Source organism: Sinohyriopsis cumingii, chromosome 5 (assembly GCF_028554795.1).
Source record: "Sinohyriopsis cumingii isolate HCF-2022 chromosome 5, ASM2855479v2, whole genome shotgun sequence".
NCBI classification, from domain to species: domain Eukaryota; kingdom Metazoa; phylum Mollusca; class Bivalvia; order Unionida; family Unionidae; genus Sinohyriopsis; species Sinohyriopsis cumingii.
Window position 1 is genome coordinate 28,524,614 of NC_142965.1, and position 63,136 is coordinate 28,587,749.

At 35.0% G+C, this 63,136-nt stretch overlaps 1 protein-coding gene across 1 annotated transcript; it reads right to left on the reverse strand.

The window, feature by feature from the left end:
* Positions 1–17,736: 17,736 nt before the first annotated feature.
* Positions 17,737–60,157, reverse strand: LOC149798856 (uncharacterized). Its single transcript, XM_089957759.1, has 5 exons — positions 59,893–60,157; positions 56,043–56,153; positions 46,821–47,046; positions 32,363–32,446; positions 17,737–24,891 (listed from the first exon to the last, which is right to left on the reverse strand). Exons 1-5 carry the CDS (start codon positions 60,048–60,050, stop codon positions 24,733–24,735), a joined length of 738 nt encoding a protein of 245 aa, XP_089813885.1. The 5' UTR covers positions 60,051–60,157; the 3' UTR covers positions 17,737–24,732.
* Positions 60,158–63,136: the final 2,979 nt, after the last annotated feature.

A 63,136-nucleotide genomic window follows, 5' to 3' on the forward strand; every position in this document is an offset into this window, starting at 1 on the left:
TATTAAAGAGTTTTAAAGATCTGTCCAATGAATTAAAAAATAAACATATTGATAACATGGGCTTCGAAAACAAAAGATATAATTGTAACGTCACTAAGTCTCATCAAGTTAGTCTACCGAATTTGCTGTTTGCTATCTGTTTTTTTTTTGGAACTGTAAAAAAATATTAACACAGATGAACGATGTTGAATCAAATAACAAATAACGAAGATGAATTCCGATTATGGAGATAAACCAGGAAATATTTCATAAGGTTGTCAGATCGGCACAACTAATCCAAAAACTTATATATTTTCACTACGACAAGATGAGTACAAATGATTTGTTACGTAAACTAACACTTTTGTCAATATACTCTTACATACTGGGAGGGAAATGCGTGTTCATTGTCATATGTAATCAAATTCTATCCAAAATTAAATGAAAAGCTACTAACAACTATCGTAACTTTGATTCACTTTCAACTGTCGTCTTGTCACAAATCCAGCATAGACAACGTCAGAGGTAACGACAATTACTGCTGTCACAAATATGGCAACACCCTATGAATTGGGGCAAGTCGCCACTTAAAGAAAATAGATCGATAAGTTATCTCTTACAAAAGTGCTAAAAGCGAAATTTCGATAAAATAACGCAATTTCTACACATTTTAAAGTTAATAAATAACTATTTATCACAAACAATTCGCTCTCCTTTAAAGAAATGTAAATATATTATTGGTTTTATTTAAGGTAAATATAATGGCACTGTAAAAGTGTTTACACGAAACCCTGAAGGAACAGATTTACAGAACTATGTATTGATGTGAGGAAAGGGAGAATGACTTTTGCGCACACAGAATAAAAAAGTTCTAATGGGATAGAATTTGATTAGAAATGGAAAATCACGTGCCACTTTTTAAGGTTAGAAACTATGATACAGAGGTTTGGGAGATGGAAGTTTTAAAGAATCACCAATTAACTATATAAAAAGAAAGAAAATAAACTTATTGCAGAAATTAAGTATGTTCCGAAATATACGCTGCATTAATATTTCTAATAGATTTGTTTATTACAGTGTTTTTCTGGAGGTTGTATATTTTTACAGAACCATATCAACATATATTTAGCATAGCATCAGCAATACCTTGAAAAAGTAAATTACTTTTTTATCTCAATATTATCAGTTCAGGGCAAATTGTTAATCAATCCGATAGTTGTGAAGAATGATTGATCTTAGAGCTCACTTTACCCGATAAGCATTCAATGCTAAGTCTACTACATTATATATATATATATATATATATATATATATATATATATATATATATATATATATATATATATATATATATATATATATATATATATATATATATATATATTCAAATGGACTTGTCATACTAATTTGGCTGGTATGAATTATAGTCATATTATGTATGTGTGTGTATGTGTATGTGTGTGTGCATGTGCACGTTTACCTCATACTTGCTGCATTTTCCTGTCAAAAGGGAATAATAAAATCTTTCCTGTAAGTGAAAGTGTCATGTGCATCGTAAATAAATGAGGAGAGAAAAATGTACATAGCGTTACCTGTGGTTCGATGTGTCTCGCCTTGTTTGTGTCCAATCAGTGTTGCAGCATCGTACGAACCTTTGATTTTTGCACCGCCATCCATCGTAAAGTATTTTTCTTTACACTTTATACTGTTCTCATAATATTTTGGGATTGCTAGTTTATCAAGATTATCATTTCTTGCCTCGAGTTTTAAACGACGCTTGCTGAGAAGTGCTTGCAGATATAATCATCAGTGGAGTCGAAGTCCAAATATATCCCTACCGTCATAACAAAACAGTAGGCTTTCCCTTTTGCGTAATAGAAAATAACGAAATAATTCGCGAGTGAACTATTTAAAAGCAAATAATACACAGTGTAGACTTTATTCGATACGCATGCAGCAGCAGCTAACGTTATAATTTCTAGTTTTACCAAAACAATGTTAGTCGCTCCACTGATATTTGCAACACGTTGGCTGGGTAATTAAGATAAGATATGATCCACCTTTGTCAAGTTTCATTTTCTAAAGTATTCGTCTGAACATTGTTGATCGCGTCAGGCACGTGCGCACAAGGTGAAAGTTTATAGCCAATCACAATTGAAAGACAACAGATACTAATAACGTGCGTTACTTTCAGACTCCACCCCTGAGATTAATAAAATTAATAATAACGGCGCTTTCAGTGGTTTGTTTTATAGTTAAATTAGTAAATGTGAATAGATTATTTTTATTGGTCTTCCACCGATCCGTATGTTCAGAATGGATGTTGAATGCTGTGCGATTTTTTGTGTCTCACATGCATTACCAGATAAATCGATTTTGGTAGTGCACACAGCCCAATATCAATGAGTTGTGACAGTTAAGCAAACATTGATAATCTTTCATGGCTGGTGACTCAGAACGGTTCCAGAAAATGGTTTACAAAACGTCCCAGCATGCGAAATCATCCCCAGTAGAGGTGGCAACCAATTATTCCTTTGAAACCTACAGCAACTCGTCTGTCCCGATAGGCTGTATATTTAATGGCGCATTCAAGCCCCTAGAATCCCACGTACGATTTTACTGATGCTGTAAAATACTTCGGTATCTACATATTTCGATAAATGAACTATATAAACCACTAGATATGCACACAATATGATGACAGCAATATGATTATGTTTCTTTCAAAGTCTTTTTATCACGAATTCTTAAGGCTTAAACACATATGTAAATGATAATACATATATTATACTCACAGACTATGGAATGTTCTTGGTTCTTTTCACTTTATAAGGCGGCAGACTGGTCGTTTTGTGACAAGACTGAATTAAGAGGAATTTTATAAAGTGGCTTAATATTTCCATCAAATTGCGATGTAATATATTATGTTTGTAAATAGATTTTAATACAGTACTGCTGTCATAAGCAATTGGAAATAACTTTTACTTTGGCGACTTTTTCGTTTGGTTTGAAAACGTGTACTGGTAGTTCAACTCTTCCGATGGCACTCCCCCCCCCCTTCTCTGAGGCCGACTGCCACCCCCACCCGCACTTCCCATAGTACGCCACTGATAAGAGAATTTTCAGCACTCATTGAAGACCACTCGAGCAATTAGCTTGCCTGCAAACCTATTTACTTTGGAAACACACCAACACAAAAAGATTCAATTGGTTTCCATACTTTTTCAGATCACACAGGTTTACGAGAGCACGATTTACTTTCCCTTTATTCTTCGCCATCATCTTCTTCAACAAAGAGACCTTATTTAGTGGACTTGAGACCGAGACCTTATTTAGTGGACTTGAGACCTTACTTAGTGGACTTGAGACCGAGACCTTATTTAGTGGACTTGAGACATTAATTTAAAATTCAAACAGAAAACAGCTGCTATCCTGAAATTCTTAGGATGATTTGCTGTCTTACAAAAGTATACGTGACCATAATGCGTTATCATAAGCTAGAAAGTAATTAAAAAATAATATTTATTTTTGTTTTTTAATTCTACAATTTTTCTCAAAATTTGCATTTGAACCGAATATGTTTCGCAACATTCCATTTGGAAACCACGTTGGCATACGTGACACATTAAATATGTGATTCAAGGATCCTTGATTTTTCTTTTTTATTACTGAATTTTCATTTTGTAGTATTCTAAATTATTTTGTGATAAACATAACTGTTTTGTAAACAAAAAATGAAAACGTCTTCAACTATTTTATCATGCAAAAGGAAAACATTTTTAATAGCATTGTATCTGTAACAAGATTACTTGGGAATTTCCGTACTTTTCACACTGAAGGAAAGTACCGAAGTAACGGTACAGTGAAACAGTACCATTGTACGTTTCATCCGATCCACACCCGTCGGTAAACCGATATACTGGTAATACAGCGCACCTCTATGAATCAATTAACGAGTTATGGGTTATGTATACCTATATTGTAATGTTTTTCTCATAATTGTAAGTGGTATAGAACATGTTGACGCAGAAAGAGTTCAAAGTCATTCTTGTTTACAGTTGGTCTAGATTTTCTTGTTGGAACGTCTTCATGTTCATATTCTAGTATGTGAAAGATCAAGTAAAAATACGTAAGTAAACAAACAAAAAACAAATAATTCATTCATGTTTTAAGACCAGTCTATGAGAATCTTTAACAGCAGTGTTCAGATATAATTCGAGAACAATTATTTATTTAAATTATTCACTCGAATTTCTAAGTGCTTATTGACTCATTCAAGGTACACCAGGACATTCAAAACTTCTGGAATTCATTCGGAACATTCTATAAGTAAGGATTTGTGATATTACATTCAGAATTATCTGGGATATGATTCATAATACTGTCTTTTAAATGTTAATATTTTAACTTAGAGATATAAATTGTTGTTTTTACTAAACTTGTTGGTTTAGTTTCTTTTTGTTACATAGTTTAAATACATAGAGTCGTAACATAAATCGGGGGTTCGTCCAGGATCTGAGCTTTTTTAAAAGCATTTCAGAGATATTATTTTAAAAATATAAACTTAAAATCTACTTTGTTTCCGATTTTTCATTGTCCATGGTAAAGGTTGTAATTTCACAGATTTCAGAAATCTTTCGTGCAACCAGCAAGCATTTACAATGCCATCGAATCTAAAGAACTTTGTTTCAGATCCTACCTAGGATGGGATAGAGCCTATGAGTAAGGACGAGTTACTTGAGACTGCCAGAGATTATGATCGTTCTGAAGCAAAAACATCCTTAACAAAGCAAGAAATAAAGAATATTATTGCTCTGTATTTGGTGGGAAACGAAACTTTTGATGATAGAGCTTTGGGTTTGATTATTAAGTCTGATATCTTTTATTGATAGGAAACTAAAGGAATTACGACTAATGATAGATTGAATTGAATTTAAGAAAGCTTCTGATAGAAATAATGATGGAAATGCAAATTCAGAAAGAGGAAAAAGAGAGACAAATGTACGCACAGAGAGAAATGCATACTCAGCGACGGAAGGAGGAGAGGCAAATGAAATTCAGAGAGAGAGAGAGAGAGAGAGACAGAGAGAGAAAAAATGCATGAGAGAGAAAAGGAAGAGACAAAGAGTAAGAAAGAAGATGCAAATGTAGAGACAGAGTGAAGAAAGGGAAATGCAATATAGATTAAGAGATTTAGAACTGTCAGGAGGAGCACTCACCCCACCTTAACCCACAAGTTGAGGTTAAGATGTTACCAGAAATATTAGGTTAGAACCGCCTTTTCAGGAAAAGGAAGTAGATAAATATTTTCTTCACTTTAAGAAAATTGCTGAAAACTTGAAAATGCCAAGAGCGCATTGGACTTTACTATTTCAGAGTGTGCTTATTGGCAAAGCTTATGAAGTCTACACAGTGATTGTCGGTAGAACACGGTGCTGATGATGATGTGGTTAAAGAATATATCATGAAGGGCTATGAGTTAGTACTTGAGGCATATCGACAAAGGTTTAGAAATTGTATGAAAGAAAGTGGACAAACCCATGTCGAATTTGCAAGGGAAAAAGAACAGCTGTTTGATATGTGATGCTCAGCCAAGAACGTTGATCAAGATTACGATAATTCAGACAGCTCAGATTAATTGAAGAGTTAAAAAGTAGCATCGGTGATGTCAGTACGTATCTTGATGAGCAAAAAGTGGAAACATTGGAAAATACTGCTTGTATTGCTGGTGATTGTGCTAGGACTCGCTAAGTTTCATTTGTCAGGTAGTCTTCCTCTCAGATTTTTGTTGGCTTAAAGAAGTGATCCAAGTCTCATACGAATACTTCCAAATCTTAATCTGGCACAACTTGCAAAAATCATAATCTGATAAGACTGATCAGAAATCTGCATCTCTTCCTACATGCACCTATTGCAAATTGAAAGGACACGCCATTTATGACTGGTGCAGGTTGATAAAAATAGCAACATAATACAGATAGACCTATTCCAAATGCTCTTATTACAATGAGGTCAAAGGCACTGTCTTATATTGAAAGCAATATATGTTTGGGTCAAACAAACCTCAGTCTGATTCTATTTTGTAGACTTATGAACCACTCATGTCTGAAGGTTCTATATACCTTACTTGTGATGCTGCCAAACCTGTCCGTATTACAAAATTAAGGGACACAGGAACTTCTCAGAGTCTCTGGTCATCATATACTTTTACAAAACGTAGTCCTCTTTATAGAGTAGAGCGCAGCTTGTTTATGTTCATAAACATTGTATCAATCAGATTCAGTCTCAGGATCCATGATTGTTGGATCAGTGTTTTCTTTACCTACAGAGTGTGTTCATTTATTACTAGGCAATAACCTTCTTGGAAATAAGTTCGTGGTTATTCCACTAGTAACTGACAGGCCTCTTTTGGATCGAAATGTTGCTTCTATTGAGAGTGAAATGCCTGCTTTGTATCCGTTTTAACTTTAGAATAGATTTAAATTTAACATTACATACGTCTTTCTCGCGGAGTAGGGCAAGAACAAAACTTAGTGATGTTTATATGTTTGGTATTTGGACTTTTCGGTAAATTATACCGAGTTTGGGAAATGAACAACAGCCAGTTTACTCTTTAACATTTATACTGAAGTAGAAAGTTCAATGTAGTTTGTATTTAGCAAGTAAGCTGAGGAAAGAATGGTATAATTAAAGAATAACACGTGCAAGACCCAATGGGTAAAGTACACATGTACATCATGAAATATGGGTATCTCCCTGCGAACAATCTATAATGAGATGAATCAATCACTCAGTTACTATTTTAGTCAAGGTAAACAAATATTAAAACTACCCTTGGTTTCGCTTTATGCGTCAGCGAAATCTATTACATAAAATCGTTCTAATGCATCACCAATTTACCCTTCTACTGACATAGATGTAATTAGTGAGGTGCCAGTGCTTAGAGCGTGGATTCATCTAAGACGTCGTGTGGTTTCGTTGGCGGAGTACAATGTTCATTTTAAGTCAGGCACAAATCGGCGTATTAATCTTATCTGAAACAAATTACTTAAGGTAAAAAGGAAGAAAGAAAAAAAAATATCTTTGTTCAGTGGAGATGCCAGTAGCTCTCCACCAAAAATTAAATGGTCTGTTTTTTTAGTTATGGGTTGTCTGTATACAGTCGTATGCGTTACGCTGACCTCGTCGGTGACTTGCTGATACTATCTTATCTGTCCGACTATTTGGGTTTCCACTGATATTTTTGTATTTTTATCTTGACTCTGGTGTACGTTTGCGGAAAGCATTTTCCACAACTTCTATTGGGAGAAGCACAAAATCATGTCATGCCATTATATCCATTATCAAATTATATTTTGTTGTACGAGGGATTGCAGCTTTTCTGCTAACTGAAGCACAATAGTGATGAGACAAGTTTGTTTTGAGGAGGAATAACTTGCATCATCCTAGTTGTAGTGAGCATATGAGTTGTTTCGATTGATTAATAATAACAATAATAATAATAACATTATTATTATTATTAGTATTATTATTAGTAGTAATAATAATAGTAGTAGTTGTAGTAGTAGTAGCATAGACGGTTCTCCGTTACCTGTAAGATGTTCATCGATCTTACGTGTTGGCATTAGTACCGTATATACTTGCTTATAAGTCGAGTCCAACTGCAAACTACACAGACCCAGATCTGCCATCGCATAATCTGAGTCTGTGCAGTATGTTAGGAGAAATCAGTAGAACAAACAAAATACCCTGGTGTTATGACTCTATAATCACAAACTTAAGTTACGGAAATGAAGCAAAACCAACAAGTTTTGTAAAACTTACGCAATTTATTCATCAAAGTTAGAAATGAAAAGTGTCAGAGGAACTTGCAGTACTATGAAGTGAATCCAAGCTAGTCCTTATAAAGGTCTATGAAAATCCTAAACGGATGAAAAGTCCATTATAATTTTCAATACCGTAAATGTACCGGTTCTCCTAGAATCGTGACGTTGTCAAGATGGCGTTGTCCAGAATTTTTTCGAAATTTAAAACAGTTATAGAATAATACTATATTCCAAATAAGGAGCACTTTCTATCACCACTGAACAGTCCAAACAAATGTTTTTGCTCTCGAAAAATACCTAAGTACAACATAAAACACGTCTGCAGATTTACATTACGAACACAAACGATGTGAAGGACTCCATAAATCGGGATGAAACTGTACGCTAATTTTTCTCCTTAAATACACGGTATATTGCGATCGTTCCGGTGGCCTAGTGGTTAGATTGTCCGCTCCAGATGCGGGAGGTCGTGGGTTTGAACACCGGCCGACTCTTACCAAAGACTTCTAAAAATGATACTAACAGCTGCCTCGCTAGGCGTTCAGCATTAAGAGGTTAGTGTTATGACTGATCGGCCTGGTGTCAGGATAATGTGACTGGGTGGGACATCATGCTACATGTCTGCGGCATGATGCCCCAATGCTAGGCATAACTTTAAATTGCCACACTGCAGAAATCGTAGCGATATGACTGGAAAATTGTTAAAGCTACGTTAACAAATCTAAATATCACTCACGCCGTATATTGCGACTTTATTTCGCAATAGACTCCACGTGACAACATACACTATTAATTTTTGACGAACTAAGCGTATTCACGTAACCTCGCACAAGCAATGGGTGACCACATAATTATTCTCGAAACTTCCATATCCAATCAGTCACTGAAAAACTACGCCATAGGCGCCATTTTAAGTCTTATTCATAAGATTATTTTTACTAATGGTCAACACATTCGAACACATTTATTTATAAACCCTGTGCAATTTGCGTTCTTAAAACAGAGCCAAATTACGTACACAATTTATAACAAAAGAAGATATTCTATACACATTACATCCACGAATAAGAATTATAAAAGTTAGATAAGATCATGTACCATGAGTTACAAAAGATATAGATATACATAAAACCTGGTCTGCAGACGCATTATGCTATGGCAGATCAGGATCTTTGTTGTTTGCAATTTGACTCGACTTGTAAGTGCGTACAAGCAGTAGTACACGACATTAAGTGGCTGCAACTACCCCTTTTATTGAGGAACTCGGTTTCGTCTACACATCTATATGCAAGACGACACTACATAATCCGACAGCCATAATACACAGCATGAACTCGAATTTTCTGTACAGGTTGTCCTAATGCCCAAACAAACTGGACAAATGGCACAAGCGATGGCATGGTAATTAATACTGGCAATACTAAAATATTATTTATCTCAAAACGCCAGAAACAACAAACCTCGAATATGATGATCTATTTATAATATGGACGGATATACATCTGGAAATAGTCTGTCATGATAGAATACTTGGTGTGTTGTTTTTTTTTTTTTTGTTGCACACAATATGCCATGATAAGAGTCCTTGGTGTTATTGTAGATAATAACCTATCATGGACTGAACATTTAAGATATCTCAGTAAAAATAAATGTTAATTCAAATGTATTGCCTCTCAGCTGGATAACATATGTTCTTCCAGAAAGATGCAGGACATTACTTTATAACAGGTACTTACAACTATATTTAGGTTACTGTAACACAGTATGGAGTATTCAAATGATAAAAAAAACCCAGCAAAACTGGCACGTCTTCAAATAAAAGAGCATGTGGGCTAATGTCAATTCAAACAGAAAACGGGTCAAACTGAGCTGGTAAGTTAAAAATAGTACCGATTAAAGACCAAACCCATGTGAGAAAAGCTAAGTTAGCGTATAATATGTCCAATAGCAATGATCCTGTCTATGTGCAGTCACAATTCAAACAGAGGGTACATGGTACCCCCCCCCCCCCCCGATATATGTCTACCAAACAGTACATAATTCCCAAACCAAATAAGGAATTATGAAAAGGAAATTTCCAATACTCGGAAACTTTGCTCTGGCATATTTTTCAAGTTGAGAATATAAATATCGACTATATTTAGTTCATTCAAACTCAATGGGTTTAGAGGAGTAGCTAAAATGAGAGTGAAACAACCGTATTTGTATTTTTTAATGTCTCTGAGCATCATTAAATATACTTGTACGCTTGCATTTGGCACTTATTGCGTATTACCTGTATATGGTTTCATATTGACTGTACACGAGGGAGTATCGTGGTGAGGGAGAGAAAAGAAAGAATGTAAATATAGTGTTGTATTTTCTTGCTGCTATGTATATCTATAAATATGGGTGTAAATGCGTCTGTACATAAATGTTTTGTATTAGGGTCTCAAGATGTTGTTGTTGGGTTTAACGCCATTTTTCAGCACACGATAGGCTATGCATGGCGGCCAGTATTAATGGTGGAGGAAGAACCCAGGAAGAACCCCGGGAACAACCACTGACCCACGAGAAGCTATTAGGGTCTCAAGATGATTAGTTTGGCTATTGGTGTTAGCCTTTTTGAATAAAATTATTATTATTATTATTATTGTTATCTCTCACACCCTTTCCCAGGCCCGGCCCTAAGATGTGATGGGCCCAAGGCACCAAGCGATGAACGTTGGGCCCCATGCAAAAAAATTGCATTGCCTGAAAGCGTGGGGCCCAAGGTGGTGGCCTGCTCCTTCAAGCTCTCTATCTCTCTTTATATATATATATATATATATATATATATATATGAAATCTTTATCATTATCTACAAAATTCTATGTAGCTATCACTCATGTTTCCTCCATTTCTGGGGGTGTAGCATGCAAGGTTCGACGGCTCCTGGTATTAAAATTGTTGCGTTTGGGCCCTAGGGCCAGCGGAAGACACCGGAGCCTCTTTTTCATTCGTTTTTCGTTGCATATGTAAACCTTCTATTTAAATACATTTTCATAATTGATTATAACGCTTGGAGATTTTATGTTCAGACATGGTGTTTCACTGCAGAGACAAGTTTGTTTTCCCCAACACACAACAAAACAACTGAATAAATGAATATTATCAAATAGTAGGTATAGTTTTCCTATAGTATGTACAGTTTCATATTTTCGATATTTACCTGATTGGTCCAAATAGGCCAATGAAATTATTGCGCAGTATTCTTTGTATTGATTGGCTGCGATCGTGGAAATACTTTTTTAACCCCGCCTTCTGGAATTTTTCATTTTATATGAACATTTATGCGCCATTTTTCGAATCGACTCGCGAAAAGGAATTGGGGGATTTATGATTTTGAAGAGCTCATCTCCCACAAGATCGTACCACACAGCTCAGCGAATGTCCTGTGCCAGCTGTACGGCTGAGCTAGCAGTGACTCATCAGTATGCGTATCCAGCTCCACAAGCTGGTCAGTACGCTTGGTGACGACTACCTGTCAGAGCTTCGTGGCGAAAAGTTGAAAGAGAGGAAATGTTGCCGAAATTTCAGGTTCACTTGTGCGGGCTGAAGCGCCACTGCCAAGGGCTGGCCCTCACTTGGTCGATGGACACTACCTAACAACCGAAAAAGCGCCCTTGAACTTATACATTGACAAAAAGCCTTCGGGTGAAGCAAAAATGTGAAAGTGCTTGTTGTCTGACCAACCAACACAGGGTCATCAAGTATTACAAACTGTAGAAAAACACTATACGGAGCTTTTGCGGCAGAAGATCTGAGTATGACACTACGAACCCCCCCCCCAACCAAAAAAGTCATCCCTTACAGCGCAAAGATCCATACGATACTTAACACTTTCATATTGCACGCACATGCACGACACGCGTGTTTAAGGATAGTATAGTGCATTAGAAACTTCTTTGGAAACAATCCATGTACACTTGTGTAGTACACGCTTTAGGTTTTGGTTGATTAAATTTGTGAATGAACAAAAACAGTTGTTTCGGCCATTTCAAAGTATAGATGATAAAGCTAACGATGTGGACGAGTTCACCGAGTCAGAAACGAAACTTTCAAAGAAGCAAACAAATGAACGCGATATTCGCAATGTCAACAACAAACGCGAGAGTCGCAGTAATTGAAAATACCATTCTGATCATTGAAACACTTATTTAGGAGAATATTCATATCTTTTCGCAGATAGAATGGTTAAGACTATAACCAGTGCTCTCTAGGGTAAAAAAATATAGCATATAAAAGCATAGTGAAGCCAAAGGCTATCACATGTCTATCAGAGACGTACCGTTTTACAAGTCTGTCAAAATAATAGATTCAAGAAAGAAAAAAATGCAACCTAGGGTTTGGGTAGGAAAAAGAGCTGCAGAGCCAATAATCCAAGACGACAAAAACAGTAGTATTTCCGCTGGGTAATTGGAGTGTCACGCAACAGCTGCTTTTCAATTATTGCTGAGTATTTATTTTGATACAATGTTAGGCTAGCGATACAAGATACTGTATGATAAAGGTCATATCTGGGGTCCCTTCAACAGAGAGACGCAAAGTGACAGGACATAAGCATGTTTTCTTTAGCTGGCAATAAGAATGGTAATAAATATACTTACTTGTATGCATCTTAACTTTCCTCAAATTGTACTTTCTCAGTAAGTTCTTCAAATCCAAACATGTCCTGCAAAACCTGATACACAGAGAAGCTGTACTGGAATTTCGAGTAGCCTACATTTCCAGCTCAAATCCATTCACCTTATTGCACTGAACTGATCCAATAATCCAGCCCCTCATAATCAGAAAAGCAGAATTGAGTTGGATCAAGACAAACAAAATCCATACTCATTAATTCACAATACGACTCTAAATTTCAAGTTTAAGTAGACCAAAACGACAATTATTTTTGAAACTATGTACAGCACGCGAGTTAGTTAAAAGGTCGCTGGGTGGAGCTATGTGAATATGAATACTGCTTTAGTGTATTGATGAATGTACGGTATTATATACATTTGATTTAATTATACCCGATTTAATATATATTTAATTCAACTTAATTGTGTCAGTTTTCAATTTTGTTACTTTTCTTTACATGATATTGTAATGTAACTTTATTCACTAGAGATACTTTTTTTAGAAAATAGCTTGACCTTGATTGTTAGTTTATAAACACCAGGTGTTGAACTAAATCCTGACCTTGTTTCAGAATTTGTAGCAACCTTCGTAAATAAGTTCTATTTTATTTTAAAATGATTGGTTGTTTCCAAGGTCATGATGGGACATTGTCTTTAAGATATAAACAATTTGTTGATTGGTTTTCGTCAGGGTCACGCTGGGTAAACGTGATCTGTAGCAAGTATTTGCTTCTATTAACTTCCAGAAGATGATCACATGACCCTTTGTTTACGTTTTAGAAAGCCCATATAACCCATGTTTTGGAGAATTATTCTCAGTAGAAGCTGGGCTGTTAAACTGTTGTATGTCATGCTGTTTGGAGTTATTTCAAATTACTTGGATTCAAAATGATTCTGTTTTTTCTTCTGGAAAATAAGTGTGCTCATGTAATAGAGTAACAAAAACAGTTTTTATAAAAATTTAGTCAGCTATCAGAAACCGGAGTGATAATTTTTATTCCTATAAGGAACTGTAGACTTCAACAATACAGATTGCAGCATACATCGTCTTCCATCTTGGATTCTTCGTCGGAATCCGAACATGAATTCATATGAACATTTTATTATTAGGACTACTAAAATTTTCTTGGATTATTTTGGATTTGATTCTATAAAAACCGTAAGTTCATATTGTTTCATTTTTTCTAAATTTTTCCAGGGAAATAAAAGTTTTTTTTTCAGAGCTTGTCGTTTTCACTCTTTCTTTCTTGTCTTACTGTTTATTCGAGCCTAAACACGCGACATAAAAAAATTGGAGCTCGTCCAGGATAATTTTAAATTTTGGATAGAATATTTCAGAAAGCTTTGGTTTTTTTTAAATATGAATTCTCCTAGTTTTTGAAACCTTAGTGAAATCGGCAAACTTTTTCTAAAATGTCATCAAAAGTTGAAATTTTGTTCAATTCCTACCTAGGAACAATTAGATGTTTTCAACAAAGATGATTTGATTCAACTTGCCAGAAAAAATGATCTTTCTGAAGTATAGGCTTCCTTAACGAAACAGGAAATAAAGAAATATTTTGGTTCAGTATTTGGTACAAAAGAATGTTTTGGATAAAAGTGCTTTGGTTTCAGTCAGGAAGTCTGTATCAGACTCTGACATTAAAATGAAGGAATTAGAAATAAAATACAAGGTGGACATGGAGTTGAGGAAGCTGGAGCTTCAGAAAGAAGAAAGAGAAAAACAAATGAAGTTACAATATGAGAGAGAGAGAGACAGAAGAGAAAGAAAATCAAATGCACTTACAAGCAGAAGAAAAAGAGAAAGAAAGACAAATGCAGTTACAATATGAGAAAGAGGAGAGAGAGAGAGAGGAAAAGAGAAAGAAAGAAATGCAGTTACAAAAAGAACAAATGCAAATAGAGAAGGAAGAGAGGGAATATCAATGTAGAATGAAAGAAATGGAACTGGCAAGTGAAAAGCATTCGTACTTCAAATCCAAATTTATGTTTTGATCTTGCAAAGAATATTAGATTAGTACTCCTTTTCAGAGAAAAAGTAGTAGACAAATATTTTACTTATTTTGAAAAAGTTGCTGAAAATATGAAATGTCCAAGGGAGCATTGGACTCAGTTATTACAATGCGTACTCACTGGTAAAGCTAGTGATATTTACCGTTCACTGTCAGTTCAACAAAGTGGTGACTATGATACGGTCAAAGAATGCATCTTAAGGAGTTATGAGTTAGTCCCTGAAGCTTATTGGCAAAAATTCAGAAACTATAGAAAAGAAGCTGGACAAACTCATGTCGAATTTGCTACAGAAAAAGAGCAGTTGTTTGATAGATGGTGCTTAGCCAAGAAAGTTGAACAAGATTATGAAAGTCTTATGCAACTTATATTTCTTGAAGAGTTCAAAAACTGTGTCCATAGTGACTTTACATCTCATCTTGATGAGCATAAGATCGAAACCTTGGAAAATGCTGCTTGAGCTGCTGTTGAGTAGTCTTAACTCATAAAGTTCCTTTTGTAAATAAGACTTCCACTCAGCAGTCTTCTGGCAGAAAAGTATTTCAGCCTAATACAAGCCCTTCAACAAATCAAGCTGAGGCTACGACATCGTAGCTAATCGATTGTAACAATATTCTGTACTAATTTCATCCCTGCTTTTGAGGATTTTGATAACAATGCCTTTTGGACAGTACCTAGTTAGGAATCTGTTCTAACAGTAATAAAAATTTAAAGAAAATCGTTGAGCCAATATCGGGACCTCAATATACAGTAGGAATAACAAAGTCCACTAGCCTAGGAGATTACCTCTCCAGTCCATTTGTGAATCCAGCAGTTCACCCTTAAAATGATTTTTACATGGATCATTCTTTCATAGATTGTACTTAGAGATAGGCCTATATTTGACTCCTAAAATCAATGCTGACGAAGATTGTCAAAATCAATCGAAAAAATTGGTAGTCTTTACCGATACTGACGGTATTAAAAACTGCTACTCTCTGGAAAGATTGAAGCCAAATTTTGCGATGTCTGACCCCTACTTAAAGAACTTTGACTTCAACCACTGTTTTACAGTTCCTTGTTAGGGATCCGTTTCCATAATAGCCAAAGACAATAATAAATTCGTCTAGCAGATTTGAAGAAATTGTTGACCAAATAGAACAATTGGTGGACTACACATGCCGTGTGTCAATTCTTTCACACACATATATACATCAACATGCCGTGTGTTAATTCTTTCACACAGATATATGCCTCAACATGCCGTCTTTAAAGAGTTTAGACATGGAATGACCCATTCTTTTAGGATTTATCTCTATGGATAATTTGGACACACGAAAGGAGACTTTGAGAATTTCATTTAGAGAAATCATAAAAATAAGAGGGGGCAAAACGGTACTGGGCATGAAAAACTGTTACAATGTGGATCAATTCTATCATAATTTTGCTCAAATTGAACCCCTATCCAGACAATTTTGATTTCAACGCCTCTTACATATTTTCTAGTTAGGAACGTGTTTTTAAAAAAAGGAAACATTAAATAAAATTTATTTAGCCAATTTTGAGAAATAGGGAGCTTAATATTTGGTAGCTATAATAAAGTCCATAATATAATTACCTATAATAAAGTCCATAATATAATTACCTATAATAAAGTGGTAGTGATGTAACTTTTTTTGTCCTTCAGGGTGAGACTGAATTTTGTCAATACAAGGAATGGTCTTAAACCAAACATTAAGCCAGGCATCACACACTTTCTTACACTTTTTTACTGTCCTATCCAAACTATCAGTTCTAGCAACTTTAGCAACTTTAGCATTCTTCTGAATCTCATTAAAATCTTTGTCAGTTTGCCGTTTAACCCTAAAATACTTATCCAAATTTGCAAATGACAATTTGTCTCAGTCTTGATTTTGAGACCGCATGCACTATTTATTCGGCTACAATCAGAAATGAACACAGTAATAGAAGCTAAAGTTCTGATGTACTCTTATAATAACCACATGTATATCTCTGGGTTTTTCTGCCTCTGAATTCAGTCATTGCAAATATCAGCATTTTCCCACCCAAGCTGCTAGTCAAGGTCTTTGAACTTGCCACCCAGCTATTGCATTCTTTTGATGTACACTTATAAATACAGCAGGCACAGCTGTGGTCTTTAACAACTGAATCTGTCATTGTAATTACCAGCACAGCTAAAATGATCAATTAATCAACACATCCTCCCACTCAGTAGGTGGTTGAAGTAGGACTGGCAAGTCTTTAAATTTGCCACCCAGCTATTTGCATGTGTATGGAGGACTCCTGCATGGGTGATTTTCTGCATCCCAGATCAAAAATTTGCATTCAGATACACGTAATTAAGCATTTCGAAGTTGATGTCCAAGGGACACCACTTTCATTATAGGACCAACTAGACATCAAAAGAAGAAATTCTGTGAAAACCCCACATCAACAAGACAATCCATTCAGGAGCAGTGACAAGACTTTAAAGTTTGCTGTAATTGCAGGCTTAATGTATGTCAGAAGGCACCAACTGCCTTCAGGACTAATTAGATACCATGCTGATAACCATCTGTTCTGGAGAAGGAACAAAACCAACATTTTCAAGATGGCTCCCACATTGTTGCCACTCTGGATGTCACACCGGCCAATATGACACCACAAGTCTCATGGAAAATCCAATGTCATTATACAGTCCATCCAGTATTAGTATTGAGAGCAAAACTTTCAAGATGACAATTATGGTGGCCACATTGCACATCTGTGGGGACACCATTTTCATTTCACACCAAATGACCTTGGGATAATGAATGGGTACAGTTTGATGGCAATCTTTAGAGTGGTCAGGTAGAGTTGCAATATAAAACTTTTGCTAAAATGGATGTATGACAGGCCATAACTTGTTGGTTGGTTGTTGGTTGTTGTGGGGTTTAACGCCATTTTTCAGCACACGATAGGCCATATATGGCGGCCAGTATTAATGGTGGAGGAAGAACCCGGGAAAACCCCGGAAAGAACCACCGACCCACGAGAAGCTACTGGCATGCTTTCTCACATATCTACATTGGCTGAATCTGAGACTCGAACCGGCGCAGACAGAGGTGAGATGGCAGTGATCCGTAACGGCGAACGCTTTAGACCACTCGGCCACTCGGGGCCCCGCCATAACTTGTACTCTTTTGTCTATGAACAGTAAAACTGATAAGCAATTTGGTGTTAAGAACTGATAAACAATTTGGTGTTAAGATACCTTTGCACTAAACTATGGTGAAAATATTGGGAAAAAAACTCTAAACTGTCAATAAAATGTTTATTATCCAATTGTATTCACAAACCAGTTAAATATTTTGCTCCTCTAACACACATATACACTCACACACACACATAAAAACTTTCCTTAATTTGCATTTTCTCTTCACAAAATTCTCTATCAGGTAGTTGTATTCCTAAAATACCTTGTAGACAACGCCTAGGAAGATTCCAATTTACAGGATATTTGGCTGAACTTGCTTACATTCAAGTAGTGACCAAGTAAAGAAAGCTCCCAAAGATGTTCTGAGAGAATTCTGTCCGAGTTTTGCAATCTTAAGATATTTCAAAGATGTGTGCTAAGTATTTTTCTTCTTCCAAACATTTTTGCTTCCTCTGCCAAGTAATAATTAATGCTGAAGCTTGTATGAAGAAATTTTTTTATATCCTCAATACAAGTTCAATGTGAATAAGTTACATGACATTGGAATTAGAGCCTGGATGGAAATTTTTAAGCATTTTCACAAAATCTTGAAAAGTCGGTTACAGCAAAATCATTTTCAAGTTTAACACATGTTCATCCAAGATATGGACACAGTGAATATTTGAGGTAAATATTGTAAAACTGTGAAGGAATCTGCACTCTTTAATAATTTCCAGAAAGCAGGTCACAGTGACCCAGCAGAGCCTAAATATTTCACTGGTTCGAGACCAATCCTTGTTAGATACAGACCAGTTATATGTAAGCAGCACTAGCCTGCTGGACTTTTAAAATTTCTTACATATTCCAATAAATTGAAGAAACTGTTTTTTTTTTAAATCTTAAAAAATTCTTACTAAATATCTGCAAATTTAGCATGCTATACCCTATCACCAGTCTAAGCTTGATTTTCATCAATCAAATGCTTGTTCTCACTCATAGTTAAACTAAGCACCAACCGTATTGGTTTATTTAAGAAACAACAACAAAGAATGTGTCTGCTACAAGACGTGTTGCACTGAAGAGATTAAAATGTCCCAAGGCAGAAAAGGAAGCAAAAAATGATGCAATAAATGTACAAGGGTATCTGGACTTTTTAGAATCACTGGAAAAACACTTGACCATGTGTCAAGTATGATGAAAAGCAGGTGCTTATGTTTTGTTTAACATGTATGGTATGCTCAAATACCTTATTCAAAGGCACGTTCAATTTTATAATCAACCCATTAATAGTACATGATACATGCTGAGAGCATATTACTTGCACCAAATAGATTATTGTTAGTAAACAGAACACCCCTCTCAATCATCAATAGAACACCCCTCTCAATCATCAATAGAACACCCCTTTCAATCATGAATACCCGGATTGCCTGAGCATTTACAAAGTTGAGTTATTCACAATGTTATGCTAGTTCATTTCTGCCCCGAGACCACTGCACACTGACTGCTTTCTTCTGAGAAAACATGGCAACTGCCACACACACCTGAGGGTACCAATGCAAAGTTCATCTGAGGTTGAGCAATCCGTCATCCGTGGTGGCCACAACAAAATATTTAAAATGGGGTGGAAATAGTTGGATGAAACTCAGGCAGTCACATTGGTTTCAATGAATGAGCTCTGAATGGCAAATGTATTCTATTTTATTTGAGTGTCATATTTTTGTCTGATACTGAGAACTTTAAGACTTGCAGTTCTAGTTCACTGCAGCAATGAGATTCAAAGAGGATCAACCAACAAATGGCATGATCATTTGATATGAAAATTAGACAACATCTAGGTTAGTAATATAATTAAACAAGCAATAAAGTAGTCTGAATATTGAGTCTGCTTTACTTTTGTTATTTTTCCTGTCTTTTATTTATGTTAATGAATTGTAGTAAATATTCACGTCAGATTTAGCCATAGGACCAATGAATAAAAAAAAGAAGAAATTTTCAGGCTCTGCCACAGTTGTGGTGTAACCGGTTCATCCCAGGTGGCACGACAGTGAAAGTTGATGTCAACTGGTGCAGTCTGCAGGAAAAAAGTTCAGAAGGGGGTGGGGGGCAGGCACGCAGCTCAACCCTGTATACTACCTCTTTCTCAAAGCAAGGATATATAAATATAGAACGCGTCTCATGACCAGTCTCTTGCTTAAGGGTATATAAAATAAAGACTGCCTCTCATTACCCGTCTCTTGCTGTGGAGAGAGTGAAATTTTGGAGGTAACAGTTTTTTGAGCATGTAAACAACATACAAAACTGTGATATCTATAAATAACATTAATTAGGTGGCATGATAATTTGTGATAAAGTGTCATCACTTTATAAATGAAACCCTGGTATGCAATCTGTGCACTCTAATGCCAGAATTAAATCCATTTGACCAACCCAATGAGACTTTGTTTAATTACTATGGTAAACAAAAGTCCTTTCAGTAAATAAAATTCATGTTATACTTCTAAAACAGCTTATTAATCAATCCATTTACTTAACATCAATCTTTACACTAGAAATTCATAAGCAAAGGACTTTCCTCAATGTTAACTATCTGTAGCCAAAAGCTATAAGAACCCATAGTTTTAGACAAAAACACATAAATAGTGACTGTCTCTCAGTAATGAAATTGAAAACACACAAAAAAACAAAACAATTGTCTTTTGTTGCAATCTGTAAAGAATTTTTAACACTTTTAGATTTTATTGGGTATAAAAAAGACTGCAAAACATGACAACAAGCTTATACACCTATTTTTGTGTGTGTGTGTGATTTGGATTTTTAACGTAGCGTTAACAATTTTCAGTCATATCGCTACGATGTCGGCAGTGTGGCAGTTTACAGTTATGTCTAGCACTGGGGCACCAGGCCGACCAGTCACAGCACTAACCTCTTAATGCTGAGCGAAAGGCAAGGCAGCTGTTAGTACCATTTTTTTTATGTCTTGGTATAACTCAGCCGGGGATTGAACCCACGACCTCCCGCATCCGAGTCGGACGCTCTAACCACTAGGCCACCGGAGCGGTCACCTATTTTTGTAATAACAGCAAGCTGTATGACCTTAATAGCACTTGTAAACAGTGCAAGTACCTCAATGCATGAAACTATAAGCCATTCACCAATGTTAATACCCTATTAACTTATAAATTTACTTTTAAATTGTTTTAAAAAAAAATATATGAAAATGCCATTGCCTTGAAATAATATCCTAGGTTATTTCATAATTAACTGTTTTAAGTCAGAACATAAAAAATACCAAGTAAACTTGGCTATCATAAAAAAAATCCTTTTGCAAATAAAACCTATACAAACAAAATTGAAACCAGTCTTGCCTAATTAACTAAAGAATATGCTCATTTACTAACTGAATTTAATTATTTACGTAAACCTAATTCTGATCCAAAATCCATGTGAAAACTTTTATAACTTGTCATACATACACACATAATTGTTGTGTAAGCAGCTATAATCCAGATCTATCCATTATCTTTAAAAAATTGTCATCTGAAATAAGGAATTTTATTTGTAAAAATATTTTTTCAAAAACTTTTAATTTTCTACTCTACAAGGAGGCAGAGTGACTTAGTAGTTAACATGACAGACTAGCAAACCCTAAATGTGGCTTCAAATCCTATCATGGTTGGTTACTGTGGCACATGCTTGAGCAAGTCACTCCAATTACCTCCACTCTAAATAACCTACTTAATTTGTTGTTCCATAAAACAGCAATTAATTGGCTCTGTGAATGTCTTCATGACAGATAGGCAAACATACAAAACTTGACTGCTTTACCTCATGTAACATACTTACCTCCACCACATTTTCATTCTAAACCCAAAATAATTATTTATGGAATGAATTTGGCAAAATTGTTTCAGGTTAAAGTTATCTATCAATTCAGTAACATCTTTCTGGTTTTTCTTTTCTTCAATCTAAAATGGTCAGATTTCCCATAAAATTTGTAATTTTTTTAAAAAAAGTACCAGAGTGCTGCAAGTACAAAATGATTCCCTGTCAAGAATGGATTTGTACAGATATCCCTCTAATGTGTATGCTCCAAACTTCACAACCTACAGATCAATAAGCTGGACTGAAAGGCATAAATATACCAGTCTAATGAAACCAACTAGTAAACCAAAATATAACTTAAGGAACAGTGACCTTGACTTTCAACGTACGAACAACAATATAAATCAGTCCCTTTATTGACAGGGAAATTACAATGCAAAGGAAATTTTCAAAAAATCTGATCACTAGATCTTAAGTGATTGTGTGGAATTAAATGCAGGCTTGCACCTAGGATCCCAAAGGCTAAGGACACTGTCCTCCCTCATCCAAATCTGGGGGACACATTTAAAGGTGACCAGGAAAAATAGTTTATAGTACTTGATGCACTTGTGGTACAAAAAAAGAGAGATGATCTCATTGGCTTTTGATAGTTCTCCCACATTAACTTTGTTGTCTACACTGTAGTATAATCTGTATTTTCTTGGACAATATCATTACTGCATTAACTGTTTTGTAAAGTGATCAAGTTGCACATGAATATATTCATCCAATTCACCTGGAATGAGCTAAAGCTGGGAGTTGTCTTTTCCTGATTTTGCTCCCATTTAACTTTAGCATTGTATCATTATTTACTAGCATTTGATATTATAAAAATTCCCTGTTATCTCTGGAATTAATTTTCTATTTAAATCAAGAATCCATTGAATAAATTACTAATTGTGTATTCACATAAAATTGATCCCTTCTGTAATTAATTCAGCCATGAAATTACTTGTACCATCAGCACAGGTGTGCTTTGAAAATATATTACACTACCATTAAATTTAAAGTCAGGAAATTATTGCAAACCTAAACTGTTGTAACTGCCAAATATGCTGTATACTATGAATATTAATTGCGATCTTACAATTCTGATTGCCTTTGGTAACTCTGGCCATTGCCATTATCAACACAAATGCAGATGGATGTGAACTAAAGTAAACTAGCAGGCATATCTTTCAATTTTGTTTTTACAATGAAATATTGCTCCAGGGGTCACACAGAAGTCACGATTTGTGGGACATCTGACAAACAACTGTCAAACCTGTGCTCAACATGCAAAACTGGAAATGCAAAAGCAAAATTTACTTGGAGTTTCAGTGACTTGGCACTTCAAGCAACCAATCCAAATGAATAAGTTGCTTTTTAAACGATGGGCTGAAAGGCACAAACACAAAATGTTTTGAAACTGGTTGGTGTGTTTATGCTTGTAAATGATAACCTTAACCTTCAAGCTTTGAACATCAATATGCATCAGTTACATAGCTGAATCCAGTTGGTTTGTGTACAATAATGTGATGTATGCCATTCTCAAAAATTGTTTATGTACAAATGTTAAAACCATTCATTTAAATACTATATTTTTTAACCATCATCTTTGTTTTATACAACTTTAAAAAATGTCAAGATCTTTACCTTAATTTTGTAAGACATATTTATTATGTTCATTTGGGAGGATTTCTTAAAGTTTTTTTGGTAATTTCTTTTTTTATCTTTCCACTTTTAGAACACTTACCTTATAACAGCCAGTAATGTGCTGATGTGCTATACATACATCTATTTTTAGTGGCCATATATAAATACAGACAGGCATCATTTAGACACATTTTCAAGTCATTTATGACAGTATGGTTTCTGTCACATTTGGTTGAATTATAAATTGCATATTTTGTTTTAAAGGAAACATTTTTTAAATGACAGAAGTGACCAAATATGATAGTAGAGGAGTATTATTTTTAATAAATTTAAAAGACATTTTATACTAGGATGTACTGCATCAAATTTGATAAAAACTGCTTCTTAAATTCTTATTCCAAGTTTTTTCTATTTTTTAGCAGCTGCAGTTATATTTGATGGTGTATCAGAATCACTTGCTGGATGCTTCCTGACAAATTTGGTCAAACTCTGTTGGGACTCTTTTGAGGAGTAATTTAAAGGTTCTTTATTTATTGTAACAGTGACTATATTTGATGATGGTATCAGCATAACTTGAGAAAACAAAAAAGACATATTCATTCCAGGCATGATTTCTAAGTATCCGAAAGCCCTTTATGTCTAAGATTTTCTGTTATGCCTGGTAAAATGGTGATAAATCCAGTTTATAAGAAGTTATTTAAAGTTTTTTTTTTAACTTTTGGTAGCAGCGACTGTGCTTGATGGCAGATTAGCATAATCTGTAAAAACTAAAAAGCCTTGATCTTTGATGCTGTCAAATTTGGCTAAGTTCTGTTGAGTGCTTTTTTTTTGGAGAAGTCATTTTAAATAGCTTTTTTTTTAAACAATGATCATACCTGATGGCAGATCATCATCTGTATGGTCAAGTAAGATAAGATCCATAGTATCTACCATTTTGGTCCATTGCAGATGGTCTCACTGCAATGTCAGGCCTTCCAAAAATTGTCCCATGTCAAAATCATATGACTCCTCAAAAATGTATCTTATCCTTCCCAGAAATCTGGTGCTAGAGTAAAATTATTAGAGCAAGTATACCTTTTTGACAAGACAGGGAAGGAAAGGTCAAGATTGCCTACCTTGATATATCTGACTAAAAAACAAACATAGTCTTCTTTGACCCAAAATGAAGGGGCCATAACCTGTGTCACTATAGATCATGCTAATACTCCTCTATGCACGAATTTTACACCAAATAACCTCTAAGGCCAGAACTATTGCAAAGGTAAATCAGTGCATCTTTTTTCCTTCTTTGGGTATATAAAACATCAAGCGGCCCTAAGGAAACATGCTGAAGTATGTAAAACACAAGGCAGCCAAACCTCATTACCTGAATCATGATCCTGCCTGTTTCTTCTAATATAGAATATTTACGGAAAATGGCATAAAATTTATGCAGACTTATCTGCAAGCATATCATACTCTAGCACGCACACACATACATGCTAAAATTCCAATCATCCATCCAGCTATTCTGTACTGCAAACATTGCTCTGATGAGAATGCCTCCTTTCTCATCTACTTGATGAAAATTCTCCACATAAGCCTTTTAGAAGTCAGACTGATGACCCTAAATTAGGGGTTATCATTTGCCAAGGCTAAATGACAATTTTGGACGAGCATTTTTCTTATTTAGAATCACTTCTTGCTCTTGCTGTTTCCTGAGTCTGTCTTCCTCTTCTAGTCTTTGTTTGGCCTCTAGCATTTTTCGTTGTTCTTCCACAAGTTTCAATTGCTCCTCAGCCTGAAATAATGGAAAATAATTACAATATGGCTGTCAATTTTAGGCCTGTTAAATCTAAGCTAGACACATTTTTTAAATTTTGTATTTTTATATAAAAGTCATTAAAATTCATTCGCCACTGATCCACTATAAAAAGAAAATCTACAACAATTTTCCTACCTACCTGGGATCAACAACTTTTCTACCTCTGACAAGACCTTGCTCTGATATTATCTTTAAATGTTAAGCAAGTTTCCATACGGTCAAAAGAAAAGTTTTTGATGTTCAACTTTAGTACCTTCTCCAGTCTCCACTGCTTTTCAATACTCACATATAGTATTATTAAAACAGTATTATCAAAGTCATCAGTGGGGGTCTATTAATTGTCAGAATCAGTGCTTACTTTTATTGGTTATACATGTAAAACCAATTATAATGTGATGCTTGGGGTAACATCGTGATATAAAGTGGGATTACATTAACAAATTTTTCAAAAATCCTACACATAGAAAATGTGCATTGAAATTTCAATGTCATCAGTTTTAACTAAACTCTTGACCAGATATCATTTTGTTTGCGAATTTCATCAGACATCGAATATACTTCAGGTCTGATTTGTATATATGCCAATATGGCAGAAACGGTGCACGGTGAAGTTAGGGCAACATTAAATTCAGTGCTGGGATTAAAAATCTGCTAGGGATATGAATAATCGGCTTTTCTGAGAGCATGTATTTAGGATGTTAAGAAGCAAGGTCACCTTAAACTAAAAAATGGGAGCCAATCTGCCATCACATTATAACAAATTGCATTACAGCGGGTTTTATTTATACAAGGTAACAGTGACTGCCTATCTGCAGAGCCAAGTGACCTCTTTAATGTTTATGAGCATGTGATGAACACAGATACATAACAGAGTCAGCACCTTGTGTTTGTCACTGTAGCCTGGAAAGCATTGATTGTCTGCACATACTTACATGTTGCTCTGAGTATTGGAGGATTATTTACATACCAGTCATGAAGCATTCAGAAATGTTAACTGTCCAATTTTTCACATTAATAAAATCTAATGAATCCCAGACAAGCCACTTGGAAATTTTAGAGAACCCTACCATAAATGTAATTTGTCCATGATGACAGTATATGTAATTTATTCAATCACATCTTCGCAAACCAATGTTCTGATAACCCTATCTACATCTTGGCGGATCGAACAGCTATATCGGTACTTTGTCCTAGCGACATCTATTGGATTTCATGTGTTGCCTCCCTTAGTATGTAATTCCAACTAATCAATAGCATGGTGCATTGTACATCGGCCAAAAACAGTGGTGGAAACTGACCTAACAAGATATATTCTGTAAGTTTAACATCAAAAGTATGACACTGTACCAGAGGCAAGCCATTACCGGTCTATTTGGGTGAAAGGTATTTGTACAAACAGGGACTGGCACTGGAAAAGTGCTTATTTATCAGTCAAGTTGTGTGCTCCCCTTGTCTTGATCACATAGGAATAGTGTTCAAATTTGAACAACTTAACTTTGATTGGATGTGGTGGCTCGCTACCGCATCCAATGAAATTCAGATCCAAAGCACTGAATATCTACTAGATATGCCAAGGTGTAGATACGGTTATTGGAGCTCTGGCTAGTGAGGACAATTCAGTCCAAGAAAGGCCTTTATGCCAGATACATTCTAATAAAGATGGTCTAATTCTGACGAGCAGCATTTTGAGATAAAACTGTTCAATCCTCAACTGCACAATGAGGCTGTGTGTGTGACAGTACTGATTTGTCATTTGAGAATGTGTTTTAGAACTTTTAAATCTTCATTTTTTAAATTATAAAGTAAACTCCTGATTTTTTGCATATCCGACTTACCCATGCATCATGTTTATGTTAATTACTATTAATACCCAAGCAGAAAACTACAATCAAGACATGTATCAATCACATATATATGTGAACACGAGGCATGGGTTCAGGAAGCAGGAACTGCCATTTTGTACGTGTTTGATCAGGATGAAGTTTTGGCTCCCTATTGATGGATGGATTCGAGTTGTACAAATTCAACATATACAAGGGTTCTTGGGAAGGCAATCCATATAAAATAGGGGGTTTACTATGTAATTTATAATCTGTTGAATTTACCAAGAAAGCTGATGCACAGTAGTTTTGAGTCCCTCAGTGATCAATCTACCATTTCCTAAATCCATTAAAATCATTACATATAGATAATTGCATGTTTGTTTGGATTTTTTTGATCCCAGCATTTTAAATATGTACTAAAACGTTTGTTTAAATAGGTAGCAATTTTTGGTTTTTGTGCCTAAGAATACATCTGATGGATTTGGCTTTAATAATACGATGGAAGGATCATTGAAATTCACAGAGGCTAAAATGAGGCTAAAATTGTAAGTTTTCAATAACAATGGGCACAGATAATTAATTTAATACTGGTCTTTTAATAACTTTTTTTTAACAACAAAAACAATTATGCTTCATGGAGATCAAAATAAAGTAAGGTATATGACATTTTATTATACAAGTTTCAGCTTCATGATCTTGCTTAACATAAAATTGCTGTAATTTTCAATTTACAGAAAATAATACATAAAGGTAATTTTAAACATACCCGTCTGGAAAGGTTGAGAAATTTTTTTAAAAAAATGCTAGTCTTGTCTGTGCAATCAAGATATTTATTTCTGCAGCACGCATTAAAGAATTTGGTCAATGAATCTAAATTTTAGTGGAAAAGGGAAAACACTCATATTTAATTTTTGCCTCTTTGTCACAGGTACCTAAAGGCAATAAGGTAACCATTTAAGGAGTTTGCTATGAATAAAATCCACCTATTATTTGGCTTTATTCTGGTGGATGTGGACTAGGACCCAATCTGGTGGAAGTCTATCACAATATTTTATTGCACCCGTAGTGAGTTTTATGGCACCCCTCACTGATTCTGTTGCATTTACTCAGTTTTGTTGACATATAAAAAAAAAACCAGATAGAAAAAATCCTGACACCATAAACCCGACCCTGGCACCTAATAACTGAATGTGTACAATTCACATAATGACTCCACAAAAATAATGCTCATAATCACTGTTTAAGAACTAAAACTTCAAGGTATGTCATCAAGTGAATTCTGACTTTTACAATACTTCTTTGTTGGTCTTCATTATTAAAGAACAAAAAGACTGGCAACATGCCCAGTTAATAAAATCCTGACATTTAATATACATATATAAAACAAGCATACAATGTTACACATGAATAACATCAATCAAAATCAGATAGTAAGCAGATAAACATAGTCTTTCTCAAACAGCTTACCTACAAGCATTTAGTTATTAATAATTCATATAAAAAGTGGGCTCTTTTGTATGATTCAAAGACTTCAGATTTGTCTATTGTTGGTCCTAACCTGTAGTGGCATACATTTCAAGCCTTGTTTTAACCACAAGCATCCGTGGGACATTTTCTGGGCCTTTGTCTCACAGATCACCCCATGACAGAATCTGCTAATTGTAATTAATGTGTTTCAGAACATAAGGAATTTAGTTGCTAAAACATATTTCCAAGTTTGAACGGAGTTTTGGTTTGATGGTGGTATTTTTTAAGCATAGAATTGAAATTCTGGATCAAAATTTGTTTGAGTATTTGGAGTTTACATGTTTTGCTTTCCAAGAGAAAAAATGATGATATTAAAGAAATATCTTGGGACCAAAAAGTAGAATTTGGTCTTGAGGGGATTCCAGTATACTCAGATTTCAGTTTTGGGGAGTTTCATTGTACTTTTAATAACACTATAAAGTTTGTTACTATTATTATTAACTATTATTATTAACAGAAACTATATTTGGTAAATGAAAATGGACACAATGCCAGACAGCCGGATTCAGATCAAACTGAATTCACTATAAAATGCATGAAAAGGGCAAATCAGCAAATATCTTTGAATTGTACTGAGTTATCACACAGATTTGACAAAAACTCAGTTAATCAGAATTTAAAGCATAAATCCCCATTAAAAGAAAATCACTCAGAAGTTTGGCAAAAGCATGGAAATTGGAAATATCCAACATTTTCATTTTTATTTTGCTGTAATAAATTCCTCCTGACTTCAATGTTATCAAATACTAGGGAAGTTTTGAAGAGAAAATGAAACAGAAGCGAGAAAAAAGTAGTAGTCAGTTTAACAAAGAAAATTTTGTTCTTGAAAATTCTGCACTTAGGCATTATCTGTCTGCATAACTGTTGTGGGTATGTTTATAAAAAAATCTGCATAATGCAGAAAAATATATGTACATGGTGGTCAGCCTTTTTTTTTTCAGAATGAGATTCTAATACTTTTAGAAACAAAATTTCATATGTGCAAAGATAATCAGAGAGATGTTTCTTTCACTCATAAAGGAAATGTGTAGTGTAAATTATATTTTGGTCATATGTATCCAATCATTATATTTTGGTCACATGTATCCAGTCATGTTAGCACTGGGAGTTCTGCCACCTCTCTAATCCAGCCCCCCAAAAAGATTAAAAAATGCATCACCCACATCAATATATTACATAGATAGGATTTTCTTGTCCTCCATGCCCAAAGGACACAAATCTGCAGGGAACAGAAATATGGATGGTGACAGTGGACTTGAATGGAGGGGGGACTATATCAGCCAGTTCATCAATGAACTGTTTTGATCTGCTGTGATGCCATACATAACAGTAAACAACTTTGGTAACTGGGGTTAATTTTAGATTGCAATTTTCATGAATTCATCTGCAAAATACATAAACAATCTGCTCATTTTAAGATTTCTTTGAATATATTGAAATGCAGGCCCCAACAGTGCATGCACATCTCTGGATGCTAAGGTGCTGTCAGGATTTTAGCTGAAAAGGGGAGCTTCTACCATGTCATCCATGTATGGGGAGAGTATTAAAAAGGTGTTGGTGGCAAACTGCCATAGTTCAATAGCTACCTAACACTTAAATATTGATCTCTGTCTTCCTGTTCCACCCTGTTAGAGCTCTATCCAAATCAAAATTCTCACAAGATGTCACCTCTGGCTGTACAAGTCTTAATTTGTTGACTGTTTCTAAGCTTAATCTGTTCCTCACTGCATACAAATAATGTTCTTTGTTGAGAACCCCTTTCAGTCTTCTGTCTGAAGGGGCATATGCATAGCTAGCTAGGCAAACTTGAGCTTTATGAGAAACTGTTCTTTATGATTGTTATGTACAAGTTTCCAAGCTCATAGGTACTGAGTCTTGGATATCTCAGTTCCAAAATAAGATTTTTTCATTAGCATGAGCTCAACCAAAGTTTCACTTTCTTGAAACAGTGCTTTGCTGATTACCATGCCAGATTCCTTATCTATTCCATAATGTATTACTAGGGTATTAAGTCCATCAATGCCAGACTCTGTTGTTTAGGGTAAGTTTGCTGAAATAAATATCCTCACTTTTTAATTTCTTTCGACCCTTTAATTATCCACTGTGTTATGGAATTGTATAAATCCCTTTATTTATTAAATACATGTACTTGAGTTTCGTTTTCTGTGTACAACGATACCTGAGGGTGATTTATGTATATTGTACAACATTTCACAGTGAGTTTGGTTCATCCTATGCTGCATGTGCGAAGTGCTTTCGACGGGAAGGGGGTGGGGGGTGGGGGAAACCAATATTCATCAAGCGCACAGATGATGTAGGATGAAATCTTTACATTACGGAAGGTCTTGTCAGTGAGCAGTCTACTTAAGAACTTGCAAATATTAAGCTGCAGAGGTATGTGAGTTATTTATTAATTTCTTATGTATATTGTAGATTATAACTATTATACTACCAAGTTTATATTTTGTATATTTTCTATGTAGCTTCGGTTTGTGTAGTATAATGCAAATATTTTCTATTCCTGTATGTGACTTAACATGACATCTATACTGGCAATGAAGTTGCATTTTATAAGAGACATTTTGTACCATATGATTCTTATCGGATACAGGTAGGTTCACTTCTGAACCTGTTTATTGCTTTCTAGTGTTGTGCCAATAACGTAATTTGTATAGCTTACTCTATATAACATCATTACATGTTATCCTATATGCCCGCATCATTCTTAGTACATGGCGTTAGATTTATTTTCAGCTGATCAAAGTTGACGGGGTACCAGCTCTAAAGCTGACCATAGCACCCACAGAGCTGATTGAACAGTGTGTTGCTGGTTGAGTAACAGGTGACTGGATGTTGCTGACAGATTGGTGGGCGCTGATTGCTTTACTGACCAAGGAATTATATGGTGGTCGGTGACTACCCGTAATGCTGACTGCTTGACTGACCAGTGTGACTGGTAGCCAAGCATTCTGGTGATGGAGTGCTTAGTGTAACTACATACATGTAATCTTTTTGTTGTGGGCTAATTTTGGGGTTGGTTATACCCAGTGTTTTGGGACTGTACAGATATTTTATGTGATACGGGTCCCATTTTTTCAATCATTTTACTATTTGAGTACAGTACCTCATTTTTCACTAACTGATCGAAAACATTTTGCTATATGAGTAAAGTACATCATTTTCACTATTTGAGTAAAACACATTATTCTTTTCGTCGTGTGAAATTACCGTGAATCATTAACCTTTGTCCTGGTACTGTGTAAGGTCATTTACTTGTATTCATGTTTATGTTACATTACTAGGTTCATGAAGATTGTGTTATTTTGTCCAATATTTGGATCTTATACATGCACGTATTAATCATAATTTTTTCCATTCAAGTCATTCATCAACATTGTATTTGTATCACCATCAAAAGTGTTTTGTTATAAATCCTAAATCCAACCCCCTTATCTTGTTACACACTGGTCACATCTTATGATGTGACAAGCATTTTCAGGGTCAACAGTTAAAACTCTTAACTAATTCGCAGGATTTCTCACATGTCACTCCTCTCCAACTGCAAGAGTTTGTAAACATTTTTGCAATGACATACTCTTGTGCCCTGGCAGCATCTCTGTGGATGCCATCAAAGATCAAAGTCATCTTCCTCATAATATTTTAGCCTCCAAAATCACAGGTTCATTCACCCCAAGGACAAATCATTTATGAAGTTTTTCTAATATCGGCTGGCATATTGTGGCAATTCCTCTGTCATGGTGATCATGTACTTCAAACTTTACCCAGAAAAAATGCATCTAACTTATTTTCCGTAAAATCAGGCCATCTCCAAAGTTTGATGATGGTGTGTGGCTCGGAAATCTAAGTTATTTTATAGAATCTATATCCCTTGCTTGATCAGTGACCTTGACCTACACCTAAATCAAACAGCCCATAATTTGGTCACATTCTATGATGCAGAAATTAACTTACTGTGCAAAAAAACATATATCTTTTGGGCAGTTAATCTGACCTTGGCCCTATTAATCCCAAACTCGACACATTTATTCTTTACTCAAGTACAGCATACCCACAAATAATGTTTGTAAAATACTTGCCAGTTTCCTCTGAGCTTCTTCAATCTTTCTGTTATTCTCTATCATTATTGCTTCCAATTCCTCCCGTTTTTTACGTTCTTCTTCCTACAAAAAATGTTTTCAAGTCAATAGTTGGCCAAATGAATGCAAATCTCAATAAACATGCAAAATTCTTCTAAAAAAGCATTACTTTGCTACTTAAAAAAAACCAACATATCTTTGATGATCTGATCTAAATGCTGATCAGATGGCTCACAAAACAAAGACCAATATTTTTAAAAGTATGTAAAGAAACACTTAATGTCCTAGTTGGAACATAGCATGTGATAAATTATCAGTGTACATTTTCCCTTTTATAAGATTTTTCACTTCACTGAGCAACTAAATTTTCCTGTTGCATTGTTCATATCTTCTTATGAATAATCAAACAAAAACTTATTCACATTTGTAGTGGCTAAATTAACCCTAAAAAAAAATGTACCAACAATACCACAAAAGAATTTTACCCTTAATTAAATTTTCCTCATTTCAAAAAAGGGGAAAGTATATATAGTGTTTATTTATTAATTACTGAAAAAAAACAAATATTTTGATCATTTGGGAGTCTCTGTTGAAACAAAAGATGACAGTAATCAGTAAATAAAACTGGTGCTTTTCTTTTAAAAAAAAATTCAAATGGGCAACTCAGTTCAATTACCTTTCTGAATCCAACAGGTGATGCCACCAGGAAACATATTCTGACCAGAGCACCATGAATGGCACATTATAAACCCATCAAATATTTGATAGTCGTCTAGGGAATGGTTGATTTTGGAGATTACTGACCAACAGGTCTGGACCTTTGGTAAAGGTATGCATAAAAATTATGCAGAATCCATTTTTTAAATAGACTTACAATAACCATGACCTCCATATAAACCATCAGGATCTAAAGGGTCATTTATTACCCTAAGCTATCTGCAAAACTTACCTAAGGAACCTATTCCAAAATGAAAATATTTAGCAAAACACATATTTCTTCGAGTAACAAAAAAGTGGACCTTCGACCTTTTGACACCAAAACCAAAAGGCTTATTCCATATATATATATTGTGCAAGCCTACCACAAACTTTGGTTGAGGTATGTGGTCTATAACTATATTCATCATGCAAAAATGATTTTTCTTCTTTAAGGATCATATTTATAGTATATATTGGGACACAAAAATAATTTTTTTCCTCTCCCAGAACTTATGGTAAAACATCTTTGCACCTAGGTCATGTGTCCTAAGACTTAAGAAATGAAATAAATTTGCGTTGAACTTGCACCCCCACCTCCAACACTGCACGTTGCAGTAACACAGATAAACAAAACTCTTATTTGGTAATAAAATTAAAGAAACTAACCTTACATTGTTATCATATATTCCTCTTTGTTCATCATGAGCAATTTATTAAAGAAAAAAATATATCCAAGAACTCTGTATATCTTGCGTATGCATCCATACTGCAGAGTGTATCACTTTTGTCAGATAACATGCTCACATGAATAAAGAGAAATGAATTGTGTTATGTTGCACTCCAAGGTTTTGAATATGTTACCAAAATTGTTGAAAATTGGATCCAACAAAATAGGAAACAAGAGAGAGAGAGGGGGGGGAAATATCAACTGACTGCTTGCAGCACCTGCCATTCACACAATACAGGGTATGGTGCAAAATAACCAAGATTGTATTATATCCAGATTAACTATATGACAGTATCTTGCAAAAAAAATCATTATTTGAAAATACATCTACTGTGAGTGCAAACGACATTCTCTTCACTTGCATGGATTACAAAAAGTATTATTAATGCAAGTTATTGCTGTATATACTATTTACCCTGCAGGCATCAATGCCTGTTTGTATCAATTAGGCAAGCAAATAGAAGCCCAGGTGGTGAATAAACACAACTGGCAGAGATGCACTAAACTCATTATTTGAACTTACTAGCAAAATATCACATACAAAGGTTATTTTATTGGTTATTTTATTACAAAGCAAGCCAACTTTGGTTTCTTTTAAGCGTGCTGATTTTTGTTTTTAAATACCAAGTCTGCTGACATAGTGAAGCCAACTTTGGTTCCTTTTCACCATTATTCACAGGAATTTTGAAAATAAGCTGAAAGAATGTAAGTTTTCAAAGCAACACAATCTAGTGCTTTGTGCGCGGATATTAATGACCCAGCATTTCCCAGAAGATTTGGAAGAGAAAACAAAAGTGAAATCATTTGATGAATTTGTGAAGGGCAGAAGAGAAGATGATTTTGCCAAAATTATGATCATTAACATGGACAAAACTTTGCTGTCCTTGGCATTCATTCCTGGTTGGCCTGTCAATAAGATGGGGGTAAAAAGTGTAAGAATTTGCATGACTGGTGCAGCTAAAAAAATCTTACTTTAGACATTCCAGTTTCTGCTTAAGGAGATGTATTGTCTCCAATGAATAATTTTTCACAGCACGAGGAAGCTAAAAGATATTTATGCACCGAAAGTTTGGACTGTAAGTGTGCAGGGGAAGATGCTGCAATGATTAAAGTGATTTATATAAAGTACACACTTTAATATTTTCTTTTAAAAAATAAAATTTAAATTTCAGTGCATCTTCTGACATGTTATTTTTGAATGATTCAAAAAGTGTCCCACACCTTATGACTAGACAAAAAAACTATATGTCCCAGAACATAGAACGATACAAGAAAAATTACCGTAAAAATGTATGGTGCCCCAACAAATATAATATCCAAATTTATACAGTAAATATGGTAATACTGACTTTGACCTTTTCACCATAAAGAACTTCTTTCTAACCTCAAGTGCAAGCCATCAACAAGGTTTGTTTCAGGTGTTATCCCTGGTTTGACATTTAATGGCGCAGCAACACAAGTAGGTTATGTACTTTGTCAAGGCAATTTTGGAGTAAAGTGCCTTGCCCACTAAGCATCTTACTAGGTTTCTTCCATACCCCAAGTTTGGTCCAGGTATGTATGTAGAACTAATTTCATTGTGCCGAATCCATTTTTCTTCTGTCAGTCACTGTGACCTCACTATCGGACTTCTGATCCTTAAACCCACTGGGTTCTTCCTTAGCCCAGTTGCAAACCATCTACATAGTTGAGTAACTGCAGGTGGTGTAGACCTCAAATTATTGTGCAGAAACCATTTTTGTTCTTCCACTCACAATGGCTTCACCTTTGATCATCTGGACCCAATAATTGCTGGGATCTACCTTGGCCCAAGTGCAAGTCATTCAGAATGGTTGGTGACAGGATGTCTAGAGAACTTGTATTGTTGTGCAGAAACAATGTTTTCTTTCAGTACCAATGATTTTGACCTTGAACCTTTAAATCAACTGGGTTTATCCTTATCCCAAGAGCAAATTTACAATTCATCCTCAGTAAAAAACCGACTTTAAACAAGTACAAGAGCGAAATTTTTTCAATTGAAATTCAAATACTGTAGTTATGGTATTCTTTTCTAAACCAAAAATGCTTGCATACTAATGTACAAAGAATTCCTTCATTCAAGACTTAGTCAATTTATTTCTTCTTTAATTGGATTTTTATCTTGGACATTCATTCTGAAAGTGCATGTAATTAACTTGTATTTCTTTTCATAAAATATTAATTTTTATAGAAATTACCTAATTTCTGATACCAATAATACCACTACCAGTAATAATAATAATAATAGTTACTGTAATACATAGAATTATGAACAAAAACTTATTATTATTATTATTAGTAGTAGTAGTAGTATCATTATTACTGAGGTCTGAACAAATAATAATGATTAAGCATACCATAATCCATAACATTTTTTTGGTGAAATTTTCCTTTAAATGTCAGTAGAGATTTACAAAAAAGGTGGTATCTGTTTAAATTACAACCCAAAAGAATCATCTGCCTGGTTTATTTACTGTGGTGGAAACTTGAAAGTCACGTACTGAAATCATTCATCAATCACATTTTATATTAAATTTTCAAGAAATGGGATATTTTTGTTTTGTTTGTTTGGAATCATTTTTGTCAAAACTGGAACTAAATTTTAAAATTTGTATGCAAACACAATGATTAGATATAACAATAACATTTCAAGATTATTTAGCAATAGGAGAAGAGATAATCAGAATGATAAGGATGGGGCTTTTCCTGTGGCACCATCTAAAAGAGAGATAACTGGGCAATGAATGTCACTTGGCATTTATTGGAAAGTTTTAGATGCAGAAGTTACTGGACTATCTTGAAGTTCCAAAACTCCTAAACTGATTGGTACTTACTAGTACAGGTTTCTGAATTTATACTGAACTTATATTGACATAGCAGAAATATAGTATTGTTCCAAGATTTAAAACTTTCTTCTGATAAATGCTATTGAATTTTTTTATAGCCATTATAAGTTACTTAGGGCCATCCCATTTAATACTACATGGGTGAAGGGGAATATACTTTTATTTTTTTTCTTTATTTGTGAGGTCTTAAACTACTTTTTATGGGTTTTTCCTATTAGCAGTACCCCACAAAAGTAATATTAACCCTATCAAAGCAAGATTTATATGGAACAGCCATTACTCTACGTGTCTTTTTATTTATGATGGGGACCCAAGTGCTAAGGTTAAATGCACTGACATTTTGAACAAGTTGCCACATTTTGTGACCTGGTACTTGAGTCTGGCCTTTCTGTATTTATGCAGCTATTTTAACCTTAATAATTTTACTCCCTATGCAAGCAGCTTTATCAATATCCTGAGTGGGGAGGGGATGGATTTGCAAAGGCTGAAGTGGGTGCAATCAGTAAAGAATGTTCTCACCTGCATATGCATGGTGAAATAGCAGTAACTCTTCCACCATTGGTGGCTACAGTATCATCATCAACAATTTATTAAACTTATAAACAGCTTGCAGACACCGGTGATGCACCAAATTCTGTGGAATTATAAAACCAGATAAATCTGATATGACTCTCCTTCATTATAACAAAGTAGTAGGGGTCGATAACTGCTGACCATGTTAATATGTAGACTATTTAAATTAAATATACTTTTCACTTCATGGTTTGTACATTTCATTTTGTCAATGTTTCTAAAAGCCAAATAAAATATAATGCTAAACTTTATGCTGGTTATTTTAAACCTATAATGTCATACAATTTGTTAGACCAATTCAAGTACAATGTTTCTCACATTAATTTTTCAGGTAATGGATTCTGAAAATTGTAAAAGGAAATTTTATATTTTTTTTAACTGTTAACATTTCAGTCCATAAGAGTACCAAATTAATCTAGAACTGTGTTAAAATGAAGCATGAACGAGAGCTGTATGATATTTAACCTCCATTTTGCTAACAGTGTCATGATTATCTCACATCTGCTTTGAATATGTAAAGCTTGAATTGAGTACAAATGGTAAACAAAGTGATGGTGTTTAAAGATAAAAGGCTGAAAACTTTAGATTTCCAAGCATTATGTACCTTTATGTGCTAAAAACTGGTAGACAAGCTCCACAGAAGTAGGTGTCTCACCTTTGTCTGTGTACTTGTCAGAATAATTACTGTTTCTGACTCCAAAACACCTTTAATGCAAAACTGTAACATTGTTTGACACCAGAGGCAATGGAAAAGTCTACCCTATCCCACCATGTTTGCATGGAGTGAAACAAAAATGGTTGTTAAACATAGTAGCCATTTTTATTTTGTAAATAAAAAGATATCAGTATAATAACGTAAAAAGTGCCATATCAAATCAATCTATCAATTCTGCTATAAAATTCTAAGCATCTGACATTGGCTCTGAGGCCCCAACCATTTGTAATTAGAAAGTGACCTGTAGAACTTAGGGTGATAACATACCTAAAGAAGTTTAAAGATGAGATAAAGTTGCAATTCTTAAATTTTAACTCCAGCAGATATAAAATGTTTTAGAATACATTAAGTGGTCAAAAATCTCAAATATATCAATTCACATAACACAACTTATTCAGAGGGCACCTATGTAAATTACTGACCATGCAGTTACTTTCAGACAAGAAATGTAAAACCCAAATCATGTACACAAATAAATGAGATAATGACAAACCTATTAGGCACCAACTCCTAAAGTAATTCCAAAAATGAACAATCTAGCTTTTCTTTTGATGTGGTTGGACTTCTATCATGCAAGCTTCAGAAAAAACAGACATTATCTTTACCATCTTAATTTTCTTACTCAAACAGCATATATATTGCTAATATTTAAAGATCATGTTCCAATGAACATATGAGAAAAGAATGAACTTGTTTGGTTTTTTCCTTCAAAATTCCTAAAATCCATTTCTTTCAAGTCATAATTTATTTTCCAGTAATCAAATGTTTCACAATATAAATATTTTTAGGGGTACATAATGATGTGATTAATTGACAGACACTGGTCATTTGTGATTAAAAAGAAATTAATTAAGAAGTGGATAAGAAAGTGGATGAGAAAGCCTGGGCTATAAATAAGTTTCTCATATATAAATAAATAACGAACAAGACTTTTCATCAAAAAGCCCAGTCTTACCTATCACATACATGTACTTACGCTACACTGCATACTTGTCGCTAGTCACCAGTTCAGTACACTGGACACCAGTCTTCATTTTGGCTAGTACCATCTCCAAATTGCTTCACATAATTTTACAAGGTAACAGTTTTTGCCAATTGAACACGAAGACAGATCTGAAGTCCCCACCCCAAATCATTGTTGACAATCAGCATCAGATGAAGACCCTACCTATATGTAGGTATTTTACAATACATGCATTCATATCTAGCTAGAGTTGCATGGAGTACTGCTCAAAAAACTTAATTCGTTCACATTGTTACAGAATGCAAGTATAATCCACTCATGATAAACATGTATGCCTCTTCCCCTACTGAACAAGAAGTGCATGTACAGTATCAAAATGATTATACTTGCTATTATCCTCAACCGAATCCAACTTTTCGCTTTAAATGCAGCATTACCTAGAAGAAATTTACAGAAACAATTTTTCATATTGAATTGTGCAACTCAACAAGAATTTGCATTTGTTATTATGCTGAAAGACAAAGATATTAATAAATCTGAAAGACAAAAAATGTACATGACATCACACATTGTATTGTACTGCAAGATGATGATAGACCGAGTTCATACTCGTACGTTATTATAGTTATATTTTATAAACAAATGACATAAGAGTACTGTAAATGGTACATGAAATAAATGTGTTGTGACCTTTTCCTTAATAATTACTACTGATCTCCCTGCCCTGTATTTTCATTTGTCATGACCCTGACCATGATAGATGCAGTGGCTCAAGAACATGTATACGAGACCATCTATACTTGAAATACAGTCTGGCTCAAATTTCATCCGATATCTTGGATAGTTCTATAATTATGCTACAGTTAAGGATTTAAGTAAGAGAATTACATTGTTCCCTGGCAGATTTAAACTGGATATAAAAAAATTAGTTAAAGGAAACTAGAAATGTGTGAAGTGATATACTTCCACACTATTTGTATTCAACTACATGAAGTATGTCACTGTGACCAAGTTTTGTGGCACAAAACATTGATTCTAAGTTGGCAATTGGGAGCAACAGGCAAAAGTATATTGCATTTAAAGCCATATATGTTATTCGAGCAGTGTTAAAAAAAAACAAGGAACAGAAGTCAGTGGCCAAGTTCAGGCATCTGTAATGAAAGTTTGAACTCTTTTAGTGAATTAAAAGCAAGAACTGCATTCCTGATTGAAAGGGCAGACATATAAAGGCCTGCATGGTCACAGTTAGTTCAATTTATTCTTATTTTTAAAGGCAAAACTTTGCAGGAATTTTTCTGTTTCATTAAAATTACATTCAAATACAAGATACAGTTGTTAAAATGTGCCTATTTTTCTCAAAGATAACATCATCTTGCGGCCAGTGAATAATGATGCTAGAAGAAAAAAAATGTGTGCATTTAAATATACATGTACTGAAAAACCATAATATTACATTTTAATATATAAGGAAGCTGATGAGATGGCAGCCTGATCAACAAAAAGCTGACCATGGCCTCCATTTTGAGCTTGCTCATTACTTGTAAAGCTGGCATTCTACACATGAAGATATATCCACATACCAAGTAAAATGACTCCATGGCCAACGCAACTGTACTAGAGAAACTGGCCACAATATTGAAATATAAGAAGCTTTGAAACCAATGTTAATCTAGGGTGTGCACAGACATATGGACTTGCCAGGATGCCAAAGTGATTGCCATGTCAAGCTTCCATCAATGCATACTTGACAAAGACCCACTTTTGTTGTTCTTGCACTTGTTTAATCTGAAAAGGATCTATATGTGTTAGAAGTAGTAATGAACAAGGCGAATCAAAGTATCAACATCAAAACAGTAAATATTGTGGTCTAGTGGAATTTCACACCCGTGCAAGTACTAATTCAGGGCCAAATTATTAATCTGAATAATCATTACAACAAACAACTAGAGTCTCCATGGCACTCTGCTAGTAATGAGATCTCCACTTTTGGTCCCAAAGTCAGGAAAATGCCAGAGTACAATAATAACTGAATTCCAAAAGTAGAAATCTTGCCCATCTTTTTGTTACATGTAAAGTTGTGCCCTTTGTGGAAGCAAAATTAGTTTGTCTGAATCCTAGTATAGTTATCAAAAAATTAAGATTCAGAATTTTGTGTCCGAGCTGTTATTAGTGCCCATGCTTCTTAACAGAGGGCCCTGATCTTCTTCACATAGAGACTCTTGTGGGTAATTTATTTTGTGGTCCCAAAGACTTTTCTTTGGCAAAATACTTTGACTTGTTAACTTCTTCACTGGTGCTTCCCAGCCCAAAGACACCAACTATTTAGAAATTTGAAATGTCTTGAAGACATTGAACTTCAAACCGCATAGTCTAATTTTGTATTCATTTTTATATGATTAACACTGCCCATTTATTATCCCCATGCTTTTAGAGGTGATATGATTAACTTCCGTTTGTCCAAATGTCTGTGATTCCTTCTGAACTTTTGGACAGAAATTCACCAAACTTGGTATGTAGGTTGTCCATGTGGTAAACAGCATCAATAGGGCTTCTGGGCATCTACCCATGAGGGTTTTCAAAGCAGGGAAGGGGGGGGGGGGGTCCAATGCAGAAGATAAATAACACTTCAATTACACAGTTTATACATCCAATCATAGCAGGAGGACACATGATACATGCAACAGCTTTCGTATTATGACCTGTGGGCTATGGTCTGCAAGTCCGGCAACTGTACATTACATTATGGTTGCTGTGTACAGTGCAACTCACATGATTTTTTTAAACCTCGCATGTCATGGTGGGGGGCTTCATCCCTCCACTTTCGATAATGCTCTGCAAAGGAACAATAAATAGCAACAACTCATCAGAGCACCCAAGTAGTTATGCTGATGCAACTTGAAGGGGCCAGTAGGCATTACCAACTGACATTTGAAAACTCAACAAATAAAGACCACCCACAGAAAGAATGAGACATCAGGAGTGATTTACAATCAGATATCATTTGGCTAATCAAACAATCATAATGGGATCATATATTTGGACAATAAAAAGATCATTTAAGAAATCTTGTATATTCAGTACATTTAGAAAAGGTTTTTGACTTATTTTACAGCAAGTCTACACTTTTACTTTATTCAATGAAATTTGAACAAATTACATGCTGACTTGACAAGAGGCACACCTTGTTGAGCTTATCTTGAACAATGTTAATTTATCCCACTCTTTAAATGTGAAAAGTAATATTTTCCAGTATGGACAATTCAATCCAGATAACAGCTGTATTTGTTTCATTCATCACAAGATAAATGTTTCAATTAAGAAAAGCAATGGCACATTTTTCTTTTCATACTACAAACCAGATCAAATCAAATGTTTTCAAGCCTTTATCTTCCCCTTAGAAAATTAAATGACCTCTCCCTAATAAAGACTTGACTTCTGCAGATGTTCTGCAGAAATCAAAATACATAGTGACTATTGTAAACTCTGTCATAAAATATTAGCATACAATGATGTCAGTTTCAGCTTGGGAAAGGTGTGCTTCTATCACAGGAAGCAATCTAACTTTGCATGTTGTACTTAACAAATTCAATTATGCTCCTGCCATTAACGAAGTTAATTTTTCTGACCTCAACGCATTGTTGAAATGAATAATAATGTGGACTATTGTATATCCTTAGATGTTCAGAGACTTTAATTTCCAACAATTTCAGGCATTCTGCATGATGGCTAAATCCTATTAGTTGCTCATGTTTGTACAAGGAAAATATAAAACAAAACTGTTATCATAAAAAAATAATCATACAAAAATGATGTGTCAAAATAATAAGTGATAAAAATTCTCACTAAGGTTTTGATGCATATATTAAAATATGCACTTTCTTGTTTGCAACTGTTGGAGCATTTGGCTATTGATAAAAAAAAAACATACATGCAGAGTAATTTCTTTGAACAGTATTTGGCTTGTATGTGGTATACTGTTTCATAGCTAGTTACTGTGGCAGAGTAGTTACAGTGTGTGACTTGTGCATGCCCACACACACGCACACTTGACACTGGAACACGAGGACATGAGTTCACATTTGGTGGCAGGAATAGTCATTCTTTCTTTTTCCTCCATAACATTATGTAAAGTAGTTTTTTTTTATATCTCTTATGAACTTGTCCAAATTGCAGTTTTCAGATGAAGGTTTATAACTGGTTAAATTTTAATATTTTAATTATGAAGACTGCCTAAAATGCCAAAAAAGTAAAATTTGAATAGCATTAATAAGTATTTTAGCATTATTTTTTAAACTAACATTGGTGAGAAATGATTCAAAACATTATCAGAATCATAAAAAAATTTAATGGCAGAAAAATTCTTTTTGGTTTGGGTTAAACGAAGAGGCCACCAACTGCAGATAGCCTGGTAACCATGGAATTCTTAAACTATGACTGAAACATGTACCAAAAAGATGTTTCTAATGTTAAGTGCAATCAATTAGGACAACTTGTGCAGTAGTGATTTGGATTCCATATTTATGAGATTGAGTGATAAAAAAAGAGATGTCATCTGCAATCAATACGAGGTAAGTGGATTAAGTGGAAGACTGGGGATTGATTCTTTGTGTCCTTCCCTCCCTCTTTCTCATTAATGGCTACAAGTGCCTGTAAAATTCTCTCTAAAAGAAACATGTGGATGCCTGTTATTGCTCTCTTTCTCTGTGCATAAAATGATAGATGTTAAATTTACCTGTCTCTAACATGCAATGACTTTACATTCAACAGCAGTAATACCATAATCTATATCATTTTCAATAAAGCAATGAACTTGGTATTACTGCCACTGACAGGTCTTTTATTTGTTACATCATTACATCATGTTAGAGAAATGTAAATTTAAGAGCCATCATTTTAGACAGAGAGTGAGAGAGAAAGAGATTTGAGGAATCAATCCAATCCCATTGTCTTCCACTTAATCCATTTTTCGCTGCAAAGCAGTAAACAGCAGTAAATACAGAAGTCACCTAAAAGAAAATGGCTTGCTCTACATTTATCTCAGACTGGTTTAGTACTCTCTACTGAATGGAATTCTCTACTTAAAGCAGAAAATTAATATTCTAATGGATCTATTTAGAGTACATTTGTCACAATAAAACTTATTATAAAAAAATTACTCAATACTATGTTATTGGAATGGTCAGATGCGTTCATTTCCTCATTTCTGTTGCAGTTCGCGCAATATACTTTGTTAAGCATCTTAAAAAATTCAGTAATATTACACACTCTGCTGTGAAAAGAACGACAATGTACAATAGACATCAAACATTTTACAAAAAAATTGAATCAATACTTGACTGATGTGAAACAATATTCCTGAAGTTTGGATAGTTATCCCATGCACGAGCAGGGCCAGATCAGGTCAAGTGTTGGGTGCATGTGTGTGAGTTCCAAAATTTCAAAAGGGCCCCAAAGCAAAAATATGTGTCTATTTACTCAAAGTATGCATAATATCCAACAAACGTGAGCAAGAATAAAATGATAATCACATTTCCAGTGACTGCTTATGTGTGTACAATATTGGGGGGGGGGGGGGGGAGCTGATGAGTTCTCAGTAACTTATTGTACTATTTCTTCAGACTTGCAATCACGAGTCTGGAGGGGTTTATTTATTTAAACCGAGATTTGTATTATAAAAAGGACACCATGCTAAATTTATCTTCTGGTGATTGCAATAACAAAACATATCCTGGTGGGAAAAAAACAATCCAGCCCCTTAAATTAAATGGCCTTGCAGTACACGTGTATTTAAAATTGTTGTATATCCAGCCTCGTAAATGGGTCATTACGCGATTCATAATTATAGAATTTGCTCTTGATATTGGTGTTTGGGGTTTTTTAAAAACAGAAAGTGACTGTAACTAGAATTTAACTGTCTAAACCAAGAGGATTACTTTTCATGTTTAAACAGCAAGATAGATTGACACTGCAAGAGAAGATCAATACACTGTGCCCCTCATCAAGTCAGTGTGCAAGTTTGTTCAGATTTCTTTGAATAAAATTCGAATGTAAACATACTGCAAAAGTATATATGTCCAGATATAAGACAAATTCTGAAAAAATGTAATAAACATATCAATTAAATTGACCATGTGATTATAATTGTGAGTAAGTTATTGATCAGAGAAATTTATGAAATAATGTTGTAAGGTTTAACGCCATTTTTCAGCACACGATAGGCTATACATGGCGGCCAGTATTAATGGTGGAGGAAGAACCCGGGAAAACCCCGGAAAGAACCACCAACCCACAAGAAGCTACTGGCAAGCTTTCTCACATACCCACATTAGCTGAATCCAAGACTCGAACCCACGCAGACAGAGGTGAGATGGCAGTGATCCATAACGCAGAGCGCTTTAGACCACTTGACCACTAGGGGCCCCAAAATTTATGAAATGGGGGGTGGGTTAGTGACAATAAATACCAAAGCAAACAAAAGGAAAAGAGGACGGATTTGATACTTTTAAACACCAAGATATCTCTGAATACATAAAACAAATATCTGAACAGGAAAATTTGGTATTCATTTCAGCTCCAGTAGTTTCTGAAAAGTCAGGAGGATAATCTATAACAGGATTATTATGATGGCTGCTGTGGTAGTCTACGAGGATTAGTGATAATACAAACATGCTAATGGATAGATCAATGTCAGATGACAAACCAGTCATCCCATAAGCTCTTCTGTTCTATGACCAGTACAACTAGAAGTCAGTTATTTGTCAGTACATTCAGATGATGACCATATGTGCAGTAATCCATCCAAAAGTCTTGAGATATGTTCACTAGATTTTCTCATGCAGTGCAAACAGCTATAAGGAGCAATAACTATTATAAAAATTGTAGGTAATATTTACCAAAATTTCAAGGCAAGCCATCAAAACTCCAGAACTAGTTCCATTCACATGATCATATGGACAGAAGGATGTATGAATATATAGAGAGAGAGATATGATGATTTCGGTACAACTCCTCTTCGGTAGAACAATGGTACAAATGATAGAATAAATAAATAAAACAGCAGTTTTCCATATGAACAAGACAATCACACTATACAGGCAGTAAACAAAATAGACTAAGCTTGTGAGGATCTCAGCCATTTCTTTATTATTATCCATGGTTAAGTTGCAGTGGGTGGAGAAAGATCGTGGGGAATCAACCATGGTTCCTAATATGACACTTGGGTTTCTGATCCCCCACACCAAAATCTTGAACTTGTGAGACATAGATATAACTAAGGAGTTGTTTCAAATTCATGTAAAATCACTTGTTCTCTCCCCACTCCCCAAGGCATCATCAAAATTCACAAATTCATGGCACAGTCTACACATATATTGAGTAAATTTTCATGCATTTAGCTTTAATGGTGCAGGAAGAGTTCAAGAACATTACACCACACAATTATGTCCTTCTGTAAAGACTATCACAATATCCCATTGCTTCTCTGAAAGTGCAAGGAAAAGAATATTATGAAGAGAACTATTAGACAATGAAAGGAAAGAGAACAGGTTCATAACTGATTTAAACCTAAGCAATGGAAATATTATGCATATAGTGTACTTTCATTAGTGATAACAGAAAGACATCACTTGTTTGTTCTTTTTTTTAAAACAGAAAAATGATGAATCTTAGATGGTTAGAATGAAGAAAAAAAAAAAAACACTATAAACTATGAGCATCCAAATTTCCAATTCTACCGCAAATAGTGTGGGGGAAAATACTCTGCAAGGAAATAAATTATTATTTTATGAGTCAATTAGTTAAAGCTGATATGATAAGGGTTGTAAACATAGATGATCCGCTGAAAATGAGAAGGTGGCTGCTGTTGTATGCTGCTGACACTGACACTCTTCTAATGTCAGACTGAAGTTAACTATTACCTCTTTCCTTCTTTGTGCCTCCAGCTCTGCCTCTCGCTGTTTTTCCAGCTCCTCTAACATTTGTCTCTCCATAAGTCGCTTGGCCTCCTCAACCCTACGCTTAACCTCCACCTCAATCTCATCTTTTCTCTTTTCAAGTTCTTCCTCTACCCTTCTGGCCACTAGTTTCTCCACTCTGCGAGCGACCTCCTCTTCAATTAGTTTTTCTTCCAATTCCTTCTGTTTTCTATATAAGCAGGCAAAACAAAGATGGTACAATATGAAAATTAGAAACAACAATAGAATATCCACACATGAACAAGACTATAATATTATTCTGACATATAACTATCCTGCCAAATCTCACAGGTCCACAATATTTCTGATGGCAGCAGTTAGTTCCAGTGCTGCTGTTTCTTTTAACAATTTGAGTTCAATAAACCCGGAAAGGCAACCTACTGTGCAGTACAAAATTAAAAGTTACTATACATATATTTATAAAGCCTCATTCTCTCTGACTGGTTCTGTAGACCCAAAGACACACTCCTGCCACAAGAACACATAAGAAACATGTACACATCTTCAAACCTCCTTTTGATAGTCTTTAAAACATTTCCCACCTACATACATGCTCTGCAAAGATGCTCTACAACTACTGACAGATATAATTTCTGGAATTGAAGCAGTGTTAAATTTTTTGGCCATGTTGGGGTTAAAATAGACACTGTTCTTAGCGAGAATCTGATTATGTCACTTAGTCATGATTAGGATGGACTTAGAACTGCTACCCCATGGATTCTCGGTGGTGCCTACATAATCCTGAACTGCAAACATAACAGAGGCATTGAAAAGTTTCTTGAAAAACTGAAATAGAGACAAACAGTCACTCTTATAATTATATTGTTATAAAGGATATACAATATATCAATTTAAATTATACAATTTTATATAAATTTATCCAATAAAACCAGCGTAAAATCACTTTACAAGATTAAACCAATTCTCGCTTATAGAAGACCCAAGAATTTGCAAGACTTTTTAATTAGAACTAAGCAGATAGAAAATAAAAAAAATACACTTTTCATCATCTAAATGTAACAGATACCGGTGCTTTCAATGTGAAAACATAAGAGAAAGTACTTCTTTCAGTAGTGCTAATACAAAAGAGGTATTTTCTCTATGTGATAACACTACCTGTATATCAACTGATGTGATTTATTTAATAACCTGTAAAAAATGTAGCATGCAATATGTTGGACAAACACTTCAACAAGTTTCTAAGAGAATGAATAATCATTGCTTTCATATAAAAAGTTATAGACTCATAAAAGAAACTTATTGGATTCATAAGTTAGATACTTTGTATCCTAATGGACTTAATGCCAATGCACTATATAAAACTGTACAATTTAAACTGATATATTGTATATCCTTTATAACAATATAATTATAAGCATGACTGTTGGTCTCTATTTTATTTTATTATTTTACTAATTCAAGTTTCATTAGAGACTCGTGTATCTTTTAGATCCTGTCATATATATATATATATATATATATATATATATATATATATATATATATATATATATATATATATATAAAATTGTTATGATGATGCATATCATTTATGATGTTACGTAATGACATAATTGTTGTTTTAAAATAAAAGACGTCATCCGTTACTTTCAAAACATTTCGTGCCTGAAGAAGCATAAATTAAATGCAAAACTAGTTGCACAGAATTTTCAGCATTTGTGTTGTTTTTTTAATCACAATTTTGAAAAACTGAAGAAACACACCAATACAGGATAGGGATGGACACTAAAAAGATGCATGCAAGTCAAGGTACATATTAACCATTACATGGATCCAGTTGCATAGCAACACCAAATGGAGTAACACCAAGGTCAGTAATAAATGAGAAAATTTTTGACATGTTTTGAATGGGCAGTTTTGTTGATGCCATATCCAACTAGTTATCACCAAGACATGCCTCAAATTTCCTGTGCAGGTTACCAAAGCTGTTGAAATGAAAGAATCAGAATCTATATATCACTAAATATTGATAAAGAATCTTGCTTAACCGACACAGCAAGCACAAGGGCAAAAAATATCCATGAAGACATTGTATGCATGTATTTAAGACTCAACAACTGCTCATCAGCCTTACTTATACTGCAGTAGTAAGTGAAAACAACAAGTAATCATGTCAGAACCTGGTTAAAACAGTCAAATGTACTGTTGTGCAACAGAAGATGATAGTCCCATACATCCTCTATGGATATTGAATGTTTCAGTTTCAGAGCACCCAGATCTGATGATTACATCAAACAGTGCAAATCATTTATCAAATCTCTTGCAGGTTCTGTTATGCAAATGTACAATGTGATGGAAAACAGAACAGCCATTCCTTTATCGTGCCCAAAGTGCTAGCTGTTCAAACCACAGCTGAGGTGTGTCTCAGACTGATAAGGTACGACAAAATAGGTTCAGCATCAGCTCTATTCATCTGCAGGCATAATTACGACTGGTGATAATGTTCATGTGATCTCAACGCCCATTCATTGCTGGATTTATGACAAAGCTTTCAGTGAAGGGCAAAATCCTTCATGTTTTCCATATATTTACAACTGAAAATGTCAAAATTTATGGAAACTTCTACCGGGTACCCGTCAATCATAACGATTTGTTACTCAGGTACCCAATCAAAGGGAAACTGTATTAAATGTGAATTAAAACTGTTTTGTTGTATGTTCATACATGCCTAACCTCATGAGAGGTATAAGTGTATTTATTACTAATATAAGTGGCAAAAAACAAAATCTGAGCATAAAAAGAGCAATCTTTATGTATATTGCACGCCATAAATATAGAAAAATGCATGAAAAATGTGCATTTATTTTTGCAACTCATCTGGATCTGCAGATAAAATTCTTGTCACAAATCAGCTAAACCCAAGTGGATTAGTAGTTAGTACAAGGGTACTGATACAAAACAAATTCAAAAATTATTTATGCGTAACACTCTGATACAGTTGCTATAAATAGAACATAATACTGTTAGGAAAGCGTATGCAAGTCTTCGGACAAGCATACTCATATGTCATAGTTATATAGAAGCCATCTTTTCTAGAATATGGTCTGTGGGATTAATGGGATGTTAATAAAAATGAGAAAACTAATTTATTGGGAGGGGGATATACCGAAAACGCGTAATCCGAATACAGTTACGCATAAGGTGTAATTCAGTGAAAAAAGCATAATGATTATGCCAAAGTGTAATGGTTCGCATGTATGCACTCACTTTAACCAGTCTATTTGTCTAATTTTGGGGTGAATTCTTTATAAACTTATGTCAAAATATTTTTAAAAAAGAAGCAGTTCAAAGACTTTGTTTCTATTTTTAATCCAGCAGACAATTTAAATGCTGCGCGGCATCATCTGAACAACTTTATGGGCAACGGACAAAGCTCCACGGACAAAGTATCACACTACAAGTTCAAATGGCCTACTGGAGCTAAAACTATAAAGTAACGGCATGCACTATATGTATACAAGGTTTCAGTATGAAATTATAAGAACCAAAACTGTTGATGTTACACAATTGCCATAAACAATAATTTAAAATATCAAGTCTAATAAAAATCTGATTACAAGGCAGGCCTCAACTCAAGAATTGTAACAAACCCAGCAAATTAGATGCACCATCACCCCATTAGTAAGTGTGGTTATTGTTTACAAACTCATCTCAGATTTTGATGAAATAAGCTCACATAGGAAGTCCAATCAAAGAGTATGGCCTCTAGTGTTCTCACAGCCAATTGGAGGCAAGATCATCTCATTAACATGCATGGGCATCACTCGTAACTTGTGCAAAATCTTGATGACACACACCTAAATACCAAATCTCATTAAAATTTGACATGAAACATTGCCTCACGAACTGAGCCAAACTGATGTTCACTGTATTAACATGCATGGATGTTGACTGTTAAGCTCACATATGAAGTCTCATTGAAATAAGACCAAAAGCATGTGCTGGCAGATGGACGCTGGGCTATACCAGTGCTGAAAGAAACAATTTTTTAGACACAGACCCAGGACTAGTGACTTAAATAAGCCCACAAGACCTGACTGAAATTCCACAAGCTCAGATTACAATTTTCACATGCAAAAAATGTCCCCCTTTTTTTAGTATTGTCACACAGTGTTGTAATAGCCACAAACTGAATATAAATTCGACTGGGTTCAAAGCAGTTTTACAATAATGAAAGCATAATTAGTGTTCATCACAACACTCACTTGGGACTGGATGGTCCTGGGTTCAAACTTTTCTGCTGGATTCTTTGAGTGAATCCTGGTCAAAACCAAGTTGATGTATGTCCATATGTTGTTTGCAGGATGTGCAGAATTTTTTGGTTGTTGCTAGCATGCTTCACAAAGTAAAACTCCATCAACCCCACAAGTTCTGGAATTTGCTGGGCTTTGCTGATACAGTAGTCCCCCTCTTGAACGGCCCCCCCGACCAGCGGCCACCCTCTCCTTACGGCCAGAATCCGTTGGCACCGATGAGTTTGTGTTCAAAAGTATCCCTCACGAAAGGCCACTCAGCTAATGCAACCGGCTTCTTAGTGCAATAACATAAAATGTACCCCTCACAAGCGGCCGCATTTTATTTTAATATGTATCCAGAACCAGTATTTTATTCATAACGTGTGTTAAGTAATCCGATTTCTGTTTCCCGATATCAAGTTTTCGTTACATAAAGAAGTGTTGACTAAAGTACATGTACCACTAAGGTTAATATTATATCATTTACGCCTCATGAGAAGCCACATTTATTCCATAAAGCCGAGAAAGACTCAAAATTTTAATCCATACAAAAGGGTAAGTACATGTAATCCAATTAGCCTGACTGCTGTGTTATCATAAGATGTCCAGTTTAGTCACTCTGATAATTGTTAAGATTACAATTATTGAACAGTAGTAACAGCTGAGAAGTGGCAGCATCGATGTACAATACACAAGTCAGCAGGAAAATGGTTTGATAGCCTTTATGGCTTCCCTTAGTAAGATGTTGAGCTTGTTCACTTTGATAATTAGTGGCTATTATTACTGACAATAATTGTCAAAATTACAAATCCTAATGGCCGCGAGATCAAATCTGTATGATGTTAATGGTACATATCGAAGCCGTTTTGGCTTCTCTCTTTTAGTGTAAAGAAATGTATAAAAACAATAGGGCACCAGACTGCGACTAACAAATTACATAACATGATCACTTCCTTAAAAAACACACGGCAATTTGTTCAGATGCATAAATTGTTTATCAGTATTGTAGTTGGCAACATGAATAACTCACTGCAAAAAGATCAACATGTCATTGAGGAAAAGAAAAATTCTCAGTTTAGAAAAGAAAGTGAAAGTAATTCAACTGACCAAGAGGTGGCGGGGTCGAGAATCCTTGCAGAAAACTAATGTCTGAAAGACTCAGATAAACAATATCATGAAAGATAAGGAAACAATTCTGCAGAAGTGGGAAGGTGAAATGGACGGAGAAAGGAAGATTGTTTGAGCCAGGAGATGTTTGTATCCTGATTCTGATGACAAGAAAAAGCAACAATTTTGTCAGTTGAATTGGGATCTGACAACTTTACCGCAAGTAACGGATGGTTGCACAGATTTCAAGTGCGACACAATATTAAGTGTTCTGTCCTTAGTGGAGAATCAGCTGATGTTAATAACGAAGTTGTTAAAGATTGGAACAAAAGACTAAATGATATATGCAGGGGATATGATAGCAAGGATATTTTAAATTGTGATGAGACTGGTTTGTTTTTTTAGACTGTTACCAACAAAGTGACAGATCATGTCATCTGTAACATAATTATAAAGACAGTTTTAAAATTATATCCATGGTTATTCATAACATTCTTTTGAAAATGATGAAACGGTTTGTTTTACATTTATTTCACAGCATGCATGTGATTTTTTTAAATGAAAATATTAAATGTTTTAGAATTAAAAGTACTTGTGTCTTTCTTCATACGTATTTACTATTTGCATTTGTCATCCCCCTCTAGAAAGGCCACTTCCCTGCTGCAGTAGGGGTGGCCTTATAAGAGGGGGACTACTGTATATAATTGCTTCCTAATTCAGCTTAAAAAAATGAGTAACACTTGAACACTATTCTGATAAATGAAATGATCATACTTTGCATTCTATATACACCTCTCCCTCAATAACTTGCACACAACGGGGTCCACAAGCAAAGACCGCACTACAGTAATACCTCGAACATTCGCGAGGTTAGGTTCCAGAATCAGTCGCGGATCAGCAGGGATCGCGAATGTTTGGTACGAGTCACTAAAAATGCTAACAGATGCTTATTTCTAGGGTTTAAACCCTAAATATGACCCAAATCATGCTCCCAAAGCACTTTAATTTCATTTAAAAGTTAGCTTAATACATTACCCTTAAAAAGAGAAATAAATGGTTGACATAAAAATAGAGTACAGTATCGCCTAATGGGTATTTGCCACACTGGCGCATTTACAGTACGGTACATGTATACTAATATTACCCCTATACTAATTCATTGGCTGCTGTTTTCTTTTGCACTCACAGTAAGGTAAAACCAAGTAACGAATGGGACTGTAAACTTAATGACTGACGTTTTCTTTGTCATTGTCAGGAAGGTAAACTAGGTAAACTTCATATGTCACAGAAGTCACATAACGAAGGTACAATTCAATAAAATAAAGAAAACACGTACGTTGAGGGTACCAATGAAAATTTCGCGAATCCGTGAATTCGCGAATCCAGAAACGCGAATGCACGAGGTATTACTGTATAAGCAAGAGTGAGAGTTACCTCCAAATATTGAAAAAAATCCGCTTAGGCTATACTTCGAGAAAACTCTGAAGGGGTGTGTGTGTGTTAGGGAACTGGGCTGTTTAATGACTGAATCCTTGTTTTACAATGATGTCGATAATAATTGTTAATAACGCACTTTTTCTAATAAATTTGTTCGTTATTCTCTATAAATAACATTTATTTTCAAATGTCCAACACGTGAAAGATTGTTCCAACTAATTTCAACAATCATCATGTGTACGTGAAAACATAAGTGCATTACGTCACTGGTTTATGTTTTGTTGATTAGTCTGGTTCCTGGAGTGTTATTTAATAATATACTGCCAAGTCAGGAGTAGGTGTAGTAGGAAACAAGACAAATTGTTGATACACCACCAAACAACATTCCGTTTTTTAAAATAAAAATAGTGACCTTTTCTTGTGAGACAATTGTCTATGCTGAAACTCAAATTTTGTATTGTTAAGTTAGTATACTGTTGATTCGTGATTTCATTGGAAGTAATAGTGAAACTTTGTATCATCCTTGAGGATATCTCTAAGTGCCAGTACTTGAATTATCTGAAACTCGCTTGCCCACAGTGGTCCATATCTATGAAACCAAGCTCTTTATTTTGCGAAGTATTCATTTCCCTTGGTTGCTTTGCAATCTTTGATCACAATTATGAATGAGTCAGTTAATTTAAGGTAGTTTATGTTACATACACAATAACATTTATAACAGTGTTCAATTGATCAAATGAAGTGAGTTCATGCAACACATGACCGGGGCCGTTAGGTTTCAAGTAGGATGGATTAGCATGCCTTTAAACTTTTCTTTATTCCACCTCCTTTACTCGATTTAAAAGACACAATTAACACGATAATACAAAGGAGGCCAGCTTTTAATTCAGTGCAACAATACAACAAATACTTCCGCAAGTTAGTTATCAAAACACAGCCAGGACTTAACTGGGTTCTCAGAGAAATGCCTACAGACATAGCTGACACATTTTACATTTAAATACACATTTATGATGATAACACATCTAGCAGCTCTTGGATTACCTATAATGTGTTGTTCTACTTTCTGTTCCTACCTATGCAAATTAGCACAATAGGCTCACCCACTGCAGCCTTCAAACACATCTCATCAGCTATAGTCAGCCAATTAAGTAATATGTGAAATGGTGGTTTAGACCTGACCTCTCTTCTTTTAATTGCCTCTATTTTAAACTGCCTAAGGGATAATTTTACATCAGCTCTGATCATGACTGTTTACCATTTATACATGCTATATGTAACAGATATATACTTAACCCATTAACCCCTGGTGCCGCGTTTACGTGGCAGGAGGTAGTAGCCTACTGCCGAGCTCTGTAGTGTCAAGGTCATGTAAGATACACTAAAGTGGATGGTATTATAGAAAAGTAGACAGATGTAGCTCTACAATGATACCAAACAATCTGGAAGTACTAGTTGCACTAAAAAATACAGAGGGAAAAACCTAATTTTTTTGGACCTGATTTTTTTTAACACAAAAGGCAGACTGGTCTGAACCGCAAACAGACAGATGAACCTCTGCAAATAGTAGGATAAGATGGGCATTTGGAATAAAAAGTGGCTTCGATATGAAAATGATGGAGCCGTTAAGCAAAAGAAAAAAAGAAGAAAAAAAAAGAACAACTTTTACCTTTCTCCTCATGTGCTAGCGAAATAGCCAACAAAAAAAGATGTTTCTAACACAACCAGGCATTGGCTTAATGTAAAATCACTTATTTCCTACTTGCATTTCAAGCGAAAACGACCAAAACCTCCTGGGGTTAATGAGTTAAAGCTTTTAGAGGTTTCCCCCCCCCCCCATTTTTGAAGATGACTGAAAATTGATTTCTTCGAAACACGACTGTGTCGGGGGTTTGAGGGTACAAATCATCTTTATAGCATGACATGCGATGATTCAATCTGATTAAAATCAGAACTCAATTTCACGTAGAACAGCAGAGATCTGATTTAGATTGTGCGTTTTACAGCAGATATGCCAACATCTTGAAAATACATTTACACATTTCATCAGCACAATTCAAAGTTTCCTCAGGCAAATTATAATTTTTTTGACAAGCCCAATGGGCACCACTCTTAAAATACAGGAAGTACTTGATCTAAAATCAGAATGTCCCCAGCCATCCAGCTACTGGACTTTTTGAGCACTGTATACTAAAAGCTCATTTGGCCTATGGCCAGGCGAGGTAAAAATTTAGGACCCATGTACATACCGGGTTACACTGGATATAGTGTTTCAGAGAATCACAGAACAAAGAGTCCTTGATCTCATTAATTTTACATCACTTGAGGTCAGCAGCCTGACCCGAAACACACAATCTGATCTTACTGTTTCCTCTGTTTTTCCAGCTCATTATTTTTTTCCTCCTCTTCTCGTTTTTTGGTCCTCAATATGAGATCATCATCACTGCTAGAACTGCTGCTGGAATACAACCTGTGCCTGAAACACACATAACATGATTCAAGATCAAACTGAAATAACCAGCTCACAATAAAATGAAAACCAGGTAAAAAGCTATGTAAAAAATATCTCATGACAATGTTGTTTCCTTTACATTCTCCCTTGCCTAAAGAAAATTAAATTGTTAATGATACTGATCTAGTCAAAAGCCTGAGTGTCTCAATGGTCAGTATGCTAGACTTGAGAATGAAATGGATGCAGGTCTGAATCCTACCATCAGATTAGCACATTAAGTCCATGGTCAATGCACTATATTCCAATTGCCTCAGCATCTAAAATAAACTACTTCATTTGATGTGCTGTAAAATACCAAACCAAAATAATTTAATAGTATTTTTCAAAATTTTTAAGATGGCTATCCATCAACGGTGAATATTTTGAGCTGTTTTATAATTATATTGTTATTAGCATAGATGCCCCCCCCCTTTTACAAAAATACTGACTACTTATGACAAAAATATTGATTGTTAAAACTTGAATGCATACTTAACTATTTATAACATAGATCTACAATGATCAGTAAAGTAAAACTTAATTATTTAATGTCGAAGATACACATGTTGCATTGTTGCACCTTCAGAATGAGCACCCTGTTCCATTCATGTGCCCAGTGCAACACACTCTTACTCAGACACAGGCTGTTTATAGGAGCCTTTTCCACACCTTGTTTTTTTCAGTCATTATCAATTCCAAAGTACTATCTTTTGCTGATTTGAATTCTGTGCGATTTTTTTTACTTAACTGTTTTCATATTAGCACGCGAGTGATCATTTGCAATTTTACTGCCTGGAAAAAGAGCAAAATAAATCGCAAGCAACACTAGCAACTGAAGGAAGCAAGAGGACGGTTCATTTCTTAAAGACATTTAGTGAAACGAACTTCTTATTGAATTACATCAAGATTGTCACTCGTATTTATAAATGGTTGCTAGTTCAGGCTGTGTTGTTGATGATGAAACTGAAAGCTGATGTTTGTTAGCTTTTTCATACAGTTTTATGTCATGGGTCCCTCTATGCCCAATAGAGAAATCAGTTATACAATTTGAAAATGCAAAATTTTCCCCTTTACTATATGTTTTCACAAATCTAAACATGACGGCATAATTGTCCTTCCAGTTCTGTTTTCCTTTCTTTCCTGAATAAAATCCTGAATCTTCTGCGTTCCTTTCTGACATGACTTTAGGCTGAATATTACAAAGATGAGACTCAATAACAGCGGCAACTGCATTGCACAATCCAACATGGTGGTTAAAGACTGGCATGGTAGCCTCAATTTCGAATGAACAAATTATATTTTATAACTCAATCCTTATATATATTAGGTGCAGTCTGTCTGACCTGTTAGGTCTTTCTGTTGGCTTCGAGAGGAGGCGGGAACCAGTGATATACTAATGAAAACACTAATTTCTAGAATTAAATCAGTATTTTCTAATTAAGACATATCTTTTTCAATACAAGGATATATGTTTAGTCAGCTCTACTAAGCTTAGGGCCAGTTGAGTTTATGTAATGGTTTGGTTTTCTTTGCCTGGGATCTATTTTTGTCAACTTTAATCCATTTCTTAGGACATACATGTAAACACAATAAAATAAAACAAATATTGATGTATTTGATTAAATGTAGCATTTAGGTACATCTTAGCAGCATTTCAAACATTTTGATAACCAGTCCTCCATGATCTGATCTTTTTCAGGTCATGGTCAGAGGTTAAGCACATGAACACAATAACTTGAATAAATGCGAATAATCTTGGTTGAACAATTGTACATTTGTTGAAAGCAAAGTCAGCTTGCACGCTGCACTTGTAAAAACAAATGAAATATGTGATTTCCATGCAGACTATGAAACTGCAACAAAAAAATATATTGCAGCCAGTAGTTTATGGATATTCAAATAAAATTATAATGAAAAGTGTTAGTTGTAATGTTACTTAAAAGCAGCACCCAAGGTCCATCTGTTCACTTGTTTGCATTGCATGGGCACCTATAAAATAGCGCTACTTATATTGAACCTAGAATCGTCTATCTGGATAGATGTCAGCCATGATACTCTGACCCATTATGTGTGGTCCATCTGACCTGCTAGCTGTTTCTGTTGACTTCAGGGTGAGGCAGGGACCAGTTGCATACTAATTATGCCCAATAGAGAAACGCTTTATAACTCAAACCTTATATATATTAGGTCTCAGAGTAGTCTGGTTCCCTGCTTCATATGCTCCCTGCATGAGAGAGCACATGTCAAGGTAGTAGTCATGTGATACAACAAAACTCCGGAAGTTGGTCTAGGAATAAATATAGAGAATTTTGTGCTCTTTCATTTTTGTGTTTTTATTACAACCAGTTTAAGTCTTACATTTAATTTTATTTCTACAATATTTAAAACTGACGGTTGTGAGATTCTGTGTGCTCGTGCTACTGGCAATCAAAATCGCTAGTACCAACTCAAATTTCATCAACGCATTAGTTTTATCGTCATTCAGCAGATTAAAGACATACCAATTTTAATACTTGCAATTTCTGAGAAAATAAATAATTTTCATATAGATTTCATGCAGGTATAACTCAGAACAACAAGTCAAATTTTCAGGAATATCTCACACACTTGGCAGCCTGTATCTGCGCTTTTCTACAAATTAAAGTTATATTTTAGTCAGGGTTTACTTACCATGATGTCTTTATCCTACTAAATTCAAATTCTCACACACAGACATGTTTTGAAGTTCTGTTGGCCGCATTTCAGTTGACTGGAATGCAATGGAAGCTGGGAATACCAAAATCAGTTAGAAGGATAAGAATCTTGAACAAAATGATGCTATCTAAACACTTTCTTCAATATTAATATATTTGTATTCATTTCGGTAAAGATGAATAATTCAACTTAACCCAATTTCTGCATTCCCTGCTTCCATCACATTCCAGCCAACTGAAATGTAGACCAATGAAACTTGAAAACATGTCCATTTCTTTTATAAGAATTTGAATTTATTTGAAAAAGACATCAGAGTAAGTAAAGTCTAAAACATTATGACTTTGTAGAAAAGCATTGTTATTGGCTGCCAGTTGCATGCGATATTCCTTAAAATTTGACTTTTGTTATGGTGTTAGTCGACATCAAAACACGCTACACAGTGCTGTTATTTAGGCAGTAAGACCAAGACCCCCAAAACACAAATATCAGCATGGGGGAAAAGGTCTGGCATTCCTTAAACTTAAAGGTATGATAGCAAGCCAAACTGTGGATATGCATACAAAGTCAAATGCTTGAGCTAAATAAACATGGGTACCAAATTTATTTGACTACGCGGAATGTAGCTTGAAATATCAGCGTTTATTCTTAAATAGGTCGCGCGAGAAAGGAGAGAAGTGTTCTCCCTTGTAATTATTATATAGCACATGTAAGCAAAGTAAATTGTAAGCAACGATAAGAGCCCCTGTGGTTATAAACAAGGAAAGCATAAAGTAGCACTCATAAATAACTTGTCAGGGAACACGTCTTCAGCCATGATTAGTTTTATGTTTTAAATTTCAGTACAGTATATTGATTCGGAATGTAAAAGAACTTTTAATAAAACAAATTGTTTGCGAATTATTCCGCGATTTTTTTAAGGGATCCGAAACCGATAACGCTTAAAAATTGATGTAAAATTTAAACCCAACATGCTGATTGATGATACACTTTTAGAAATTTTGGTAAACGTTTCAGTCTTATTTGTACGTACTTGTTCCGTTTTCTCTCTCGAGACCGTGACCTAGCTGAACGAGAGCTGCTTTGTCGACTCGACATTCGTGATTGTGACCGCGACCTTGAGCGAGTTAGACGCTTTTTGTGTTTGCTTCTTTTACTGGAAGACCTGCTTCTACTTCTTGAACGACCCATTTTGATAAATATTTTGAAAATAATGTCATGAGAACGGTAATATCATGTCATCTGAAACTAACTACTTCGTAACCTCAAAATGGCTTCCGATCCAGAATGGTATACAGTTTGGGTCCTGATTAACATAATGCCTGGATAGCGTTCATTGTACGGAACTATGCACACTGCACCAAATAACATTTCTTTAATTTGTCATGTTTACAGTGCTGCATTTTTTTCCAAATCTTATATGAAGCTCAAAGTGGTGGTGGATTTTAGAAAGTTTAGCTATCCTAAATTTTACAATTCTCTCTGATTGTCCGTTTAAATGAAAATAAGGATGGCAAATTGTTTTTACAAACTTACTTTCTGTACTGACATGTGCAGAGACCGACTTTTTATTAAGGCCAACGCTTATCAAAATAAGCTGAGCTTTTTTTTAAACATTGTATCAAAACTGATGAATGTAAGATTGATCTGACTTGGCTTGTTGCTTTCTTTTCCTTTCCCCAGTCACGTTTTGACAAACACTGAAGACACGCAGTGGGGGTGGGGATATTACTGTTTACACACAAGTTAATATTTTTTCCCCTGGAAAAGAAGTTAACTTTTTTTCGAAAATCGCTAATCATTTTTTTATGACACATAGGATATACATTTATTATGTCATGATAAGGGTGGATTGTAACATGTTTCTGTTCGAGTTATCGAAACTGTGCTGTCGATTTTATATCATCTATAAAATATACCCTGGCAGTGTTCATATTTCTGAAAGAACAATCGCACAGAGAGAGAGAGAGAGAGAGATGTATCTTAAAGTAGAACAATGACGAATACGATTTAAATCTAAATTATTCTACCATGTGTTTCCTGTTCGCAATAATTAAAATTTCGAGTATTATTATTATTATTATTAACAACAACAACAAAATTAACAATACTGCTACTACAACTGTTATGTATATTTGTAACTTGTGATTAAATTTTGTTCATGATTGTAGATTGTCCTTTAAGATCATGGTCATTTTTAAACAACATGCTTACATATCTAACTTTTGTCCAAAACTTTAAGTTGTAAATAAGATCTCGACATAGGTTTTTGAGTTCGGAATATTCTATAAACATACTTGCTTGCAAATTGATTAGAATGTTCCATTAGAATTACTTACATCCAGGTCAAGTGAAAATGTAAATAAATAGGGACTTAGTAAATAAATATTTCATTATAGGATTAAATGATCGTGGTTGGATATCTATAAAAGCAACATGTTGGCCGAACAGACCGAACAGTTGAGGCTGATAACAAATTTGGCCATACAAGGTCAGAGGGGTTGAGGATGGAGTCTGAACAGACCAAATATTCGGTCAAAATAAGGCTTACAACAAGTTGGTCATACAAGGGGGTTTGACACGAGGGCCCAGCCACTTTGCTGTAGGCTGAAGGGTTTGTAAAAATAACGCTTCAGGAAAGTGCTTGCGAAAAATGTCACCAAAAACAATTGGATATGAATAGACGTTTTAACCGAACCTTCTCACTGGGGAAAGAAAAAGTAAGGCTGACAGGTTGCATAACCAAAGACTGTATTAAGACCAATGCGATATCGTGTTCTTGGATCGTGTAAATTTATTATAACAAATCCATACGGGGTTTTCTTGGCATTAGCAAAGACGTTTTTAAACCTGTCCATGTCCATGTCACCAAGTCTGATGAATATCTCGCAGCGTATGTGTATCAACGCCTTTAAAGACAACCAAACGATTGTAGTTATTTTTTTGGCTTGGGGCCCAGCTCATCGCTTGCTGTCTTGGGCCCCGCATGCTGTATTGGGGCCCGCACATCCTAGGGTCGGGCCTGTGTGCTCGCATTCATGAAACTCCTCACGTTAAACAACAGCAGAGAGGGCGGACAGGCTCTAAATGGTTCACCCGTATTTTCGCAAAATACGCCTTCCTAAAGAATCGCCAAACCCCCCCCCCCCCAAAAAAAACCGCGATATTCAGCGTAAGACAACTCCGTCGATGACAAATTGGCTTACCCGGTTATCGCCGCTAAGTTTTTCTAATCGCGACACGCCGAAGAAAAATATGCGATTGTGTCGGTGACAATTTGGAGCCGCGCCCTCTCTGCTGCTATTATCCAAAAATCGTATCAAGACCGACTCGATATCGTGCTCGAGGATCGTGTAAATTTATTGTTATAAATCCGTGCGGGGTTGACTGAGCCTGACTAAATAAATTTCTAAACTTAATTATGTCCATATCACCGCTACACCAGGTCTGATGAATATTTCGTAACGTATGAGTATCAACTCCGTTAAAGACAGTAAGAATATTACAATTATCCCTGATCACTTTTGGTATTTGTGTATACCGCTGGGTTACATAAATCACATCTGTGTTTTTGTGTCTGCCTCTGGAAAATATTCTAGCAGGATTTGATTGCCTATCCATCATTACATCATCATACACGACTATTTTGTTAATAAACCCATCAATATCATCAATACTTGGCGCTTCATCGATATCAGTGATACATTTAACAACATCGTCTCTGTTCTCATTTAACGATTTTGCATTTTCATTAAAACCCTTTAGTACATCATAGCACCGCCGGTCATCTACAGACGGAGCTACCAAATACAACTTATCCCACCTGAGCCATCTCATTATCAAATTGAGTAGCAGTTGTGTTTTGCCACTTCCAGATGGTCCTATAATAATCATACGAACAGAATTTGGTAGTGCAGCATGATGCTTACCTGGTTCTTGTTTTCTTGTAGCAGAAAAATCAATTACGTTCATGATATATATAAAACGAATATGGATTTATACTGTGTGAAATGCAGGACACGTACCCCAACAGATTATCTAACAACCATTACAACAAAAAATAACAGATCAGCGGTTACGGGTAAGTGTGAACGACGCAGTACAAAGAAATTTAAATTTATTCCTTCACAGTCAAAGTCAAATAATGTTATAAAAAAACGAGGAGGTGATATTGCAGCAAAATTAGGAAAATTACCGGGAACTCCGTGGGCTAAATATCCAGGGGAAAAACATCTTCCAGGATATAATTACTGCGGGCCTGGAACCAGACTTGATAT

Bases quoted from the DNA above. Each gene is read 5' to 3' on its own strand.
- LOC149798856 (XM_089957759.1), bottom strand. From the start codon at position 60,050: ATGGGTCGTTCAAGAAGTAGAAGCAGGTCTTCCAGTAAAAGAAGCAAA. The intron at 56,154-59,892 runs GTACGTACAAAT...TGTGTGTTTCAG, and splicing joins CGAGAGAGAAAACGGAACAA to GCACAGGTTGTATTCCAGCA. The intron at 47,047-56,042 runs GTAAGATCAGAT...CTGCTTATATAG, and splicing joins CTGGAAAAACAGAGGAAACA to AAAACAGAAGGAATTGGAAG.